Here is a 71559-nt window from a genome sequence, read left to right on the forward strand (position 1 = left end):
AAGTTTTTGCTTGTTTCATTGGCTTCTTTTTATGTTGCTATATGGATTGTTCATTGTTGGTACTGGTATACTCTAGAGTTCAGGGGTCCTCATTTGTGGAACGCTCTCCAAGGGAGCATTGTGTCGGAGCCAATTGCTTATCTTTAGGCAATGGGCAAGCCTTTGGCTTATTAAATCCATGGCCTTTTAAACTGGGTGTGTGGGTGTTACTGTTTTGTTTGTAATTCTGTTATGATTTATTGCTCTTTTACACACACACACACACACACACAAAACCGCCCTATCATCCTCAGATGAGGGGTGGAATATAAATTTCATAAATAATAATATCGTAATGCATTTCCTCACCCAATGTTACATTTTTAAAATTTTCCAAGTTGCTAGAAGGCCACATGTGTTAAGCAACTAATATACTGAAATAACAATACCCCAAACAACAATATAACATCCTCTCAGCGACATTGGGGGGAGGAGAAGAAACACACACACACACACCAGCTTTCTCCATCTCCCACAGATTCTGCAAAGTTCGCTCTCTCAGTAGCGAGTCCAGTTCTGGCTCGGCTCTGTGGGTTTTTTAAAGAAAATTTTTACTGGATTTTATAAACAAGGATCATAGGAATAATAAATTGTATAAATAAAACGACCTAGCCTTCTAATGTCATTTGTACATCGCAAAAATAGCATAATAAATTTGCAATAATATCTACAACATATGATTCGTTATTAGTGGTCAATGTACAAACCCTTGGTTTAAATATGTGGAGTGGGTTAAATAAAAACAGCAAGTGGAAACAGGATAGAACTGCTCGATTCTGTTTTGTTTATAAAGCTTCCTATCTAAGGAACCGTGGGCTTCTCGCAGGCGAGCGCAGCTCATCTGTCCTCCTCTCCGTAGGGGGCGCTGTGGAAACGATTCGTCTCTTTCTCTCTCTCTTTCCCCCACAATTGAAAACACCTCCTCCCCAAGCGGATTGAGAAAGACTTGTTGCGCTGCGTCGCGCGAGGTGTTCCGACTCTCACTTCCGCCCTGAAGAGGAAGGGGCGGGGGGAAAGGCAGAACCGAGCCGGATCGACTTCCAGAGAAAAAGGTTGCGGGAAGCAGAGAAAAGGGGAGGAGAGCTTGGAGGCGACCCGATCTGCGCACGCCCCGTCGGTCTTTGCGCCGACTGCGCACGCGCCGGCGGTTGTAACCGTCAGGGCAAGGGAAGAACATCCCCCACCCCACCCCCACCCTGCTCGCGCCGCCCGAGAATTCAAACCCGCGCTCGGGACCCTGCCCCTCCCTCCCTCCCCTCAGCAACCGTCACTTTCCTGCCGTTGCCGGGCAGGGCTTCCCGTCGTCGCCCTTTCGGCCGCCCTCTGCCCCGCTCGCCGCGTCCTGTCAGGGCAAGGGAAAGGATGCCCGGCGGTGCCTTGTCCCAGGCCAGCCCCGGCCCTGAGTGAGGGAAGGCCGGGCCGGGCGGCGAGCGAGCGGGCAAGGGATGTCGCCGCCGCCCCCCGGCGCTGGGTCCCTCCGCCGCCGCCATCGCCGCCGCCCCCGGCGGCTCCCGCTGCTGTCTCTGCCCTCCTCCGGTTCCGGGTGTCGCCCGCGGCCGCCGCTCCGGACCCCGGAGCAACGCCGAGCGGCTCGGCCCCAGCACTGACTGCCGCCGCTTCCCCTCACAGGGCGCGGGACAGCGCGGGCAGGATGCAGGCGCCGCCGCTGCAGTACGAGTTCTTCAGCGAGGAGAACGCGCCCAAGTGGCGGGGGCTGCTCGTGCCAGCCCTGAAGAAGGTGAGGAAGGGGCGCTGGGGGGGGGAATCCAGAAGGGGAGGAAAGGCTGCGCGTTTTATAGGAGGTAAATTCGTGTACCATAGCAGATGCCCAAGGTTTGCTGCATGTTGACATCCACGTGTCATTGGTGACAGCCCCAGATGAGGACAAATACGTGTGTATGTGTATGTGTGTGTGTCCCGAATTTGGACATAGCGCAAGGGAATGCCAACAGGCATGTGTGATAACTGGCAGTGCCCCAGTACTCCGGCTTTCACATACTGTAATCGGTTTTTGGATAGTCAACGTTTTCATGTGCCTGTGTTGACATCCTGCGAACCTGTCTGCTGTGCTCATGGGTGTCTGTATACATAGATACAGAGCCAGCGTGGGGGTGTGGATAGTGTGCTGAACTAGGACCAGGTTCAGATTCCCACTTGGCCATTCTTCATATCATTATCCTTCATTAGATTTATATACCGCCCTTCATCATAAGATCTCAGGGCAGTTTGCGGAATAAAATGCAAGGTAATATATGAAGCTCACAGGGTGACCTTGGTCCTGTCGCTGTCTCTCAGCCTAACCTACCTCACAGGGTTGTTGTGAAGATAAATTGGAGAGGGAGGAGAGCCGGATAGCCATATATGCCACTTTGTGTTGGAAGGAAGGTGAGATATAAATATAAATACAATCAATAAACGGCTGCCGGTATAACACTTGGGTTTTCCACTTCCCAGCATGGTCCTATAGGAAAGCTACTAAATGATCTGACCTTTAAGTACCAGATACATGTGCATATGACTTTAAGCAACAAAATGTTAACTTAAAGTTAAATACAAGAGGAATGCAGAATATGGTATGTTAAATAGGGGGACCTGCTATATAACAGTGATATTCTTTAGGAGAGCTGTAGGTGTGACTATCACTTTGCTCCCAAATGGAAGATGGGCAAATTTTTAAATAGTTCAGATGATACTGAATATTAGACAAATATATTAATGTGGAATGACAGGTTTTTGAGTTGGTCTTTAACTTAGACTGGAATGTTATGAATCCTTCAGATATACCTGCCTCACTGAAGAAAATTATGTCATTTGCTGTTGTATTATATTCCAGTATAGTTGCTACCAATGTGTGTTTCTTGACAGTTAGAGTTAAGTGATAAAAGTCCTGCTCCATCAGAATCTGTATTGAGCTTGATTAGTTTTTAAACATTATTGAGTGATGGCTAGTGCATAATAATAATAATATCTTTATTACGGTCATAGACCAGCAAAAAAAGAAAAGGAAAACCAATAATACATAAAATAGATAGTTCTTGAGTATCATCTTTGAATAATACTGTTTCATAATCCTATTTTGAGTTAAAATTGGGTTAAAATTTAATGAGGGATAGTTCCCTTTAACTATTGTCCGCTGAGAATTAATAGGCGGCTTTATCATTGTTGTTGATTGATGTCACGGCGTGTCTTAGTCTTGACACGTAGTAGCAGAATTTAGCTACATTCTTAGTGCACTCTGGGCTAAAATCCGCTAGTAGGTATCTAGTAAGCGTTTGTGTTGAGCGGCCTGGTAAGTTTTTTACAAGGGGTCAATTATCCCCCAATACCAATGTGTGTTTCTTGACAGTTAGAGAGTTAAGTGATAAAAGTCCTGCTCCATCAGAATCTGTATTGAGCTTGATTAGTTTTTAAACATTATTGAGTGATGGCTAGTGCATAGAATTTAATAGGATAAAGGTGGTATTTGTTTTTGCTAGATTTGTGTTGCAATTTGTTGTTTAATTTGTTCCCTGGGTGCTCGTGCAGATAACCACTTTTTAAAACACAAGCTAGGTTTACTTTTTTACCTGAACATGGTTCATTTTATCTTGTGAGGTTGGTAATATTTTAACCTATACATAATATCTAGGTGCACTGAACAATTATTACTCACAACTTTGAGAAGGTTGCTTTCTTTATCCTAGGGCAGTATTCTAATGATTGGTCTACCAGCCCTAAAATACATGGGCTGTGCTTTATACACATCATGCACCAGTATTTTGAAGCCGGAATAAGAATAAGCTAGTCTCATTATGCATAAGTGTGTTTGTGTAACTTGAAAAGTTGCTTTCCTGATTTTCTCAAAAGATTGATTAGCCTCATTTATTTTTAAAGCAGGGGCATATTGAAGTTATTCTGAAGCTGTTGTCAAACAAATATTAGCCAGAGTTTAAAAATGAGGATGTGTCTAACAGCTATCGTGGAAAATAGACACTCGTGAATTTGTTGTCTTAAAAGAACAACCACACTAGAGACCACAGGAACTTGGTGGGGAAAAGTGGCCTTAGGAAACTTGGTTCAGAGTGTAAAGTAGGGTTGCTGTATTTCAAAAAGTAAGTTGTTGAGCTTACTTAGACAAACCCCAATGTTGTTGAGATTTTTTTTTACCAAACGCCAAAAAAAGTAATTTCTCAGTTTACATGCCAAAGATCTAGGACAAAACGCCACCTTCCGGAAATTCCCCCCAGACGTCACTTCCGCCTTTGAAATCCCAGTAATGTCCTGGACATATGGCAGCCCTAAGTAAAGTGACTAGAGATTCTTGCAGTACAATTCTTTACATGCCTTTACATATTTGCTGGTAATTTGGTGCATGAGATAGTATTAATTAGCTGCAGTGGATGCTGCATTGAAGCAGGCAAGCTGGACTCTGTGTATCCTGAAGATGTGATTCAGAATGGGGGGAGAGAGCCAGGTATACTCCAGGCAGAGGACTTTCTAGTGATGGGCCAATGCTAGTAGGAGTCACCTCAGAGAATTACCCCTTTGGTGTCTTCCCTTTGAGACACCATTGAGGGCTAAGGACCCCACCCACATGAAAGTGACAGATAGATGATGGAAGGACCCTGAGGGAAAAGCAAGTGAGATTACGGGTCAGTAAACGAAAGCTCCCAGATGAGAGGTGGTAGCAGCGTTCAAAATTCATCTGGAGGTACATGCGTGGGGATCCTTGGATCTTGACTGTTTTCACACACCAGCAACACATCCAGTAGAATTCTATCTGTTATATTTTATCTGTGCTATCAGAATGAATTTAAGGAACCAAAACGTTCCATTGAAAAATACAACTTTTGAGCTGTCTGGCCCCTAAAAGACAACTAGACATTCTGTTTTTGCAACTGTGACCCTGGCCTGGTTTAAGGAGCCATTTGGCGCCTAACTTATATATCTTAGTTTCTGGGAGGATCTGTTATTTTCTGTAACAGTGAAGATTAAGAGCTATAGGGAGAAGATTGTAGCACCTGTATACTGCTTTTGTACTTTAGATACCTTGCTGTTGGGGGGAGGGGTAGAAGGGATTCTGGCCATTCTGCAAGCCTGAGGCTTGGTGCAGCTCATTCTCATAAGGCTAATCTATGATGATCATTGTGATTTCTGAATACATAACCTATTTTGCAGAGCTGGTATGTCCATTTTAGCTCCAGGAATAAAGATTAATATTTTATGTTCCTGTTACCTTTAGTTTTCATCTTGATAATTTGTAACTATTAAGTTGTTTCCTTTCCCACTATGCAAGATACACCACTGAACACACTTTACGTTACAGTATATAAGATTTCTACCTCCCATTTATTTTTTTGAATCCACCTATATTAAAGTATAAAGCCAGATGTAACTTTTCAAATTTTCTAATCCTGTGCTCTTCTAACTTCCCTTATTGAACATTAATCCCTCCTTCTTGTCTTTTCAGAACAGCACCATGGTTAATTCTACCCATAATTAACTTTAACTAATACTTGCAAACTCTCTTTTAACCTTGGTTTTATTTAAACTCTGTTACCTTTAAACTAAAGTTAGTGTTAACATCAGTTTAGAGATAACACTTTATTCATTGAAGTACGGATCTGGGTTAATCACTTAAGAACCAGTGATTTCAGTGTGATTTATATTGGGTTATATCAATGCCTTTTTAGTGCTTGACCCTGGGTCAGTAAGCCAGGGAGTATAAAATAAAGTTTTTCACTTTTCATTTTACGTGTTAAGTTGTATTCTAGTCTAAAATGTTCGCTAACTTCATTTTACTTGGGACATACATACTTCAGATTTCAGTGGACATCTAGCTTTGTTATGCAGTGGGACTGATTAGTTGTCTGGAGGAAATAGTTTTACAATATTCTTATATGTGGTGGCATTTAGAACAAATGTGACTTAAAGTTCAGGCCAACATTTTTTGTTAGTCCTATTATTTGTGTACATAGTAATGTGTTTTATCCTGTAAAAAGAATGGACAGTATATCCAATGTTAGTCATACTTAGAATACGTATATTCATTGAAATAATTGGATTTAAGTTCTGAAATCCATTGACTTTGATGGGTCTACTCTGAGTATGACATAGTTGGATACCACCCAATATAAGTAAGGTTTAATTTCCCTATTTTAGAGATAGAATGACAGCTGTTAAATATATACCGTCAAAAGCTGAAATATGGAGTGCTTGACAGCATAGTTCTATCTGCAAAATTTTAAAAAAGAAAACAGTGCCATGTTTCAGGTGGCTTAAGATGATAAAATACCCTACTCCAACTTGGCACACTCTAAATGTTTTGGACTGCAACCCCCATCATCTCCAAGGAGCCAATGGGAGCTGTATCCAAAACATCTGGAAGGCACCAAGTTGAGGGGTGCTATAAGACTTGCACAAGCACAGCTTAGACTTCATGTATAAATGTCACCTGTTGCATTTTATTAGTTTGACTGTATGCTTAGCAAATGAGTAATTCTAATTTTATCTGTAATGCAGTGGTCTTGATAACTAACATGTAGTGTTGCATTTAACTTTGCTGTTGAAATTGTTTTATAGAGTAACCTTGGTTCTGGCTTGAAATTGAGAATTAAAAATGGCCCCCTCTACATTTAGAAATCCAAAATAAACTTGTTGGAGAGGCCAATACTTTCAGAAAGCAGCCTATGCTGATATCTGTATTCACATCTGTATCTGTTTCATATATGTATTTAGGCTACTACCTGCTCTTCTGGCATGATTGCTTTTAACTGTCTACCATATTGCCATCACAAACATATCCAAACAGTTGTCTCCTTTTATTAACAGAATGGTGCCATTCTGACTAGAAATAGCAACAACAGTATGATCCCACTCATATTTACTCAAACATAAAATCTCACAGAGATCAAACATCCTAATCCTAAACATACTTATTAGGCAGTAAGTATGTTTAGGATTACAGCCTAATTCAGTGGCACTGAGTTATAGATATTCTAAGTGGCAGGCATATATATATATATATATCAGAAAAATCAGGTCTTCATGTTTGGGCAAAGGGCCCAAATAAAGGAAAAAACTCAGGAAGGGAGCAAGAAGTGAAACCTAAAACTGGTGTGAGCCTATTTTAACTGTAAGTGGATTCCTATTGGAATAATCTTAGTGTAGATCTCTTAGTAGTGCACTACTTTGATTTCTTATTTGGCAGGCACTAAATGTTGCTTGCCTTGCCAGGTATAAGGCTAAATCTATAAACATATACTAAAATAAGATCTTAATGGGGGTGAGAGGAGATTTTGGCTTGCAGTGAAGTTTTAAGAGACAGTTCCTTGAAACTTATATATTCACACAAAACATACAAATTCCTTACCAACAGTTGGATACCATTTTTGTATTAACTTTTGTTCTGCTGAAATTAATACTTCTTTGCCATGGGGTGCATTCATGCATGCCTTTTTCTTTGTACTATTTATGTTTCTAAAACAGCATCAGGTCAATTTCAGCTCCATGTGAGAATTACAGCAGTATTACAAATGAATGTTTTCTGTAACAATGAGTAAATTATTGGATGTAATACTGCAATAAGCAAAAATCTGCTCTTATTCCCTTATGGGGTACACAAGAGCCCTTATTGGGTTCTCCATTGGTCGGAGAATATAACAGAGGCCAACCAGAGAATTTTGAGAAGCAAAGCCTTTATTTTTGCTGTTGCAACAGGGTCCTTCCCCTCACACAAGAGATCAAGGAAGGAACCCAGAACAAAAGAGAACCTCCACTTTTATCAGTTTTCCCATCACCAAGAAACACCCCCGAAATACATCATTCCTACATCACAGCTACATAATCAATACCTCACAAAAAAGGGAGGGTTCAAGGTAGAAATCTGAGCACCTTTGACACCTCTCCTAGTCCTCTCACCCCTGCCAGGTGTGAATTCCTAAACACAAAGAGAAATTAACAGTTTCTTAAAAGTTGATCACTATCTTTTGTTCGGAGGAGTCTTCCATTGTGAATGAGATGGCTAGTAGTCTGGCACCATTTATGGGGAAATGTCCAGTTGGCAGAGCCTACAGCTTGCAGGATTATGGCTCCCAAGTTGATAGTCATGTGGAAATGTGTGTGTGATTCTGGTCAGAGAGAGTCAAAATGGTGTCAGTCAGGCCTGTCTTCCTGTGCTGTTTCAGACATATGCCTGTACATTCATGTACATGTTTATGAACAATTATATATATATATATATATATATATATATATATATATATATATATATATAACCTTAACATTTACAACAATACATAAATATATGTGCTCCTGGGAAGGTTTATTGGGCCAGGTGTCATCAGATATGTATGCACATGTATTATTACTTCCACACTTTATACATTTGCTGTAGGCAGCACTTTTGTAAGACCAGTGTTTTCTGTAGTAGTTGTAATGTGTAGCGCTGCTTTTAGATAATAGAATTTCTATTACAGTGGTACCTCGGTTTACAAACACAATTGGTTCCAGAAGTCTGTACTTAACCTGAAGCGTACTTAACCTGAAGCAAACTTTCCCATTGAAAGTAATGGAAAGTGGATTAATCCGTTCCAGACGGTCCGTGGAGTACTTAAACTGAAGCATACTTAACCTGAAGCGAACTTTCCCATTGAAAGTAATGGAAAGTGGATTAATCTGTTCCAGACGGGTCCATGAAGTACTCAACCTGAAGCGTACTTAACCCAAGGTATGAGTGTAATTGGTTCCGGAAGTCCGTGCTTAACCTGAAACAAACTTTCCCATTGAAAGTAATGGAAAGCGGATTAATCCGTTCCAGACAGGTCCGTGGAGTACTTAAACTGAAAATACTCAAACCGAAGTGTACTTAAACCGAGGTATGACTGTACCTGGAAAGGAAATATTGTGCTTCAATTTAGGAAATATTTGCTTCTTAAGCTAAAGCTAATTTCACCATTTCTAGTGGTCATAATGGCACCTGTGACAAAGTGCATCATGGACATTGTCCTCCTAGTTCTCTTGTTTGGGGAACATTACACATTGGGTAATAAAGGATAACCAATTATGAGTGCAAAAGAGTCTACTTCAGTGCAGTGAGATTGCATTAAAGACCAAGTAGTTTCTTCAAGCCTAAAACCATCAGGAACAAACGGTGTCTTTTCGTATGTAGTTGTGACAATGTACAGTATCTTATTTTTCCTTAATTCCAGACATTTGGGGGGAGTTTGTATTGAAATCACAAAGTACACAATGTGCTTTTATCTTCCACTTGGCAATCAGTACAGAGATTCCCCCTCCTCTTGTGTGGGTTTCACCCTTAGGAAAAAGGTCTCCTTTAGTGTTTGGAATTAGAGGCTCTTTTCCTCAGGTTTCTAGCCATTCAGAGAGGCAACCTCTGTTTTGCAGTGGAGAAGAAAGATACCTCTTCACCTTATGCACTGTCTTCCTTGTAATAATGGGTTTAAACTCTGCCATTAGTAATTGGGAAAAGAGCAACATGTTGATGGCGTTTAGGGGTCTAGACATTTTGGCTGGGATTGGTAGCCAGTCATTCACTTGGATCCCAATTGGCAGGGGGTTGGACTGGATGGCCCTTGTGGTCTCTTCCAACTCTATAATTCTAAGTTAGTTGCACTTAGTTAAGTCATGACTAATGTGCCCTACTGGTTTTAGTTAATTTAGTTTGGATCCAGCCCATTGTTTGTAGTACCTAGTGATTTTTCACTTCCTCCTAAGAGCAAAAGTCAAAGCAGTGTTTTATACCAACTGTCCAGTCAGTTGGTTTTGCGGACCACTTATTGTCAGTGTTATTTATAGCAAGTAGCCCCTCTTACAGGCCATGACACTGTTGGATCCTAACACAATATGCAGTGTTGCTTCACTCAACACTAACTTAACTTACGGAATTAGCCAGCATTCAAAATTAAACCTAATCAGTCTTTTTTGTGACTCAAGAGCGCCATCTAGTGACCATGTTCAGCCTGGCATATGGAGGAATGAGCCACATCAGCCCCAGCTGATGTCGCTTGTTCCTCCCACCAGGCGCTGGCGGCAGAGGGAGTTCCTCCACCAGCAGCACCCAGCTCACCAAGGGATTCAGGTGCAGGCAAGTTCCACCCGCGATACACTGCCAGGTGAAGGCGCCATTGCGCTCTGGCTCCCAATCCATTCCTGGGCAATGTATCAATACATCACCCGGGCCTAGGTGTCATCTGCAAATTTGATGAGCATCCCCTCAGTTCCTTCATCTGAGTCATTTATAAAGATATTGGACAACAACAGGCCTAGGGCAGAACTGTGCAGCACTACCACTTGTCACTTTTTTCCAGGATGACAAGGAACCATTACTCTTTGGGTTGAGTCAGTCAACCAGCTACAAATCCACTGAACAGTTACAGTGGTACCTTGGGTTAAGAACTTAATTCGTTCTGGAGGTCCGTTCTTAACCTGAAACTGTTCTTAACCTGAGGTACCACTTTAACTAATGGAGCCTCCCGCTGTTGCCACACGATTTCTGTTCTCATCCTGAAGCAAAGTTCTTAACCTGAGGTACTATTTCTGGGTTAGCGGAGTCTGTAACCTGAAGCGTCTGTAACCCGAGGTACCACTGAACCTCATTCAACCCACATTTTACCAGCTTCCTCACAAGAATATCATTCCAGAGGGAGGGTGCCACTACCGAGAAGGCCTTCTGCCTGGTTCCCTCTGTAACTTAACTTCTTACAGTGAGGGAATCATCAGAAGGCCTTCGGAGCTGGACTTTCGTGATGGGGATAGAGACGCTCCTTCAGGTATACAGAGCCAAATCTGTTTAGGGCTTTCCCCTCAATTAAGAGAAAACAGGAGTGGATGGTTACAAACAGCAAACAGAAGCATCTCATCTCTTCACCTTTGCATGTCTAGAGGTGGGTGGGAATGCACAAGCTCAGTTTGCACCTGCTCATTCAGTAAGTTGGTTTGTCATTACCGGTTGGTCTAAATCAGGCCAGTCTGTGACTCCTCGCTTGTCTCTCTCTTCCGCATAAAGTGAATGCACACGAAGTAAAATATTAGCTAACATGTAGAAAAAGCAAAATAAAAAAATTCCTTCAGTATGTAGAAAAAGCTTAGGCTTGTTTCAGTTTGCACAGACCTTCAGTTTTGACATCCATGAGACTCAAAATGAAACTTGATAATTGAAGCGAAGTATCTTTTAGACAATGGCCTTGTTAGCATGTAATGATAAGTCAAACTTCTGGAGTATATTGATTTATTGTGTAAATAAGCAGCATGCTGGTGTACAATACTCCTCCCTGATGCAAGTAGAGTAAACAACCAAGAAGCTTGGGCTTCCTGTTATGTTTGAATCAGAGTTTGTGGTTTATTTTTTCCAGACAAGTACAGTAACTAGCCAACCTTGCTGATCATGGCTTCTCCAGACTATGATCCTTCATTCAAATATAGTTTCCTGGTTTGTTTATCTGGTTTGCACCAGGAGAGGAGCCATCGGGCTCTATGCAGCAGCACAGTGGAGTCCCAATTTCGCACCCCCCACCCACACTCATGAACCACTTGAAAATTGCTAAGTGACAACGTGAACTACTTAATGATTTGTAGCAATTGTAGTGTGCTGTTCCAGATGCTATATGATTTGCATAGAATTCAAATTGTATAAAATACAATAAAGGGAGAGACAGGAGAATTTTTGTTGCTGCCACTGGCACAGTTGGATCTCACCCAGTTTCATATTTTAAAAGCAAAGTATATACTTGTTTTTTGTGTTCAGAGTCTTGTAAGATGCTCTTGAGAACTTTAGTATGATATGCACATTTGTTTATTTTATGTTGAATGTAGGTTCAGATGCAAGTCCACCCTAAGCTATCATCTACTGAAGATGCTTTGCAGTATGTTGAGGAGTTAATACTGCAGTTGCTGAACATGTTATGCCAAGCTCAACCAAGAAGCTTCCTGGATGTAGAGGTACAAGAAGAGTTTGTAGCTATTTCTATTTATGCACTACTGTTATTTGCTGATGATATATTATTAATTCAGTCATTCATCATTGGATTATTAACACAATATTGTATTAATTATTTGATTCTTCTGTTTTTTATTATTACCTTATTCTGATACCTGGTGAGCTGTTTTGGGTACAAATATATTATGGGAAAGCAGTATATAAATTAATAATGGGGATTCTGATTTTGACCTTTTATTGGGGGTGTTAAGTTTGGAAAATTATTAGCAAATATATAGATTTGTTAATAATGTCTCTGTTCTTACACAAATTAATAATGTTTTCTTAACCAAACTAGATAGCTTTCAGTGACTTAAGATATTGTAAAAAAAATTAAAATGTTATGTGCTGATTATATATTTAGCTGCAATTCCTATTTTTTAAAAGGATCGTGTACAAAAAAGCTTTCCCCATCCTATTGATAAGTGGGCAATAGCTGATGCACAGTCTGCAATTGAAAAGAGGAAGCGAAGAAATCCATTATTTCTCCCAGTAGAAAAAATTCACCCATTGTTAAAAGTAAGTATTCTAAATTTAGTGTAGAAGATGTTGCAAAATTAACAGAATTTACCCATTTGTTCTTCAAAGCTGAATTACAGTACTTCCTATAAAGAGAACAGATTTTTATAAACCACTGTACCTAGATCTCTGATCCTAGCTAGTAACAGATCAAACTAGAATTCAATAAATCTTAGCTGGTGTAATTAGTCAGAATTTGACTGCCACAATCTTACACTTCCCTTGACTTGGAAGCCATACCTGCTTGATCAAGCCGTGGGCATCCAGTCCAGCACTTTGTTCTTATAGTGACCAACCAGGTGTCTGTAGGAAGCCTGCAAGCAGAACCTGAGCACAACCGCATTCTCACTACTTGCAGATCCCAGCAACTGATATTCAGAGGCATAAGCGTTAATATTGGTCTCATATTTTAAAGCCGTCCAGATTGATGGGGATCACTACTACTTGTTGGAGTGAATTCCATAGTTTATATAAACTTACTTTTGTCTGTCCTGAATCTTCAAACATTCAACTTGATTGGGTATCCCCAACTTCTAGCATTTTGAGAAGCAAAAGATATCAAAAATTGTTTCTGTCCCCTCTTACTCATCTTTTAACTAAAAGCCCCAAATGTTGTAATCTTTCCTCACAGCAAATTTGCTCCACCTCCTTGATCATTTTTGTTGCCTTTTCTGAACCTTTTCCAGCTCTACAATATCATTTTTGATGTGAGGCAGCCTTTTTGAGGTGAGGCAACACAGTATTCCAAGTTATACAAACATAGATTTTTATAACAGTATTATGATATGTTTTATGTTCATTATCTTTCCTAATGATCCCCAGCATTAAAAATTTTCACGTTTTACAACTGCAGCACACAGGGCTGGATACAAGTCTATAATAATTGTTGTGTAATTTGACTAACAAGAAATATATTTAAGTTACTTTGTGTGGTGTTAACAATTAAGATGCTCCTGTCACCAGTTACTCAACATTTCAGCAAAAACATTATTGTTGGAACTACATTGTTGTTAACTGTATAAAAATGACCTTGCTTATATGACACAGGAGCAAATTGGTGTAGATGTTTAAAAGCATGAATTTATTAGGTGCATTTGTGTAACCCAACATACTAGAATAAGTTATCTCTCTTTCAGGAAGTTCTGGGTTATAAAGTTGACCACCAAGTATCTGTTTACATAGTGGCAGTATTAGAATACATTTCTGCAGATATCTTAAAGTTGGTTGGGAACTATGTACGGAATATTAGACATGATGAAATTACAAAACAAGACATCAAGGTGGCAATGTGTGCTGATAAGGTAGGTAGAATTTATATTTGTAATTACTAAATGTTTTAGATCCAGAAGATTCCTTCCACAAACAACATGGGTCCATAAACAGAAGGGGCTTTGATCTTGCATGGGTGGAAGGGGGGAAATGATATACAGCCGTACCTTGGATCTCGAACGACTTGCAAGACGAACGTTTTGGTTCCTGAATGCCGCAAATTTGGAAGTGATTTTTCCAGTTTGCAAACTTTCTTTGGAACCCGAGTATCAGTAGCGACTACTGTGGCTTCTGATTGCCTGCAGGAACTTCCTGATGCCAATCAGAAGCCGCGCCTTGGTTTCCAAACCATTTTGGAAGTCAAACAGACTTCCAGAACAGATTCCATTCAACTTCCAAGGTACCACTGTACAGGTAACTCACATTTTACTTTTATTTTACTTAAGCAATTGCATAAGTGAGGCATAATATATAGAGAATGGAGGAAACTCATTCCCCATTTATTCTCTCTCACACACACACACACACCTGCACACAGCTGTAATTGTGGGCTTACCCAACTTCAGGAAAGCAGCAGGAGGGCTTTGGGACACTGCCAGAGCCTTTGCACATTTTCTGCAAATCCTGGTAAGCAGCCCTCCACCTTCTGTGGTGGGGTGGTTCCCGGAGTTCCTGGCTTTATGCGTTTATTATCTCAATGTTCCTTGGCCCAAGTTGTTCAGGGTTTTGTACACCGATAGCAAAAACCTTGAATTAAGCTCAGTAGCAAGTGTATCTTAGAAGACTGAAGTCTGGGGAATATAGAATTTAGATTTTTCTCTTCCCTTTATGGTCATGACATTAGGTACTTTTAATGACTTTAGGTGAAGCAACCTAAACTTAGATGTATGAGTGCCAGTCTCCTAGAGACTGGGATCATACACAGCACAGCTTACCTTCTTCTATATTTGATTTCAGCTCGGTTAGTAACAGTTTTGTTCCCCAGGGCTCGCTTTAACTTCGATTACATCTTTTCTCAAAAGTTATTACTTCCCCCCCCTTTATTTAAATAGGTGTTGATGGATATGTTCCATCAGGATGTAGAGGATATTAGTACGCTGACTTTATCTGATGAAGAACCCTCTACTTCTGGAGAACAAAACTACTACGATCTTGTAAAGTCATTCATGGCAGAGGTTCGACAATATATAAGAGAACTAAATCTTGTAATAAAAGTTTTTAGAGAACCTTTTATTACCAACCCTAAGCTGTTTTCAGGTCATGTAAGTACTATTTAATTTTATTTTGATAGGATTCTTTTGGAAAAGCCTATTCTGTTAGAGTGGTGTACAACCTTAGCACAAAACCTTAATGAGCATAAGCATTTGAAAATAAAAAGATACTGTAGCCCTGTTTACAAGCTTAAATTCATGTGTCCTCTACTGTGTGAGGGGTTGGTTGGATGTATGGAAGCAGGAATGTGCTCATTGCTGCCCTGGACTTTAGATGGAAGGATAGCATATACATTTAATAAATGAATTAGCAAAGCCACTCCATCATATTCTCAACAGCCTGTCTCTGCACACACCCACAAGTTAGTGCTGAACTTCTGTAGCTTGCCATCCATGTGTAAGGGTCCTTGTATGATTTGGAATCCTGCAGAATCAAGGTTGTGAATAACGCAGAGAGCATACACAAATAAAGCAAGCTCCTCGATGCAGACATTCACTTTGCCTGTATGACAGGATGTAAGGCTAGTGAGTGCATCCTTCCTCACCTTCAAATTTAAATCCTGAAAACATTTGTATAAATGCTATTTTTTATGAGCCTGTATAAATGCTATTTGAGGTGCTAGTAGGGACCCAGGTGGCGCTGTGGTTAAACCACTGAGCCTAGGGCTTGCTGATCAGAAGGTCGGCGGTTCGAATCCCTGTGACGGGGTGAACTTCCATTGCTTGGTCCCAGCTCCTGCCAACATAGCAGTTCGAAAGCACGTCAAAATGCAAGTAGATAAATAGGAACCGCTACAGCGGGAAGGTAAACGGCGTTTCCATGTGCTGCTCTGGTTTGCCAGAAGCAGCTTTGTCATGCTGGCCACATGACCTGGAAGCTATACGCCGGCTCCCTCGGCCGATAATGCGAGATGAGCGCGCAACCCCAGAGTCGGTCACGACTGGACCTGATGGTCAGGGGTCCCTTTACCTTTACAGCATTTGTAACCCAAGGTACCACTGCATAGTCAGTCAATCAGGTTACAGGTGCCATCACACACATACATACATACATACATACATACATGTATTTCACTTAAAAGCTTTATCAGACAATCAAGTGACTAGCAGGACAAATTCCTGAAGACTGTTTTACATCTTAATTCATGGTTATATGTGAACCAGCTTGCTTCTGCCTCTTTGGAGACCTGAAATGGGATATTACCCCCCCCCCCTCAAACCTTTACAGGTATCCTGGATTTTCTAATATGGCATTATCAATCCAATTAAGGGTTGGGTTCTAAAGAGCTCTGGTTCCAAGTGAAAGACACATCTGTGCATAACTTGGGGAGAGGGCAGGAGAGATTTTTCTTTAGTCAAACAGTGAATGCTTGTTAGGAAAGCCAATACTCATATATTTTTTCTTATGTCTTAAATAGTCTCCATGAAATCTGTATTATTCAGGAGGTTCTGCAGTATTTATTCTTGCTTTGGTCGACTAATTCCCATCTCCAATTACTATTTATCAATCCATTCATTTTTGCAGGATGTAGAAAATATATTCAGTCGAATATCAGATATTCATGAACTTAGTGTGAAGTTGTTGGGCCATATTGAAGACACAGTAGAAATGACAGATGAAGGTAGTCCCCATCCCTTAGTTGGAAGCTGTTTTGAAGATTTAGCTGAGGTAGGTAATAGTATTTATAGATTTGTTGCTTATATGCTACATATTACTAATAAATTCTAGATGTATCCTATAAACTGCAATAATATTTTTTATAATGCCATACTCTAAGCAGTTTATGTTGGCTAAAAATTTCAACTGAATGACTTAGAGGGATAGATTACTTGTTAGAAACTAGTTACCATGTACACAGCTAGCTGTGCATGTTCTTCTACTTCTAACAAAATAAAAAAAATCCTTCCAGTAGCACCTTAGAGACCAACTAAGTTTGTCATTGGTATGAGCTTTCGTGTGCATGCACACTTCTTCAGATAAGCATGCACACGAAAGCTCATACCAATGACAATCTTAGTTGGTCTCTAAGGTGCTATGGGAAGGAATTTTTTAATTTTGTTTTGACTACGGCAGACCAACACAGCTACCTACCTGTAACTTCTACTTCTAGTGTGTCTCGGTATATAATCTTTAAGAAAAAAATATCTCCTCTCATCTCCAAATATTTATTGATTAGACAATGCTACTTATTAGTTCATACGTGAATTATATCCAGTTGCTTTAAACCAGGCTTCCTCAACCTTGGCCCTCCAGATGTTTTGACACTGCAATTCCCATAATCCCTGACCACTGGTCCTGCTAGCTAGGGATCATGGGAGTTGTAGGCCAAAAACATATGGAGGGCCTAGGTTGAGCAAGCCTGCTTTAAACTCTGTCATACGTAGGTTGCTATATTTTCAAACATTTTGTCTTACCTCGTTTTAATTTCTTTCTATATAACTTCTATATCATTTATAACCTATTTATTATTCTATATATATATATATAATAATTTAATTATACATTTAAGCACTGCATGTTAATAAACTGAGTAATTAATTTCACTTACAATCAGGAGCCTGTGTCTTGTCTTGTGTTGTTTTGTTTTGTGTTTTGTTTTGTTTTGTTTTGTTCTACCATGTAAGCTTTACTCCCTATTCCACTGACTTGCTAATGACCAAAACAAATTGGAATCCAATGAATGTTGGTGCATTGGCCAGTTTCTTGTATGGTATGCACTAATATTGATTGGGTTCCCAAATTAACATAAGGCGGTAAACATATTCCTACCTACCTACCTACCTATCTGTCTATTGCATGATAGCATTGAAACAGTGTTTGAGTAAACTGAAATATTCTAAAATCCTTTATTTAGGAGCTAGCATTTGATCCTTATGAATCGTACACTCAAGATATTTTGCGGACTGGTTTTCATGACCATTTTCTTAGCCTACTGTCAAAGCCTGGTGCAGCATTCTATTTACAGGTATGTTAATGTTCAGTTTCTGTTAATTGGTTAATTGGTTCTCATGGGAAACTTACAGATTCTGGCTTCACACAATTAACTCAAGGCAGTGTCAATTTACTCTTGGCAGAAAGCCAAGGTCTGCCTGACCTAGAAACTACTCTCTTCTGATTGGTTAACGACCAGCACTGAACTCTGTTATCAAGGAATGCTAGCACAGTTGGTTTTTGTTAGGTGTTAGGAGTAGAAGTGCTGTGTATATGGTTGGAGAGAGGAAGAGTAAGGATTTATTTTGCTTTGCTTTGTATGCAGAAACTCTGCTGCTTTTATTTTCTTTTAATAAATCCTGTAAATAGTTACTCTGCGTCTAGCCGACTAGTCATTTCCACCTCAACTAGCTTCTGCGCTGTGCAGGAAAACTCTGCTACGTTTGGGCTAAAGCCACTAGAGCTATGCCTGACACTTCAAAATTCTAAGAGTTAAGTAGTAAAGTTTACAATGCAAATGATGTAATAATTAGACTTGATGGTGAAACTGAAATATCTTTTCATTTCTAGTCAATAGGAGATGGTTTTAAAGAAGCTGTTCAGTATGTTTTACCCAGACTGCTTCTCGTTCCTGTTTACCATTGCCTTCACTATTTTGAACTTTTAAAGGTAAGAGAGTGGTAGACATGATTGCGTCTAATATTTTAAAGATTTTATGTTTAATTTTAAATAGCATTTGCAACCCACTCATATTGTCATGTGATCTTGCTTTTGGCACTGGGGTTTTTCTTAAGAACAGTGCACAACTAGTGAGTAGAGTGCTGATGTAGGTAAATATGAATTTACGGTGTTCATGTGCCACACTTCATAAAATCTTGTGCCAAGGTGGTTGATATAATTAAAAGCATAACAAGATACTAAAAAGAAAATGAAAATCAAATAAAACAGTTAAACTTCAAAGTGAATTTTTCTACAAAACCAGTGTTTAAAATAGGAGGCCTTAAAATGCCTTAAAGGGATTAAAACATTTTGATCTGACACCTACATGATAGTAAAGGCCACAAGGCAAATGTATCTGGGATTTTAAAAAGTTAAATTACAGTCAAGAGAATAGGGTGAGTTGTATATCTTTGGTGTTAAAGGGGTATGAATGTGCGTCTTAAGCAGAGTCCCCAGGCTACGGCCCGTGGGCCAGATACAGCCCGAAGGCCTCTTTTATCCGTCCCACAGTGACCCCCGCCGCCCGCTCTTAGTGGCGTGGCGCGGCTGCCACTTCGGGTCAGAGGAGCTCTGGAAATAGCTTGCGCGCATGTGCAAGCATAATTTTCGGCGCACTTCTGGGTTGGAGGAGGCCCGTGCGCATGCGCACAAGTTATTTCTGGCACTCCTCTGACCCGGAAGTGTGCCGGAAATAGCGCTTGTGCATGCGTATGGGTGCAGGCTCCCCCGCCCAAAGCCGGGTAAGTTTGGGGACCCCTGGTCTTAAGCCTACAAATAAAAAAACATAATGAAGATGCCTGACACACCTCTGTGGGAAGGGGATTTCACAACTTAGACACTGGGTTGTAGAATTACACACTTAAGTTATAGACTGGAAACAGTCTGTTATTGAAAACTTAGCATCTAGATTTTAATTAAAGCTAGATGTTGGACTCTTCAGTTTGGCTTCTTTACTTGCAACCATTTATCTTTCTTAGTCTCCTTTCTCCAAGTTAAGACTCTTAACTTAAACTGATAGCAGTTGACAGCCTCTATCTCAGTGTCTCAGTACTATGATTCCTTCCATGGAATGTGAACACTTGAGCAGGTTTCATGAGCCCTTCTCATAGATTACTAACATATTATTTGATCTCTTAAGGCACTCTGACAACTTTTTTTGCTGCTGAAGGATGAAATCTGATTTGTAAACTTCTGTAGAAGTATTAACTATTATTTTTACTTTCATAGCAATTAGAAGAGAAAAGCGAAGATCAAGAGGACAAAGAGTGTTTGAAGCAAGCAATTACAGCCCTACTTAATCTTCAGAGTAGTATGGAAAGGATATGCTCAAAAAGTCTTGCAAAGAGAAGACTTAGGTAAATGCATTTCCACCCCGCACCACACCCCTTGCTTTTAGCCTGGTTTGTTGTTCTATAAAGCCAGGCTTTCCAGTTTCCTCTTTCAGTAAACAATGAACAAAGCAGTTTGTGGCAAGCCTACTTTTTCAAAGGAAGTGACATCAAAGTCCAGATAGCTATTGTTTTCAGAGTCTCTGATATGTGTGTGTCCTTGTACACTTCTAGTGAATGCATCTTGAGAATCTTCTGGTAAGCAGCAAGAAAAAAAAGGTTTTCATTAGCTGTTAAGAAATAAAAATACCATGCCGAACCATTTGAAATGCCTAACAATTTTTTGTTAACTCTTGATGCAGTTATTGTGGTGTGTGCTGTATTTAAAGTAAACAACAGTGTCGTGTCAGATTTTATTTCAGATGCTTGCAGTCTTTATCAGAAAATATTAGTTTCCACTTTGCTGTTTAATCAAAATTGATTGGTCAACTGGAATTCTGTATTAGGCATATAATTTAAATATTAACAGTGACCATAGCACTTTCAAGTCTTGGACGTTTGAAGCTGACTCATGGAACATTCTTTGAATACTTCTTCAGGCTAATTGTTTTCAAAGTTAGCCTGCATTAGTTATTTTTCTGCTAGTATGTGCAGCTACTGTTTGAATTAATGTCATTTTGTTTCTCTTTCAAAGTGAATCTGCATGCCGGTTCTATAGTCAACAAATGAAGGGGAAGCAGCTAGCGATCAAGAAAATGAATGAGATCCAGAAGAACATTGATGGTTGGGAGGGTAAAGATATAGGACAGTGCTGCAATGAATTTATAATGGAGGGAACTCTCACACGTGTGGGTGCCAAGCATGAAAGACATATATTTCTCTTTGATGGTCTAATGATTTGTTGTAAATCAAATCATGGCCAGCCAAGATTGCCTGGTGCTAGCAATGCAGAATATCGTCTGAAAGAAAAGTTTCTCATGCGGAAGGTACAGATCAATGATAAAGATGACACTAATGAGTACAAACATGCCTTTGAAATAATTTTGAAAGATGAGAACAGTGTTATATTTGCTGCAAAATCGGCAGAAGAGAAAAACAACTGGATGGCAGCCTTGATCTCTTTACAGTATAGAAGCACCTTGGAGCGAATGTTAGATGTAACATTGCAACAAGAAGAGAAGGAAGAACAGATGAGATTTCCAAGTCCTGAGCTTTATAGGTTTGCAGAACCTGATTCTGAAGAGAATATTGTTTTTGAAGAAAACATGCAGCCCAAATCTGGAATTCCTATTATCAAGGCAGGAACTGTTGTCAAACTCATTGAGAGACTTACATACCATATGTATGCTGGTAAGGAATTTTTCCAGGTCTTTAAAATGTCTGAATTTATGTTTGAATGAATTTTAGTTTATTAGTATCTTCTATCTTCCATATAGCCAGAGAATCAAGGTGGTATAGGTTTCTGATAAAAGTGGCAGCTTGTAAAAAACTTTTAGTGGTATCCTTGAGTTGAGTGACTATGCCTCTAGTTACACCTGCCCAGTAGCTTGGATGCTGGATCATTTATCTCTGAGATAAAGAACAAAAAGACTTTAGCATACATCCAGTTGATTAGCATTAATACCCTGTTAACATTAACAAACCTACAGAGAAATAGAGTTGTTCTTTGGGAAACAGGTTCAATTGAAATGTCATGTCAGTTGTACTAGTATACATACAGAAGCAAAAACAGATAGTATGGACTAATTTATTACATCTATAAACTTCAGCAGCTGCCTAACAGAAGAGAGAGTATTTATGTGTAACAATGTGGTTTTGTAATATTGTTTTGTAATACAGTAGTGCTAATGAATATATAAGACCATATCAATTTATATTTTTTTAAAATACAGGAATATGCTTATCTTAAATCACCTGAATCAGGTGGTCTCAAATAAATTGAAAACATTACCTATAATTTGCACAAGTTGTAATTTAGCAGTTAAGTATTAAATCAAATATTTTGGAATGCGCATGTCTAGACTTATTTAAGGTACCCTCATATGCAATTGGTTCACCTATTTTATGTGCTTTGCTTACAGTATATTAATGGTGAAAATCTTAATTATTTAAACTTGTCCACATATCCTAAAGGCCATTCCACTTTACAAAATAGTTTCATTGAGAAACACTTAAATGTTGTGTTAAAGCATGGTGCATTTAATAGTGGTGGGGGTATGCTCATCCGACTTAGGATGCTTTTTCCCATGCTAGCTTTTAATATTTCATTTCAGAGAGGAAGGTTAAATCCATGGAAATTGTATTCAGGAGGACTTCTATGTAGAATTCTCTCCTCTCCTTTTTCTGGCTAATGGGTGCAGAATATAGTTACAAGAATAGCACTTACTATGCAGTATCCGTAATATGCCACAGTTGTATACAGGGCTGTGTGTATTTCATGCTAAAAGGAATTCAGAACCCCAATCCAAATTCTGCATTAATTAAAAGAATGGTTTTAGGTCATGTATAAATTGTGCAAAATCTGTATTTTAGCATAGATATGCATATTTTTGTGATTTTGCTAGTTATAGGACTGGTAAACACGCTTAAGCTATTCCTTGTGCACCTACTGAAAAACGTATTCATTCACTACTCTGGCTTCTGAAGCTTTTGAAAGGTTTTTGTTTTTTTTAAGGGACCCCTGACCATTAGGTCCAGTCGTGACCGACTCTGGGGTTGCAGCGCTCATCTCGCGTTATTGGCCGAGGGAGCCGGTGTACAGTTTCCAGGTCATGTGGCCAGCATGACAAAGCCGCTTCTGGCAAACCAGAGCAGTGCACAGAAACACCGTTTACCTTCCTGCTGTACCTATTTATCTACTTGCACTTTGGCGTGCTTTCGAACTGCTAGGTGGGCAGGAGCTGGGACCGAGCAACGGGAGCTCACCCTGTCATGGGGATTCGAACCACCGACCTTCTGATCGGCAAACCCTAGGCTCAGTGGTTTAACCCACGCCACCCAAGTACTAAAAGGGCCAGATATTAGCTTTTAAAAAATGAAAAAGCAGGTTGCTGAATTCTGCATCCACTGCTACAGAAATGCAGCATGCACACAGCTCCATTGAGTTCCTAGAAAAATGCACATACCTTTTCCACTTCTTTTTCATGAGAACAGTAAACAGAAACTGCTGTGCATGAACATTCTGATATATTTGGATAGTTTCCCTTGCTTGTTTTTTGAGTTGCAGAGTTCTAAATCTGGAATAAATACCACTTTTCACCTCTTCTAACTGAACAAATACATTCTCTTCAAATTGCTTAAATTGGTCATTAAAAGATCTAAATTCCATCACTAATGTTTTCTTAAAATCATCAATTAGTAGTGTATGTGCTTCCATATCAACTGTTTCTTTTCTCTGGCTTTTTCTGTTGACTATTCTAACAGATAAAGCCACTACTTTTGAGAAAAATAATATCCTTATACATAGGTTAGGGGACCTCGAAATTAAACGCTGAAATTCATTATTACCAAATCAGCACGATAAATAGAATAAAGTCATTATCATTTCAACAGACCATAGTAAAGCTTTTCAGTGGTGTCCTCCCATTTGTAGAATGCTCTCCTTGCTCTGTTTATACTTTAACTGGGTAAGTCTTTGATTGAGCTTTTGTTGATGGGAGGAGCTATTTATGTTTTAACCACTTTTAGTGGTGTTCTGGTTTTAAAATAAACATGCATTTTGTATTATTGGCATTCTATTTTTGTTAATCGCTTTGAGATTCCTTGTAGAAAGCAACTAATAGATTGAATAAAAAATAATCAGTTGCATCCAATGCTGTCCATGGGCAAGCAGAATGGATTTCAGCTCCTGCAACAAGACTTTCTCTCTTCTCCATTTCAGCCTCTGTGTATCCTCAAAACCTGCTCTGGAGGGTTGGAGGACCCCCCCCCCAATTGCAGATTTTGGAGACACACAGGGAACTGCAGGTTGGAGAAGAAGTCCTGTTGTGTCAGCTGAAGTCCTTTTGCACAAGGTTGGGTTCTGCAAAATCGTAATGGGGGAAGGTGGGTGGGTTTGCCTTGGCTCACCTGGTAGAGAAGCTCTGGCCCTCTCCATTCTTCCCCATATACTGGGATGTTTTTTGTTGGTAGCTAGTTTGTGTAAATGAATGGGAAGTTGGAATTGGGACCATTAGCTCCTTGTGGTGTAAACGTGGCCAGATTGAGCAAATGGCAATTAAATGCAGTATGGGTTATTTGACAGAATTTTTACATCTTCCCAAAGCCTTTGGGTATTTTTGCCTCTGTTCACAGTTCTGTGTGTGGTAAAAGTTCATTTCCATTTCCTGATTTGGCCCTTCCGGTTTTGAAAGAGCTTGCAACTTTTTTCTCTTGGAGGGTTCTGCTGTTCTATTTATAGAGCTTTGATACGTTGAATGCTTGTGCGTCAGCATAGTGTCCATTTCCTTTCTTAACGCATTCAAGAATGGTTATTTATGATTTTTTTAGCTGTTGTTGTTCTTTTAGCTTTTTAAAATGCCTGTTTGAGGAGAGATTTATCACATAGACAGACATCCTGACTTAACTGTGTGTATGTATTTTTAACCAACTACTTGGCTCTATGAAGTCATTGCAGGAAAAGAATTTAGTAGGAAAATTGAACTTGCTGTATAGTAACATCAAACAAAGTGATAGAAAGGTATGAGTTTTATAACTACAGTAGTACCTCGGGTTACGAACGCGATCCGTTCCGGGTCGCAGTTCGTAACCCGAAAAGGTCGCAAACCGAGCGCCGCTTCTGCGCATGCGCAAAGCGCGCATGCCGCTTCTGCACATGCGCAGGATGCACGCGCACCGAAAACACTTCCGGGTTTGCGGAGTTCGTAACCCGAACTGTTCGCAACCCGAGCGGTTCGTAAACCGAGGTACGACTGTATGAGGCTTATTCTCTCCTTGTAGGTAGGAGGAAATTCAGTACGCGGAAGATCCCATCTCTGGGATTGGGTAGGCAGGGCCTCTCCCCAAATCCCAAACTGTTTTCCATTCTTGGTCAGGGAAGGCTTTTACAAAGCTCACCCAAAGAGCCAGAGGTCACCTTCCACCCTGCACCTCATTCTTTCTCACCAAGTGCATCAAGGAAGATGTGAGGACACACCAATTAGGGTAACTGCATTCAAGTCGTTTCATGTGCTGTGCGGTAGGCCTTGACTTTCTCTTGCTGCAGTCTGAAGGAACCATGGTGGTTAAATTCAACCCTTCAAGAATCTCGAACCACTATAGACGTGGTAGCAGTGGACACTTTAAAATATTCAATTTTGATCCTTGTCTTCTAATTTAGATACAACAAAACTAAAAGCAGTGTAAGCTTGGCAGGGAGGAAGAGATTATTTCTGGTTCAGGAGAGTTGTCTCTTGGTAAAATTGTAGAGAAGCAGGAGCCTTTTTTGTAGTTATTAGTACTGTATTTTTGTTGTTGTAAAAGGTACTGGATATTTCAGTGGGTTATGCTATGGGTTTAAATCAGGGGTCCCCAAACTACGGCCCCCGGGCCGGATGCGGCCCAATCGGCCTTCCAATCCGGCCCGCGACGACTCCCGCCGCCCGCTGCCGCCGCCCGCTCTCACGGCGCGCGGCGCAGCGACGATCTAAAAAATCGGCAAAAAATCGCCGAAAATCCTTTGTGCGCATGCGTATGGGCCTCTCCCGACCCGGAAGAGGTCATTTCTGGTGCACTTCCGGGTCGGGGGAGGCCCATACGCATGCGCACAAGCGTTTTTTGGCGATTTTTTTCCCGTGTGTGTGCGCATGCGCACGGGCGCGCACTCCCCCGCCCTCCGGCCCGCTGCGCGCGCACTCCCCTGCCCTCCGGCCCACCGCGCGGTCGGCGCGGCGGGCACCGGCCCGCCGCGCAGAAAGTCTGGGGACCCCTGGTTTAAATCATACTTTTAGTTATACTGCTATATGATTACATTTGGCCTTTGGCAAAACAAAGATTTGTGTTTGTCCCTAGCTAAATCTTCAGCCAGAGCAACTTTAAGCAAATGGTTTTGCTCAGAGCCTTTTAGGTCCTGTACAGCAGATGTGCTTATCCTGGGATTTACTGCTGCTTGACATGCTTAAGTTAAACACCCTCCTGTGTACAGGAAAGAAGGGGGAAACTCTTTTCTGATAAACTTCTGTTCTTCTGGTAGTACATTCTGACCACCCATCAGATGATGTGTTTTCATGTTTGAGTGTGGTTTGCATTGTTATTTGATTCTTTCACATGTGTAGTTTCCTAGCTTGGAGCTACCTTCACAATCTAGGGACACATTTCACCCCTCAAGCAGTAGCAGCTAGCAGGGTGGCCCAGGCTGGGGTGTGTGTGTGTGCTACTCACCTAGTTTCCCAATGCCACACACGCTGCTGACTACCAAGAGGGGGAGGGGCAAGGCAGCAGGGAGCTTGGTGTGGTGCAGGCACAGTGGCAAAGCCAGTTCAATGCCCCCATCAAGTTCCTTAATGTCTTGTCCCTCTCTCAGTAACTGGCAATGACATGCAGTGTTATTAGGCCAGATGCACAACACCACCCTGCTTCCTCACTGGCTAGTACTCCCTTCAGTAAAATACAGTTGGCTCCAGAGTCCCAGAAGCAAGATGTTGCTTTACCTTTTTGCCTACAAAGAGAGCAGAAATCCATCTAGAATGAATGCCCTTTCCCCATTCCCTCAGCCACGATTAGGTGACATCTCTTACATCTGCATCAGACTCCAGGGTTTGAGGCTTCTGAAGTTAACACTTATATTTAAAACAATATAGTGAAATATTTATTTTGTCTATCCTAGATCCCAACTTTGTTCGAACATTTCTTACAACATATAGATCTTTTTGCAAGCCTCAGGAATTACTGAGTCTCCTGATAGAACGGTAAGAGGACTTTTCTGAAATACTGTGTTGTAATTTTGGTTCCCTTCTTCTGAGATGAGTTTTAAAATAAAACTTTTATCCTGTGGAAAGGGGTGTGTGTGCTTATGCCTATTCCCTCTTCCCCCTAAGCACACCCTGGCTATTGTCCACTACCTCCAGAATGGAAGTTAAGGGAGACTAAAATTTGCCGCCTCTCCCTTCCTCTAATAGAGCTATCCTATCAGTGGAACTCTGTTCGTGGGAAACCAGAAGCTAATCCATATTCCTTTACAGATTTGCATTTAAGAAAAACCCAAATGCATATTTCATGGGAAATAATTTCTTCCCAATTTGGTGTGAATCTTCAATTCCACATTCTGTGCTTTACGTGCATACCTAAATAAATGAAGTTACAGCACTTGACTGCTTTAATGTGTGTGAAATTAAACACATATTTAATTTGAAGTACAGGCAACTTCCCATTCACATGTGCTCTATTTGCATGTAACTATGTGTACATGGGGTACCAGGAACCCAGAAGTAGAATCCAGAAATGGGGATCACCCTGGAGAGTGCTCCTAGCTCATGGGGAGACTCTCCCCAGAGCCTCCCCAGCTAACATCACATCAGCTGAGCAAACCCTGCAGTCCCCTATCTCATGTGAGCCGGAAGGGCAGCGGGTCTTGTTGACCGCCTCAGCTGATGTGCAAAGAAGAAGCTTCCCTGCACATCAGCTGTGCAAGCCCCGCTGTCCCCTCCGGCTTATGCCTGAGCAACAGTGGGACTTGTTGAGTGACTCACTGCAGAATTTTAATCCTATCCCTTATCATTCATTGCAAATGTTAAATACATGTTTAGTAACCTACTTTTTACATTACTATCCCACATTAGATTTGAAATTCCAGAACCTGAACCAACGGAAGCAGACCGCATAGCTATGGAGAATGGAGATCAACCTCTTAGCGCAGAGCTAAAAAGATTTAGGAAGGAATATATACAACCTGTACAGCTCCGGTAAGTAATCTTAAGTGTGTAAACTGCATCTTATTTAGATTTAGATCCCAATTTTTAAAATCAGTGGGTGGGATCCAAAGGACTGTACAATGCTCTATGCATACACCAGAGCTTTTCAACCTTCCCACCACTGCACTTTGAAAAACCCACTTCTGATCCAGAGTTCCACATGACTGATCTTTATTTGAAATGTATGCCTCAAAGTTTGTGTAATTTCTTAATGAACTGTGCTACCTTTATTAATGTAGTTATGATATGCCTTATCTGAAAATATTTCAGAAATGGCACTTCATCTACCTTGTGTTTCACTTAATAGTATTGTTACTTATATATTTTCTTCATTACAGATCTTAATTCAGTGATACTTTTAACCTTTTCCAGAACATTATATCACCTAACTAATATTGTGTCTCATATTCTGTATTGTTTATTCACCATTTTAATTCCACTAGATGATGCACGAGCCATTGCAATCTAGAGGGAGATAGAATTCATCATTGAGAGACATACCTTTTAACATTTTTGAGGATGACCATAGACATAAACTGACCTTTTGCTCTGGCTAGGTTTGCTACCACTGCACACATTCACCCAGCTACCAGAGCTTGGACTGGAGATTGGGGGAACTCAGTGTTCTAGTCCTCCATTTTGAGGCCCAGCAAGTCAGACAGGAGTTTTGGCATGGATCCTGACAGCTGTACAGCACTTCTTCAGGGAGTCAGGACAGTATATATGCTGTAAAATGAAACCAGCCCTACGGCTCTAATAGACTTTGTCAAAAATATATCGTATAAACCTTGTCCTCAAATATTGTATAATTTCTGTTAATGTTATAGAGTTCTAAATGTATGCCGGCACTGGGTGGAGCATCACTTCTATGATTTTGAGAGAGATGTAGATCTACTGCAACGGTTGGAAGAATTCATTGGCACTGTCAGAGGTATTTGATTTGATTATTGCAAAGATCTTGCATGATCTGCTTCTTTTTCTTTTGTACCTATTTTATTGAATTGTAATGTTTCAGTTTGCCAGTTGGGCTTCATAAGGCAGAGGTCACTAATGAGATACACAGATAGGCACCCTGAGCCAGGAGATCCAAGAGTCATTCAGGCTGAGCATGTGGCAGCAAGACTGATCTCAAAGTCACACTGATTTTAGGACTAAAAAAATAATTTCCCTCCAGTTTTTGTTGAAGATTATGGTAGCAACTGGAAGTAAGATTTCCAGGTGCAGAAAAGGCCATTCTAGGCAGTTAGATGCTTGGCTGTAGGTGGGTGTCTTTTGGTACTGATCGGAAGTTAAGAGCTCAGGGATCTCTCTAAGCTACTGACAAATACTGTTGTGATTGAAATAGGATATGAAGGATATTTGGCTTTAGTAATTCCAAAAGTTTCCAGGCCACTGTACAGAGGGCCAGGACACTCGCTTTCCCTGTCAATAGAATTGTAGTTGAAAGGGACCCTGGGGGTTATCTAGTCCAATCCCCTGCAATGTAGGAATCTCAACTAAAGTATCCATGACAAATGGCCATCCTATCCAACATCTGCTTAGAAACCTCCAATGAAGGAGAGTCTGCCACCTTCTGAGGGAGTCCGTTCCATTGTCCAATAGCTTTTACTGTCAGAAAGTTTTCTGATGTTTACTAAGAATCTCCTTTCTTGTAACTGGAAGCCATTAGTTTGTGTCCTACCCTCCAGAGCAAGAGAAAACAAGCTTGCTCCATCTTCCTTGTAACAGACCTTCAGATATTTGAAGATACAGTCATACCTCGACATCTGAACGCTTTGACTTCTGAAGGTTTCAACTTCCGAAGTCGACAACCCCGGAAGTCTTTTCGCCGCGCACGGTCGGCGCATGTGCAGAAGCGTGAAATCACGCTTCGCGCATGCACCAACAGCGCGCTTCAACAACCGAAAACCTCGACTTACGAAGACGGCCGTGGAACGGATCGTCTTCGTAAGTCGAGGTGCCACTGTAGCTATCTTGTCTTCTCTCAGTCTCTTCTGGCTAGAGCCAAGGTGATAGTGTGTGGTGGTGGTGGTGGGGATTGGGGACAAACTGGTACTCTCTTGTAGCGACATACAACACTTAGGAAATACATTACCACAAGACATGATGATCGCTAGTTTAGCTAGGTTTAAGCAAAAGGATTAGGCATTTTAAAATGTAGATCTGTGTCTGGGGCCTCATGTTCAGAAACAGTACATTATAGGCCTCATCACTAAATGCTGGGAACAAAGGGGATGACTGTCTCCTCCGTGCCTTATTTGTGAGTTTCCTGGTTGCATCTGGCTGTTGGTGCTAGATCAGATGACTCTGGTTTCGTTTTCTGAATTTCTCACATTGTCTTCCACTGTTCTCCCATTACCGGTAGGTAAATGAGTATTTTCATTATTGGAACGTTTCTAGCTACTAGGTAACATTGTTATTATTCAAATGCTAGAATGTCTTTTTCTTTTACTTCTCAGGTAAAGCTATGAAGAAATGGGTTGAGTCAATTACAAAGATAATCCATAGGAAAAAGCAAGCACAAGCAATTGGGCCAAGTCACAATATTACTTTTGAAAGCTCACCACCTCCAATTGAGTGGCATATTAGCAAGCCAGGACACATTGAAACATTTGACCTGCTCACGTTGCATCCAATAGAAATTGCTCGACAGCTCACATTACTTGAATCTGAACTTTACAGGTAGCTCTGAAAGCAATATTATTCTCTTCTACATCATAATATGCAAGCAATGTAGTGTTTGGTCCTGGTCATTTCTGCATTCAGTTCTTACTAGCAAAGCTATTCATATTGCATTTGGGGAGCAATGTTCCAAATTGTGACTCCAGTATATATTAATGTGAATTTGATATAGGTAGTAAAGTGTTAATTTATTTTCATATGTTGGCTATTTGGAGCTCACTGTTAAAAATGTGTTATGAAAGCAAAGTTTGTAAGCTATAAGCTTCCAGAACCTGATTTCAGAATTATTGGTTATTTGTAATAATCTAGATGTATGTAGTAACTTAAAGGTAAAGGGACCCCTGACCGTTACGTCCAGTTGCGGACGACTCTGGGGTTGCAGCGCTCCTCTTGCTTTACTGGTTGAGGGAGCTGGCGTTTGTCCACAGACAGCTTCCAGATCATGTGGCCAGCATGACTAAGCCACTTCTGGTGAACCAGAGCAGCACACGGAAACACCGTTTACCTTCCCACTGGAGCAGTACCTATTTATCTACTTGCACTGTGTGCTTTTGAACTGCTAGGTTGGCAGGAGCTGGGACCAAACAATGGGAGCTCACCCCGTTGCGGGGATTTGAACTGCCAACCTTCTGATTGGCAAGCCCTAGGCTCTCTGGTTTAACCCACAGCGCCACCCGCGTCCCAAGTAGTAGCTTAATTGACCATAAAATGATAGCCTTTTCTCTGTAAATTATATTCATTGTCAATTTGTAGAGCTGTGCAACCATCAGAGCTGGTTGGAAGTGTATGGACAAAAGAAGATAAGGAAATCAATTCTCCTAACCTGCTCAAGATGATACGACATACCACAAATCTTACTTTGTGGTTTGAAAAGTAAGTTGTTTGAGTGCTTTGACTAAGATCTTCTAAATATTGATATTAACATCCAGGTCCATACAGAGATAGTCTGAGACCTGAGGTAGGAGTCTTGTTGGAATGACCAAAAAAAAAAAACACCAGCCAAAGGCATTGGGTAAACCTTTGTTTGGATGGAGGGGTGATTATAGCCTCTGCCTGCCCCTCCTTATTAAGGGTATCTTGTTAACAAGGAATCTGGGGGTGTGGATTCTGTCCGACACCTGGATGTGGGCTTGGACCATGCCACGAGCCCAACAGGGATCCCACAGGGTGTCCCTGTTTGATGTAAGTCATAGGGCTCCACATATTGGTGGTTTACCCTTAGTTTGACTGTCTGCAGATGGGCGGGAGTTGAGATACAGTCTGGCTTCACCCAATGCCTAAGCCAAACCGTGCACATTTGTAACCAATAAAGTTGTGGCCTATTCAAACCCCTAAACCAAATCCACTTGTCTGTGTGTTTATTATCCACTAGGGAACTGTGGATCACGGGGTCTTGGCATGCAACATCATTCCTGAGCTGCAACTTGGCAAAATATTGGAGCTTCATAGAAGGAAATAATTGTAGCAAGAACAATAATTCCTAAACTCAGTTGTTTGAAGTCTAAGAATTGAAAGACAGTATATTCTTTCAATTATGCACTGGTTTTAGACTGAGTTAGTAGTCCTCAAATTGTGCTTTGAGAAATTAAATAATTAAAGGCTCGTCTGAGTTTAGTGGAGCTGCGGATGCAGGAACCTGTCTATTGCATGTCTCATGATTCATTCTCTAGTCTTGCTGCCTCAGCTCCCTCTCAGGGTCAATAATCTGGCTGCATCTCTCCATCAGGCATGATAAGATCATTCAGTCATTCCTGTTTATCATGCAGTAGAATTCCCTCCATAGGAGCGGATGGCCCTTTGCAGCTCTGTATGAGTTTTACTTCTCCAGACTGTTTCATTCCTATGGTGTGTGCCCTGATCATACAGAAACAAGAGGTGGACTCTTCTGAAAGCAGACTTTTACTTTCCTACTGGTGTGCAAGTTTAACGTCTAATGTTCTCCCATTTGGATTCAGAAAAGAAGTTGGCTGCAGTAATTATATCAGCTGTTTGGAAACCCCTGTATTAAGTCACACTTGTCAAAATAAAATTATATTAAATTGGTGCTTTTTAACATTCTTGTACTGATAAGTACATCTTTTTGTACATTTAGATGCATCATAGAAACAGAAAACCTAGAGGAAAGAGTAATTGTAGTATGCCGGATAATTGAGATATTGCAAGTTTTCCAAGAACTAAACAATTTTAATGGTGTTCTTGAAGTTGTCAGTGCTATGAACTCTGCACCTATTTACAGACTGGATCATACCTTTGAGGTAAGTCACATGTAGATCTAGAAACTGTAATTGTTTTAACTGTTGCTGAATAAAATATCATTGAAAAAACAAAGACATTTAAACCAAAACCACTTTCTTCTTTTTCTTCAGTCTTCAGCATCAGCGCTGGGAAGGCTGTTGGGCAAATTTTTCTTTACATGGAGATAATCTCAGGGTTACATTAAACACTTACAAAATGCAGTGCAAATGTTTGTTTTGTCCCATGTACAAGGGTAGGAAGCCTCTGTGACATCTTGTTTTTTCTTTGCCAAAAGTTCCTTTGTGCATCTTGTCCCCATTTGCAGACTGCATACCGTGTTTCCCCTTTTTTAATACGTAGTCATAAAGTAAGCCATGGCAGGGTTTTTATGCATTCGGGAAATATAAGACATACCCCAAAAATAAGACGTACCTTCTTGCTTTCCTTTAGAGCCTCGAGAGGCTTGAAACCAGTTGGGAGGGGGTGCATGAATTGAGTGCGTCACCAGGCGAGCCGCGCTGGGAGCCTCCCCGCTCTTCCCAGGACTTTTTTCCACTTGGGCCAAGCGCCCAGATGGGAAAACCCCTCGATGTCGGGAGCCCTGCTGGCCCCTTCCGCGCTGCCGGAATGTTGTGGGGCCACATGGCCCGAAGCAGAGCGGCGGCGGATGACAGGCAGCGGCAGGAGCCGCGCCGCCGAAACGTTCTGGGGCCGCATGGCCCGAGGCAGAGCGGCGGCGGGTGACAGGCGGCGGCAGGAGCCGCGCCGCCGGAATGTTCTGGGGCCGCATGGCCCGAAGCAGAGCGGCGGCGGATGACAGGCGGCGGCAGGAGCCGTGCCGCCGAAACGTTCTGGGGCAGCATGGCCCGAAGCAGAGCGGCGGCGGATGACAGGCGGCGGCAGGAGCCGCGCCGCCGAAACGTTCTCGGGCCGCATGGCCCAAGGCAGAGCGGTGGCGGGTGACAGGCGGCGGCAGGAGCCGCGCCGCCGAAATGTTCTGGGGCCGCATGGCCCGAAGCAGAGCAGCGGCGGATGACAGGCGGCGGCAGGAGCCGCGCCGCCGAAACGTTCTGGGGCAGCATGGCCCGAAGCAGAGCGGCGGCGGATGACAGGCGGCGGCAGGAGCCGCGCCGCCGAAACGTTCTCGGGCCGCATGGCCCAAGGCAGAGCGGCGGCGGGAGGCAGCGAGAAGTAAAGGGCAGAACCGGGCAAAAGAGCTCGACACTTGTGTGTTGGTTCGCCCTGGTTCCCGCAGACCCCTTTCCGGCAGAAAAATGGCAGGGGCAACCGTGGTGGTGGCAGCGTTAACGGCGCCAGGAGGAGGCGGTGGATGCAGTCTGAGGCAAGGCGCTGCTCCGCTCGCCGCCTGGCTCAGCTCGTTGAAAGGGAAGGAGGGGAGCCAAGGAGGGAGAAAGCAGGGCGGGAGAAAAGCCTTTCCTCTTCGCTAAGTCCTGCCATCTCTGCCAGAACTCGGGCAGCGGGGGAAGCGGAGCGCTCGCGGGAGGCGAGTCGTCTGGGGCGTGTGAACGCGACGCTGTGGCGGAGCGGAGCGCTGTTTTATCGGTGCTGTTGGGTGCTGGCGGGGAATTCCAGGTCTCCCTGAATTCCGCTCACAGCCCCTCCCTGCTCTCTCTCCGGTAAAAGGAAGAATGGGTGGGGGTGAGCTAACGTATGTGTCATGATGGTGGCGGGTGTACGTGTGAATCACTTTGCTGAAGAGCCCAGGGCGGAACAGAGACCAAGGAAGAGCAGGTCTCTCCCCCCCTCCTGGCACTCCGCCCTTTGGGTCTTTAGGTTTAGCTCTGCACAGATAATAATAAGGGTAACCCAGGCAAGAGGGGAAATCGCTGCGTCTCTTTCCTCTCTGCTGGTGCCGGGTAAAGCACCCAAGACCTAGTGTTGTTGCCATTGTTTGGCTTTGGGTTTCCTGCCTTCATTTGTAGCGCTGCTTTCTTAAAGCAGTGTACAGTTCTTACTAGCCGTAAGGAGGTACTTACAGTAATAATAATAAAAAGACACCCCCCGAAAATAAGCCATAGGCTTATTTTCTTGAGTAAAATTAATATAAGACGGTGTCTTAAAATGTGGGACACACGGTATATTCCCTACACTGAGATTATCTCCATGGTGGAAAAGCATTGTGTTAAGAAGTAGTGTCTCTTCTCTCCACAAGAAAGTGGGGCTGAAGCTGAGCAATTGAAAACTAGAGCAAAAAATCAAGGGGCACTTCCCAGTGCCACACATAATATAATCCATTTTTGGATATGGAAAGCACTTCAGTATGTAAGGGGTGAGTGAACCCTGCAAGTGAATCTACATATTTGACTGGCCCTTAATTTGAGATCACTGATAACGTGGTTTGTAGTTGTCCATGTCTCAGCTTTCTTTATGCATCTTCAGCAAATCCCAAGCCGCCAGAAAAAGATTTTTGAAGAAGCTCATGAACTGAGTGAAGACCATCATAAGAAATACTTGGCAAAACTCAGGTCTATTAATCCTCCATGTGTGCCTTTCTTTGGTAAGTAAGATTTATTCTTGAAGAATATATAAAATGTTGATAAGCCACAGAACTATTAAGAAGCCATTTCTTAAATATATTAGTGGAGCTTGCTATATTGTTTGGAATAGCCAGGCATTTCAAAGAATCAGTATTTCAACTTCAAAAGCTTTCCCCCCTGTTAAATATCAAATCCACAATTTCACTACATTTTAGTTGGAACCCTTGACCTGATTTTTCAGCTATCTTCATGTGTTAGGTACTAATACAAATTAGTTTTTAACTCATTTAGAAACACTAAGCATTTGTGAAGTGTTCTTTGTGGTTCAAGCTTAACCAGGAAAATATCAAAGGATGGAGATCAGATAAAGTGCTCCAATTTACTCTGTGGTTGTTTTTTTAACTGTGTGCTATACTCTACTTGATAAATATACTTTCTGACTGTGCTTTGACATTAGGCTGGTTCAGATATAATGATCTCTGTCTAATAAACCATGGTGTTTTAACAGAACAAACATTGTGCCTGTGTGCCTTCTCCTTTCCTTTTCCCTTCTCCAGTACAGTCATACCTCTGGTTGCGTACACTGCTGGTTGCATATGCTGCGGGTTGCGTACTCGGCAGACCCGGAAGTGTTTACTTCCACGTTCCGCCGCATGCGCAGAAGCATTCTGCGTGCTTCACGCACGTGCTAAAGCTTGGAGGAGAGGAGATCAAGAATCCCTTTGTTGGATCTTCAGAAATTTTTGAAGTGCATAATTCAACCTTCCCAAAGTCTTTGTAGCTCTAACCTTAATTCTAGTTTTCCATTGCAAGACCATAACCTTTTTATAGCTGCAATTTTTTTGGACATTAATTGTAGGAATTTATTTAACAAACATCTTGAAAACGGAAGAAGGCAATCCTGAATTTCTCAAACGACATGGGAAAGAACTTATCAATTTCAGTAAGCGGAGGAAAGTGGCTGAGATAACAGGGGAGATCCAACAGTACCAGAACCAGCCATACTGCCTAAGAGGAGAAGCTGATATCAGAGTAAGTAGGATTTTTTGCTCTTCCAGGTTCAGCTTCCTTTTAACGGCCATGAGGAAATGTTTATACTGTAGGTTGAAGCTCCTTTGCTGACCAGAGTATTGTGCTGATTTTATTACGCCTGAGTTTATTTTCAGCCCTTAGACTGGCTTCCAGCTCTACAGTCCTCCTATTTCTCAATTATCAATTTCTAGAGCACGTCCTCATCAAATAAGAGTTGATTTTAATCTGGTTTTCTGTTCAACAGATCTGTCAATTCTGTGCTAATTTTTCTGAATATCTTGGGTTTCAGAAATTTTTTGAAAATCTGAATCCAATGGGAAATAGCATGGAAAAAGAGTTTGCAGATTATCTGTTCAACAAGTCTCTAGAAATAGAGCCACGTAACGTCAAGCCACCCCCAAGATTTGTGAGTATTTAGATTTTATTCTCAGTTAATTTATGCTATTAAATACAGTTGGAGCTGCACAAACTTTTTAAAAGAAAAAAAGTAAGTACAGTGGAACCTCGGTTTATGAATTTTCAGTTTACGAACGCCGCAGACCCATCTGGAACGGATTAATTAACTTCCCATTACTTTCAATGGGAAAGCTCGCTTCAGTTTATGAACGCTTCAGTTTATGAACAGACTTCCGGAACCAATTACACTCATACCTCGGGTTAAGTACGCTTCAGGTTGAGTACTCCGCGGAACCGTCTGGAACGGATTAATCCACTTTCCATTACTTTCAATGGGAAAGTTCGCTTCAGTTTATGAACACTTCAGTTTATGAACAGACTTCCGGAACCAATTGTGTTCATAAACCGAGGTACCACTGTATTTTACAGTAAAAACTATTACATTAACTCAGTGTTCTTCATATAAGCAGTGTTTTGTTTTTTTCTACACAGCCCAAAAAGTACACCTATCCTCTCAAATCTCCGGGTGTTCGTCCATCAAACCCAAGACCAGGCACCATGAGACACCCTACACCTCTGCAACAGGAGCCAAGAAAAATCAGTTACAGTCGTGTCCCTGAGAGTGAAACAGAAAGTGCTGCTTCTGCACCAAACTCTCCAAGAACACCGCTCACCCCACCTCCACCATCGTCCACTTCCAGCACCACAGATGTCTGCAGCGTCTTTGACTCTGATCCCTCCACCCCTTTTCATTCAAGTAGGTGCTCTAGCTAGGATTGAGCTATTCTTCTCCTTCTTAAGTAGTTTGGCCTGTGTCGCATGTGGGCCTGTTTTCTGATACTGCTGTTATGTGCCAAACCTCAGGAAATATGAGTTGATGCTTGTATTTTGAAAACTCTTTTCTTAAATTTGATTGAATTCAAACCATGATTGAAAAGGGAAGACTGAGATGTACTGTTTTAAGTGAATGCCTTGTTTTCTGTTTGTTCATGATTAGTGCTTGGCAGGATGCTAGTAACAGGGACAATTATTTTATTTTCTTAATTCCTTTTGTTTCTTTCCTGGCCTTTATCAATCCATGGTCCGAGGGCATATTAAAATATGAGATACAATACTAAGAATACCACAACCATTGGCAGCTCTTTGGCTTAAGCTGCATTGTTTTGTTTGTGAAAATAAATCCTGATTCCTCAAGAACTTAGCAGGAAAAGGCTTCTAGATAAGAGGCATACATTTTATATGCTGTATTGTACTTTGTGTGTTTAGAATTTACTGTTAAAGTACTAGAAAAGTAGAAAAATTCAAATGTGATGGATAGTAGAATTTTTCATACTCTTTCAGGGTCAGCTTCTGTGTCTTCCATAAGTTTTCCAAAAAGCTCAGATGAAATTACTATTCCCCCTCCTATTCCTCCTCGGAGACGTCCAGAATCTGCTCCTGCTGAATCTTCTCCTTCAAAGGTAATTTCACCGCATTTCTCTCTGCAGAAACAGTGAGATGAAAATACAGTGGAGAGAGAGAGAGTCTGCTGTCATGGCCACCCCCACAACCTTTAAAGACAAAAGACCACTAGTGTGTGTCTCCCCACAGAGGAAACGGTTCATTCCCCCTTTTAAAATAAATGAATGGAGCTGCAAATTCACAACCTGGTTTCATTTAATTCTTATACAAGGTGACAGCAAAAGTTAACATTCACTTGGGGAAAAACATTCTGGTTTTTTTATGCTCCACCTATAATCTATAATGATAAATGAGTTTGGCTTATTTTAATTTTAATGTAAAGGCACAGCATGAATGGGCTATTTAAAGCTGCTTTGGTGTTTCCATACCCACTCCCACCTCCCGGAGCTCCTGGAGCTCTGGTTCCTGCAGTTTCAGTTTTAAGTTGTTGTTTGAAAAAGGTAGGGATCCTGCTGCCGTACTCACAACTAGCAGCTTTAAGAAAGTTTAAAAAAGAAGACCCAATAAGGTATGCCCCTGCAAAAACAATGGGAGAACTAGTTTGGATCCCATCAAACCTCATAACCCTTTAAAAAAAAAGAGGAAGGGAGAAGGAACAATAACGGCTTTAGTAAAAATAAAGACTTTCACTGCTGTTCATCTGGAAATAAATTTCTGATCGCCACTGGTGACCCTATTTGTTCCTGTGCTTATAAGTTTTGCACCTGGGAACACCATTAGTGCAACTCTCTGTCTTTATCCATTAAAGGGCTCCCATCTCCTGTGCTGGATCTCCTACATATCCAGCCTGATTCCGTTTCCTCTTCCCATCTCTTGCTTCTGGAAGAGAATGTGGGCAATAGAGAAGAGTCTGACAACCCTCTCCTATTTCCCCCTCCTCCCTCACACACATCTTCTCCTTTATATGGGCATCCAGCTTTTGGGTAGTAGATTATGTCCACAACCCAAGGATTGGCTATTCCTGCCTTGGGCTTTCTCTAATTCTTTGAAGATGATCCATATTAGACTTGCTGTGTGGGTTCTTTCCACTGTGAAAGAGAACAACCTGTATTGGGTAACTCTCCCACTCACCTCTGCAGGTGGAATTACAATAGTCCAAAATGTCTTCACACTCTTTTGCGAGGTACCGCCTTGGCATATCTGTTCCCCAGTGCAACACTGAGGTCTTTGAATTATGTACTAACAAATCTTTCTATTTCAGATTTCTTCTGCACATCTGGACAGCCCACCAGCAATCCCACCTCGGCAGCCGACATCAAAAATCTATTCACCGAGATACTCTGTGCCAGACAGGACCTCCATCTCTGACCCCCCAGAAAGCCCACCTGTATTGCCACCTCGAGAACCTGTACGAACTCCTGATGTTTTCTCTAGTTCACCTCTCCATCTCCAACCACCACCCTTAGGCAGAAAAAGTGAACTTGGCAACACTTTCTTTCCCAACAGTCCATCTCCATTTACTCCGCCTCCCCCTCAGACCCCTTCTCCTCATGTTGTCCGGAGGCATTTGCCATCACCTCCTTTGATACCCCAAGATACGGACCTCCATTCTGTTGCTGGGCCACCTGTTCCTCCTCGGCAAAGCACTTCTCAACATATCCCAAAGCTTCCTCCAAAAACTTACAAAAGGGAGCCCACGCATCCACTGATGCATCGGGATGGACCCCCTTTGCTGGAGAATGCCCACTCCACCTGAATTCTCACTTGTGCTCAAAAGAGAATGCTTTCCCTGGTGCCATGTCTGTTGCTGGCAATAGATGCACTGTACCTTGTGGGCACCAAGGAGTTGAGCTGTGTTGCTCCTAACACTAAAGACTCTACGTTTGATATTTGGTGTACAAAAAGAAGAAAGAATCTTAATAACAGGCCCCTTATCGTGAATAAACTGTTGCTGTTTGTTAGTATAGTATGCAGGGCCCTGTTCTAAAGTCAGTGGACACCTGAATGTACCAGAAATCAGATTTGCAGATCTCTTTGGGCCAATAAGCAGACATTGTGCTTTGTGTAACGTCCTGTGAGGGATAAAATGCATAGTCCTGTATTCATCTGTCCACCATGATGTAAGTTCTTGGAGTAAAAATATTATGCACTTTTTTTAAAAAAAGAATCTCAAACAGGGAACTTGATAGTCTTCTTACTTTTTCTTTTGTTTTATTCCCTGCTTTCAAATCATGAACTGGACTGTGAGGAAGATCTGTGGTACTGAACTGAACCAACATAGAGCTAAGACATAGCACCGTACTGCAGTCCTGTTTACAAACTGTTACTAGTAATACATGGGTACCTAGGCTTCACCAAAGAGGTACTTTCCTCCTCCTTTATGAATATTATGGTGCCAGTTCAAAAAGAATTTTTTGCCGGTAAACAGAATGCCTAACTTTTAACCGCCTTTAAACAAAAGAGATTTAAGTCTTATATGAATGACACCAATGATGCAAACTGCAAAACAATGCTATTGTCAGAGTTCAATCTGTTTCTCCATTTAGAAGACTGTTAAATCTAGACTAGGTTAGGTCTTCATTTAAGGTTTACTGATAACCCACTTAATGGCTGGTAGTGCAACATCTTTGAGACTATGCCATGAAAATGCAAAAGATGATCCGCTGGCCATATTCCCTAGTTATCACCATGTTTTAACTAGCAGTAGGTAGATGAATAATCAGCACCCATAGAATTGCCTTGTAGTTGCATAAATAAATCATGTGTATATAGTGAATGTTGCATAAATATACTTGCAAATTGTTTTTAATTTAATTGAAATAAAGATACAGATATTTTGTCTGGCTGACATATATTAAATTATTGCATTTCTAAATGTACATTTCAGTTTAAAGCACTGAGGAGGAGACACATGCTGTGGTACACACCTCTCTTTCTTGCTCATTGTTTTAGTCTGTAAAGAATTTTTTTAGAAGAAATCCAAGGTTTGGCATGTGAAATAAACGTGTGTTAGGGGTGACTTGGAAGTGAACATCTGTGTGCTTAACATGGATCTCAAGCATATAATACAGTTCAGAATTCCAAAGTCTGTTTAACTTCTTAAACCTTGAAACTGATCTTGACAGTGTCAGAAATGTTTGAAAGAAACTAATCTACATGAATATTTTGCCTTGGATTATCCATAGACCTGTGAATTGCGCTTCTGATTCTAGTACTGTGATAGTAATGCATGCCACTTATTGAAGATATTTTAATCATTTCTACTACACTAGGACTTGTGAATGGTGCAGTATTGTATCCTTAGTTGCTAAGACTCTTATAGGATGTTTTCTCCTTGGCAAAACCAAAATATATTTCGGTAATCTAGAAAGCCATGTCACTGGAACAGTGATGGTAGAGGACTGTATCACCATGAAAGCCTACTGTTCTAAGACAACTTCTACAGCATTACGTAGTGTGGTCTTTGCATTTCAGGAAAACGTTCATTTAACCTGCATTAAATGGATCCTTCTTAACATGTACGATATGCAGAAACAAAAGGGCATTCTGAGATAAAAATTTGTATAATGCTAGCCTATGGCAAGTGTTAAGTTGAGCCCAGCTGAGGGTTAGAGATACTTTAAAATGACTGAACTTGCTTAGGGAAAGTTGAGAAACTGCTCCCTACTTAAATACATTTTTTCCCCTTGTAACACTAAAGGTAGTGGTAATGCTCCTGTCCATAAGAACTTTAAAATACTGCAGATGATATTACAGCCAGTTGAGCCAACTAGGAAAAACACTCTAATGTTGTTTCTCCAGGCTCTGCCTACAGAGTGAAAGTTCCCTAATCAATCCACTCCAGAAAAATGTGGGGGCAAATGATAAATCCATTTAGCATTTGCAAGCAGCAACATTTTGTATACATCTGTCTTATTCTTGTTTTGAGTGGAAAAATGATGTTCACTTAATATTTCCAGCAGCCCCATAGTTGCTAAGATTATTATGCTTGATACAACCCAGATACTTTGATAATTAAGCAGTATACAAAGAGTTTAAATAAATAAAATACTTAATCCAAGATGACAAAAGAATTGACTTAAGCAACTGAGAAACTAAGCCATTTGTTCCATTGAAGCTGTCTGTCAGCTTCATGGCCTCTTATGGTAGCTGAACTAAAATATTTAGGTCAGCAGAACTTATAAAAAGTGCAAATTTTAAATATGAGTGTGCAAAATTTCCCCGAATCCCCTGAAGCGGATGTTGTGCATGTGAAAAGTGTGTGTAGTTCTTCAGGCATCTTGTTTAATATAATCAACTTTCATTGTGTTAAATGTGCTGTGTTTTTAAGCACTGAAAATGTTTGTTTTGATCAGAATTACTTTGTGCTCACCCAAAACATCCATTATGTAGTTCATAGAACCATAGAATTTTAGAGTTGAAAGGGACCATGAGGGTCAATTGGGCCAACCCCTTGCAGTGCCCAGTGTGGGGCTCAAACCCACAAACCCTGAGATTTAAGAGTCATGCTTTTACCAACTGAGCTATCCCACCATTTGATGTTCTACAAGAAGTGGCGAGCTTTTACAGAAGTAAACTTCACTGCGTATTTCAAAATCCATCCCAATGAGTTGCTAGAATATTCCCCATAAACTACTTTGTATAATTTTAGTACCTCAATCAAGAGTTTGGAAAGTCACAAAGTAGGAAAGGAAACAAACTTTTTTGGGTCAAATATTTGTGTATGCAGACTTCTGACTTACATAGAACTCTTCACCAGGCAATCTAAAACACTATTTTTCATAGGATCAATATCTGTTTGTATACCGGTAGGAGTATAAACCCCATAAAAAGTTACATAACTGAACATCAGGAAGAATGGAGAGGTATCCAAGTACTGGTTATATAGAACCAAGTGGTTGACATACAGCTCACCCAGACTTGGAAATAAAAACTTGTTTCTCTAACAAATTTGCTATTAGAGGTTAATAGTAAACTGCCTTTTCATTCTCTGGAAGTAATGTGCCAACTGCAGTATAATAAGTAAAGTGGGAAGGAAATCTTGAGAGCCTGTAAGCAGGCAGTTGATGCCCATGTTTTGACCTTGCCATGCTGCAGTGGGATTTTTTTCATTTTGCCATGTCGCTGCTGCTTGCTGTCATACACACACGCCCCTGTAAGTCAGGCCATTGTTGCTCAAATTTTACCCATGGGTTTGTTTCCCCATTTTAAACTCTACCTTAGAATTGAGTAGGTTTGCAAATTAGTCTTCTGTGTTACATTTAAAATTGACTGAGATCCAAATCTGCATGCACATACCTGGGATTTTTAACCATCACCTCTCATACTACTGCATGCACTCCCTTCATTTCCTGAAAAGCTACTGTGTAGGATGAGATGCAAAATGAGCACCTGTGCAGGGAGGCATGGAGAATTTTGGGGTGTCTGTTTTTAAAAATAATAATAATAGGGAAGTAGTCTCCTAAGAAATTCAAGAAAGCATTCTTTTGTTCCGCCATGACTCCAAATAAAAATTGGCCTCACTGCTATGACAATGGCAGGTGGCACTTCGAGACTAGCAACATCTATTGAAGGTTAGCAGTGTTCAGTGTAGGTGGAGCTGTTTGGGGTGGTTTTGATTGGAGCTGGAAAAGTTCCTGAGTGGTTTTTGTTGGAACGTGTCAGCTTGTCTGAATGTTTTCTTGTCATTGTGTCTTGCCTGCTTGCTGTTCAGTGTACCAAAAAACTGCACAAATTAAATCCTTGCTGTTCCCTACATTTTTGATGGTTGAAAGGGAGGAGCTTGCTGTAATATAAAACCGGTTTTTAAATAACAATGGGGGGGGGAAATAAACAAGGCAACCTCTTTGGATGTTTTCTCTTGTGATGCTCAATCCAGAGGATTGAGTGCAAGAGGTAACTCACATACAGCTGCTGTAAATTGTGCTCTTAAACTGATCAGTGATCACTTCCATACTTACTGAAGAGCTAAATAATTTTTCTCTGCTAATGAAAAGTAAATGCAGGCCTATTGCTGATAAAAGGTATTAAGCCAAAAGCACTTGGGTTTTTTGGGATGAATTTTCATGCCTTATTTGCCATTCATTTTGTTACTTTAAAACAAAAAACCTTAAAGTGCTTTTTTTTCCTGTCAACTGTGAGCAAATTCCCCTTTTGCCTTTAACAGCAAAACAGTGCATTAAGCAGTCAGTTGCTGCAGAATTGCACATCGAGACCTTTGTAAAACAGTAATGTACCCAGGCAAGGGGGGGGGGCGGGACTTGTGCCAGATGTGTATGCAACTTTCAGTAGCTGCCAAATGTGCCTTTAAAAAAAGGGTTCTTTTTTTCTGATGATTCTCTTGTTGGTCGCATTTCTTATTTGGCCAATTTAGAAACCAAACTTTCTGTTTCTCTATGTACAGGTTTGCGTTTTTGATGGAATTATAATAATTTGTATATTTAAAACGTATTGCCTTTTGTTTAATGGCATGGATAATTTGCTAAAATGGTTGAGAAGCTACGGCAGTCCAATCCAGCTGCGTTAAGGTTGAAGTGGTGATATCCTAAACTGGCAAATCATATGGGCCTATGTGTGTACCTAATCATGTCTGTAGGTCAGCTTTGTATGCTATGTCTGCAATGGTATTCAGATTGCATTTAAAGTGAAAATTAATAGTGGCTGTTACTTTTTGGCATTCAAGAGATCTGTTCATAAAAAATAAATAAAAATGCCTTACATATCCTATAAGTGTTTATCCTTGTATATGTAAAAAAGTAGGTCTCTGAGCCTGCTGCATTATTTTAATTTTGTTCCGTGTAGTGTTGATGAAGATCAACCACAGTTAAGAGTATCTGGGTACCACGCAAAGGTGCAGTCACTCCTAACACAGGAAGCAAATAAATTTGCTACTGCAGAATAATTAAGTGTGTAGGATTAGCTAAAGTTATACTATCCTATGCAAGTCTTGACAATGCGGTTGCATTCTTCAGTAGTCTCGCTCCATCTGACCTTCAACTTGTTGCTAAACTGAGTATTTTGCTACGTTGCTGTTACAGTAACTTTTCATACTTAAACAGCTGAGCTTAGATAGGTCTGCAGGAAGAATGGATTTCCCCAGACATTTAAGCAATTTCTGCCTGGACACTGTTTCGAACTGCCAAATCCCGGCAATGTCCGGGAAATTCCGGATGTATGGCAACTCTGGTATTTATTTGAAATACTTGAATACTTAACAGTGTCTACATATGGAGATTCCTCCCACCACCACCCCAGTTATGATATAGTCTCTTGTAGGCAACACAGCAGGGATGCGGGTGGCACTGTGGTCTAAACCACAGAGCCTAGGGCTTGCCGATCAGAAGGTCAGCGGTTCGAATCCCGTTGCTCGGTCCCTGCTCATGCCAACCTAGCAGTTTGAAAGCACGTCAAAATGCAAGTACAGTGGTACCTCGGGTTATGTACCTGATTCGTTCTGGGGTGTGGTACATAACCCGAAAAGTATGTAACCCGAAAAATCACGAAAATGCGCTTCTGCGCACGCACGAACTGCGCAGAACGCTTCTGCGCATGCGAGCAAGGCGAACCGGGTAGTAAACACTTCCGGGTTTGCTCAGTATGTAACCCGAAAAGTACGCAACCTGAAGCGTACGCAACCCGAGGTACGACTGTAGATAAATAGGTACCGCTCCAGCGGGAAGGTAAACTGTGTTTCCGTGCGCTGCTCTGGTTTGCCAGAAGCAGCTTAGTCATGCTGGCCACATGACCCGGAAGCTGTACACTGGCTCCCTCGGCCAATAAAGCGAGAGGAGCACCGCAACCCCAGAGTCATCTGCAACTGGACCTAACGGTCAGGCAACACAGCAGAAAAATTTACTTGCAGTTGGTTTTAATAGTAGTGGAAGGATATCCTTTGTACATCCAGTCTCCTGAAATAGCCTGTTTGGTGTTGGATGTGTAAGAAAATACACCTTAGGAATAGCCATTTTCAAATATCTATAGGATTGTCACATGGGTGATGGAGCAAACTTTTCTCCTGCTCCAAAGGGTGGGACCTGAACCAATGGGTTCAAGTTGCAAGAAAGAAAATTCTGGCTAAACATCAGGAGGATGGTAAGAGCTGTTCAGCAGTGGGCAGGCCCCTCAGAAAGTGGTGAATCCTCTTCATTGGACATTTTTAAGCAGTGATTGGATGGCCCTCTGTCATGAATGCCTTAGAAGGGTTTCTGCATTGCAAGGGGTTGGACTAGATGACCCTTGAGTCCCTTCCAACTCTACAATTCAATGAGAAAACACGATTACCAGTAGTGGGAGAGCCAGTGTGGTGTAGTGGTTAAGAGCGATAGACTTGTAATCTGGGGAACCGGGTTCGCGTCTCTGCTTCTCCACATGCAGCTGCTGGGTGACCTTGGGCTAGTCACACTTCTTTGAAGTCTCTCAGCCCCACTCACCTCACAGAGTGTTTGTTGTGGAGGAGGAAGGGAAAGGAGAATGTTAGCCGCTTTGAGACTCCTTCGGGTAGTGATAAAGCGGGATATCAAATCCAAACTCTTCTTATTAATCTGGTCCTTGTTACTGCTTTTCTTGGTCAGTTGTGCACACTTATCTTCCTAAACATCTACATGGGATATTAAGCCTTTGGAATGTTTCCAGTAGATAATTGTATACCTGTAACATAGGAAATTGACGGAAGCTTTTCTTCTTCCCAACTACTCTTAGACCTGGCTGTAAATGAGGAGTATAACCAAGAATAAATAAATTGTAGCATGAGAAGCAGCTTTTAGGCTCACGTTGGGATGCTCAGCAGCGCTTGTTCAAGGTACAGTATTTGTATTCTCAAGCAATACCCTTGGTCTGAATAATACAGCAAAGTTTATTTGAAACAAAATAAATACATGCCTAGACTATTAAGAAACCAGTCAACATCTCCTGGAGTTCCTCTCCCTCTTCTGAATATTCCCCACTGCTTTTAAAATAAAATTGACTCTTCTGTGACATCTGCTTAGGAATTCAGATTCCACTGTAGCACCACTTTATATTTTTGGAGAAAGAACAGTGGAAGATCTGTTCTTTCAACATCAATCCAACTGTATTTTAAAAAAAACGTTGCATCATTAAAACAGATTAAGTTGTAAATCAGTTATTGCATGAACTATACACACGCCTACTTCCTGGCTACTCTTAAATCTGAGCCGTCCTAGAGATGGCAGCCAGATCCATCTAGGACCATGCAAAGGTGTTTCCACATTTTTGCTAACTAATTAAAATGATTGGGGTGGGTGGGTTGTAAAATGATGATCTAGGAGTTGTTTATAGGTCCCTGTGTCCCACTTCTGGACTAGATGGTTCATGCTCACCTCCATGATGTCTACTAGGGATGGTCACCTGACATCCCAAAACACATCAGTATACTGTGGCACCTTGGTTCTCAAACACCTTGGTTCTCAAACGCCAAAAACCTGGAAGTAAGTGTTCCGGTTTTCGAACGTTTTTTTGGAAACTGAACGTCCAATGCAATTGTCAGCTATTGTTTCCGGGGCACCTGCACCAATCAGAAGCTGCGCCTTGGTTTTTGAACATTTCGGAAGCCAAATGGACTTCCAGAAGGGATTAAGTTTGGCGCTTTTGTTTTTGCTATTTCTTTTGCGTTTCTGTTTTTGAGGTTTGTTTGGTTAATTTGTTTTTGTGACTGTGTGGAACCCAATTCAGTTACTGACTGATTGTGCGACTGCAGAAATGGATAAAAGCAATACAAACAATGACTATCATCAGTGCAGTTCAGACATTTTTATTTTTTTTTATTTTTATCATCTACAATACTGTTTTATTTATTTTATGATAATCATATTTAATATGATTATTGCTTTCATTTTCTGGATCAATGGTCTTGTTAGATAGTAAAATTCATTTTAAATTGCTGTTTCAGAGTTTGTTTTTAAAAGTCTGGGACGGATTAATCCATTTTGCATTACTTTCTATGGGAAAGCGTGCCTTGGTTTTGGAACGGACTTCCAGAACGGATTAAGTTTGAGAACCAAGGTACCACTGTACAGCCCTTATATCCTGCCTAATTATAATAAACATGTAGCAAAAGTGAAATAGCACACCTCTGGACTTTGTACCTAGAATGTCCTGATGGAGATTCAGAAATATTGTGGCATGTACATCAATGACATCATACTACAATCTTCCATAACAGTGAGGCCCTTATTGCTTGATGACAGCAATAAGTTAACAGTTCTGTGAGTGGCAAAATACCATATTTTTCCGTGTATAATACTAATAAATTATGTCAAAGATTAGGGGGCGTCTTATACACGGATAGTGCTGAGACAATTTTTTAAAGTAGGGGACGTCTTATACATGGGGGTGTCTTGTAGACGGAAAAATACGGTAAGATTTTGAACCTCCCCCCCCCCCAGAGTCAGGATAAAATAATAGTTCCTGAAAAATTCAGGATTTGGTTGTTTCTTCTTTTCAAATGCCAAAAGGCTGGTGTCTTAATTTTAAAATGATCTAATTTTAAAATCAGGTGTGTGTTTCATTTCTTTTTGAACAGCTTGCGGAAGGAACTGCGCAATCTTCCTTTCTGTTCTTGCCTTGGAGTGTGGGTGCTGAAAGAGGTTTGCTCATTGTCATCCCTATGAGAGAATCTGTTGTTGTCTTCTAAATGCATCTCCTGAAATGAAAAACCAAGAATTTCACAAAGTTGTCTCCTCCTCCCGCAAAAACTGTAAATGGCATTAAACAAATACAGATATAACAAACCCTTGTTTACAAGCCCCCGTGCCTAAAAGTAGAATGACAGAGGCATCCTTGCCTTTGCACACTTATTGCACACCTTATTTTCATGTCTGTTTTGCAGGGAGTGCTTCAAAAATCTCCAAAACCTATTTGACCACTAAGGGCAACAGAGACAACAGTGGTGCAAGAAAAAAAAAGAGTTTGCATGCACAATATTTCTTACAACTGCTCACTTTCTTTTCCCCATCATGTGAATTACTTCCATTAGCATCAACAACTACACGGATACAAGCATTAACTGTTTCATGAAAACTGGATGCATTGCTGAGAGCTATTTACGTATATAGTACCTAAAAGTCAGTGCCTGCATTCAGTGTGTCACAACTCAAGCATGGCCCCAAAGGCAGGGCTATGTAACCAGAGACAGTTTTGCACCACAATGGCTCCACTTGGACTGTGGATTCAAAGTACCGGTAAGTAGGCTACACTATGGTGTAGTGTTTGCTGTGGGGCAGCTTGCTCTACGTTCACATTCTGCTCACAGTTAGAAGGTGGGCTGCTGAGATTTGTATTTTTCCCCCAGCTTTTCAATCCTGACTTCAAACGTAACCATTTAAATAAAGCACACACTGAGAAATCCACCTGCATCAAATATCTGTAATACCGGTACTTTGGTAGACTCACCTGCATCGGAGTTTTCTAAGCAGAGCTATGCTTTGGAAGACACCCGAAAGCAGCTCTGCATAGCAAAGTTTTTAAATGTTTATGTTTTGATATACTGTATATTGGAAGCTGCCCAGAGTAGCTGGGGCATCCCAGTCCGTTGGGCAGGGTATAAACAATAAAACTATTATTATTATTATTATTATTATTATTATTATTATTATTATTATTATTATTATTAAATAGGATAACCATATTTTCATTGGAGAAATGTTGGAGGGTATGTTAAGCTGTCTTGAGTCCCTGTCAGGGAAAAAGGTGGTGCATTAATTAATTAATAATAGGGGACCTGACCCCCGCACTCTTGCCCTACGACGATGGGTGCCCGGGGCCATGGGTGCCATACAGCGTGCATGGCCCTGGCACCGAAATTTGTTTTTTATTTTTTTTAATTTTGTGGGTGCTGGAGGGGGCACCCAGGGCCCTCCCTCCCCCCGTTGCTCAGACCCTGGCTAGGAAGCGCCTTTTTTGCCCTTGCCTTTTGCGCTCCTTACTTCCAGAAAGCTGGGCTGGTCGCCCGCTCCTCTCGGCGGCGGGAAGTGGTGCCGCTGGGAGCTCCTGGAGGCGGCGGAGGCGGCGCCGTGAGCCGGGAAGCCCCTCTCCGTCGGCGCTGGCAGGCGGCTGCCGCTGCTGCTGCGGGTGCTGTACAGCCTGGTGCTGGCGATGCCTTCCGAGCCGCCGCCGCTGCTGCTGCGGGGGAACTCCTTGAGCGAGCGGCTCAGCTGCTTGCCTTTGCTGCGGAAAACCTCGCGCTTGTAGGTGCCGCTGGCCGGCGGCGCTGCGCTCTTGGGCAGCGGCTGCAGCGTGCGCTCCGTCCTGCCGGGCTCGGCGGTGAAGTGGACGGGCCTCAGGAAGCAGATGTCGATGCTGGACTCGGACGACGCCGGCGAGCACGCCTCGAAGGCGGGCAGGTTCCGCAGCGGCTCCACCTCCTCGTAGGGGTCGCCCCGGTACTCGAAGCCCTCGTAGTCCGGCGCGAAGCCGGAGCTGTCCTGCAGGAGGTCCGCCGCCGAGGCCCTCCTCCGGGGCCGCTGGCAGTTGCCGTCGGGGCCCGCCGAGGAAGGGGCGCTGCTGCCGCCGCCGTACTCCAGGTCCGGGAAGGTTGCGTGTAGGGAGGCGGCCAGAGCTTTCAGGTCGTGCTCGCTGAGCTGAGAGGGCGCCAGGCCGTGCTCGGGCCGCCGCCCGTCCGTCTCCCACTCGCAAGGGGAAGCTCCTTGCAGGCCCTCCCTTCCTTGCTGGGGGCTCGCTTTCATGTGGGACCTCGAGTGCCTTGGAAGGGAGACCAAACATCAGCTTTAGAGGAAAGCTGGGAGTGGAAACGGCGCCAGGTAGCCCCAGTTTTGGGGTCGAGAGCTTGCCCTACTTTATATACTTTGCTGCATGGTGAAAGACACATCACAGCAGTTTGCAAGCAACATAGAACTATGGTACATGGGAGCACCCTAGTCGTCAAGTGGTTTACAGGTAACTATGCAAGATCTGCTGGAGGCAGTGGAAGACAGGAGGGCCTGGGGTGCTCTGGTCCATGGGGTCACGAAGAGTCGGACACGACTAAACAACAACATGCAAAATAAAAAAATTCCTTCAGTAGCACCTTAAAGACCAACTAAGTTTTAATTTTGGTTGGAGCTTTTGTGTGCATGCACACTTCATCAGATACATGCATGCCCACGAAAGCTCATACCAAAATTAAAACTTAGTTGGTCTTTAAGGTGCTACTGAAGGAATTTTTTTATTTTGTTTCGACTCAGACCAACACGGCTACCTACCTGTAACAACAACATGCAAGAATCCCAACATTCTGATCTTCAGTGTTATGGGTGAGTGCCAATGTTAGTCATCCTCAGAGCAGACCCTTTGATTTCAGTGAGTCTACTCTCAAGTCCAGGCATCCCCAAACTCGGCCCTCCAGATGTCTTGGGACTACAACTCCCATCATCCCTAGCTAACGGGACCAGTGGTCAGGGATGATGGGAATTGTAGTCCCAAAACATCTGGAGGGCTGAGTTTGGGGGTGCCGGCTCAAGTCTATTCTTAATCTGACTCTATCCAAAGCGCTTCTCAGCGCTGCCAGAGTGCACTCCCTTGCACTCTGCCAGCCTTCGGCACCTCACATCAGGGGAACAACTCCCCTCCCCAAACCCCCCCCCCCACATTTCTGGCTATTCCTTTTTATGAATAGTTTTTGATAGCTGCCTATCTCAGCCTGAGCTATTACAGCTGCGAAGGGAAGTGGATGCAATAATTGTTAAATGCGTACGATTCTGCTGAAATTATGTGAAGTAAAACAATAAAGAAGAGAGGAGTCCTAAAAGTGACCGACGGCCAACTGAGGGCAGTTGGGAACTGGATAAGGGCCCTTCCGCAGCTGGGAAGGGAACTCACGCTGTCAGAGCTGCCCTGTTTCACTCACTGAAAGACCCACAGCCACAGGCAATGGTGGTCTGGCCAGCAGTTGTCAAGGGCAGTGCAGAATCTTTTGGATCCAAAGCCCTCTGGTTCCTCCTCCCTTGCAAAATGCGCCCTCAATTATTCCAGCCCTGGTGTACTGACTGCAATGGGAAAGGGAATGGAAGGAAAGAAGCAAAAGGCCTGGAACAAAAAAACTGCCCCCCCTACACACAGCGAACTGGCTGGGTTTAGGAAGCACCAGTATTTCTGCCATGGAACTTTCCCATCCTGCAATAGGAAGCATCACTCAGATGCTGCTGCTGCAATGTTCTGTGAGCCAGTGTGGTGTGAGACCTACAATGTTGGGCTAGGACTGTGGGAAACCTGGGTTCAAATTCCGTCTTGGGCCAGTTGCAGAATCTCAGCCTAACATAAGCCACAGGATTGCTTTGAGGATAAAATGGGGGGGGGACCATGCCCCCACCAGCAGCAGCTCATTGAAAGAAAGGTGGGGTATCAATGTAATAATTATAAGAGCATTGCACTCACATGGCCGTTGTTCCAGAAGTCTGGGCTGACGGGAACAGCTGCATGGCCTCTTCAGAGTGGATTCCGCTGTCGCGGATGGAAGTAGCGCTAAGCGTTGGAGACGCATCTTGGCCGGCGCTGGCGCATAGAGAAGCTAGACCTTTGTATAACTTTCCGAAGGAAGATCTAGCGGAATCGAGATGTAATATACCACCCTCAGTCAAACCATGAGGACCAGCTTTTACAAACCCCACGTTCATTGCAGCAGTGGATCATTTCAGTCATACTTGTGCTGTATTGTTTCTACAGCTTTGTGATGTAATACCACAAATTTGGTTTGGGGCACACATTCAGCTTGTGAGAACTTCATTTTTCATTGACCGATGAGAAACATGTTTCTAGGCCTCATGGCTATGCAGTTACCGTACTTTTCTGTCTATAAGACGCCCCCATGTATAAGATGCCTCCTATTTTGGGGGGCTCAAATTTAAGAAAATGGGGGATGTAAGCACAATTGCCGAAGTGGCAGTCAATTCATTCAGAGCAGCCCTTGCTGCATCTGCTGATAACCCCACCCATTTGACAAAGCAATAGCCAATCCAAAGCAGCCCTTTACGCATCCACAAATAACCCGCCTACCTGACAAAGCAGCAGCCAATCCAAAGCAGCCCTTGCAGTAGACACCATTCACCCACCCAATTGCTAGATGCAACCAGTCGCCCATCCCCCCTCTGCACTACCCATGTATAAGACAACACACACACCCCAAATTTTTTTACTTAATTTTGGAGTAAAAAAACCTCGTCTAATACACAGGAAAGTACGGTACATTTTTTAAAAGCCAAAAATCTGAAGCATTAGTGATAACAATTCACTTGAGGAAATAAATTGTTTGCATTAATTAAACCTGGAACCCACCTGTAGCACATTTTTACTTATAATACATAAAGACTTAAAAACTTTCACAGAACCTTAGTGTATATGTGGCTTTAAAGGATTGAACAGCTGAGAGGTAGTTAATTAGCTGTTCCCCTCAGGCCATTTCAAAGGGTCTTAAATGTGAGTCAGATTCCATACAACACTTCAGTAGTGTATTATACCTCCTATTTTGAGTATATGTTTCAAGCCGAAGAAATATACTGCTTTCTTGAGGGTGGCCAAAACAACAAACAAACCTCCACCTGCCCCATAGAAGTTAATGAAAAGCAAGATTTGTGCTTAAAACAGCTTTTAGGGCACTGAGAAAGGTGCAAGAAGCAATTTCTTCAACGACCAGCCTCAATTCTGGTGTTGAAAATATGTTCTGAAACTCACAGGCTTTCCTCAAGGAATAAACAGGGACAGAAAGTGTCAGGGCTTGGTGAAGCTCTCTGTTCCCAAGCCTGTGATTTGCACATCGTGCTCATGCAAGGAGGGGCAGTTGCAAGGGAGAATGAGCAGAAACAAGGCCCAACCATTCTCTTCTCGTGGTCCCACCCATCCAGGCCATTTCTGATCTCTCTCTCTCTCTCTCTCAATCTCTCTCTCTCTCTCACACACACACACACCCAGACTCCACACCAGAAGTGATCCATAGCTGAAGGATAAATGATCAGGGAAGGAGGGGGGAGGGAGGGAGGACACACACTCCAACTTTTCTTAGAGCAGAACTTTGCTCTTCTTTGCCTGCACCTAATCAAAATATAAGGAAGTTGCCCCTTTTCACTCACTTTCTCAGCTTCTTCCGCTTCTGTATCAGCAGGTCTTCGTTGCACTGGAAGAGAAGGCTGTGTTGCGAGATGAACACTCGTAGGCGCTGGACACTAACCAGAAGGAGGTAGTAATCAGGGTGCTCTTGCTCCGTGTACTTCAGGATATTCTGGTGCAGAAGGAGGAGAGCCACACTGAATCACGTCCTCCTCTCTGCCCATTTAGTAAAAAATTTAGTGAAACATCCTGAATACACCACACCAGAGGCTATGCATGACTGTACAAAGGGTGCTGCAGTCCCTTGGAAGGTTCATAACTTGGGGGGGGGGGGGAGGTAATCATTGACTCATCCTTCTCACTAGGGAGTGCCTTCTACCAGCTTCAGCTGATACACCAGCTGTGGCCATTTGTGAACAGAGATAATGTGGCCACCAACATCCATGCCCTGATAACCTCAATATTTTCACTGTCATAGAGTCATAGAATCGTAGAGTTGGAAGAGACCACAAGGGCCATCCAGTCCAACCCCCTGCCAAGCATCAAAGCATTCCTGGCAGATGGCTGTCAAGCCTCCGCTTAACACTCCTTGGCAGCAAGTTCCACTGTCGAACAGTTCTTACTGTCAGGAAGTTCTTCCTAACGTTTAGGTGGAATCTTCTTTCTTGTAGCTTGAATCCATTGCTCCATGTCCGCTTCTCTGGAGCAGCAGAAAACAACCTTTCACCCTCTTCTATATGGCATCCTTTTATATATTTGAACATGGCTATCATATCACCCCTTAACCTTCTCTTCTCCAGGCTAAACATACCCAGCTCCCTAAGCCGTTCCTCATAAGGCATTGTTTCCAGGCCTTTGCCCTCCTCTGGACACGTTCCAGCTTGTCAGTATCCTCCTTGAACTGTGGTGCCCAGAACTGGACACAGTATTCCAGGTGAGGTCTGACCAGAGCAGAATACAGTGGTACTATTACTTCCCTTGATCTAGATGCTATACTCCTATTGATGCAGCCCAGAATTGCATTGGCTTTTTTAGCTGCTGCATCACACTGTTGACTCATGTCAAGTTTGTGGTCTACCAAGACTCCTAGATCCTTTTCACGTGTACTGCTTTCAAGCCAGATGTCACCCATCCTTTGTGGCTTTCTTTTTCTTTTTTGCCCAACTTTACATTTCTCCCTGTTAAAAGTCATCTTGTTTGCTTTGGCCCAGTTGTCTAATCTGTTAAGGTCATTGTTATGTACTGAGCTGAATCCTAGAACAATAGGATTCAGAATCAGCGGGAGCTACCCAATCCAACTCCAGGTGGAAGTGAATCCGCAACCTGATTGGCCTGCTGGAGCAGCCAATCAGGCGGCTGGCAGAAGTGAATCTGCTACCTGATTGGCCTGTAGGAGCAGCCAATCAGGCTGCAGGCAGAAGTCAATCCACAATATAATTGGCCCACAGGTGTAGCCCTGAAGTAGCCAATCACGCAAGGCCCATTGTGTAAATAATGTATATAAGCAGATGGTTTTGGGAAAAGAGCCATTCGTCTTCTCTTCTCCTCCTTGATGACTATGAGCTGAATAAAGAGCATGAAATTCACTCTCGACTCCGAGTATATTTCACTGGCGACGAGGATGGGATCCTGCTGAGCTGACCGCCACCACGCACTGCACCGCAGCACCGCCACCTGCTGCACCGCTGCATCGCACCGTGCATCCAGGCTTCAGCTCCAGGACCCAAGGAACCCAGAATGGCAACCGACAGCAGCTTCTCGCCATTCAAACCAGCATCAGGAGACTGGGAAGGGTACGCCGCCCGTTTCAACTTCCTCCTGCAAGCGAAAGAAGTCACCAACGATGCCATGAAGAGGGCGACATTCTTCAGCGTCTGTGGAGAGGAGACGTTTGAAATCGCCCGGGCTCTCCTTGCACCTAGAGATGTCGCTACCGTCTCTTACAAAACAATAATGGAACGGCTGAAGGAGCACTTCTCACCACAGCCCTCGGTGGTAGCTTGCCGAAATGTCTTCTACGCAAAGCGGCAAGCCCCAGGGGAAACCATAACTGGGTTTGTGACCTCCCTCCGCCAAGCCGCCCGGTTATGCAACTTCTCAGAGTTGGAGAACATGCTTCGTGACCGCCTCGTCGGTGGCCTGAGGGACGAGATGTTGCAACGACGCCTCTACGCCAAAAAAGACCTCACGTTCCAGATTGCTCTGGAGGAAGCCCTGGCAACCGAAGCCGCCGAGAGGTCAACGCAAGAGGCACGACCGGCCCCGCCATCCCAACCGAGGGTCTACCACAAAGACCTCACCGACGAATCCGAATCTGACAGGGAGGAAGTACACCGAGTACAGCGGTGCACTCAAGCAGCACACACACCACAGCAGCCTCGACGAGAAGGAGGGAACTGTGCAAGCTGCGGGGAGAACCACGAGAGGAGGACCTGTCGTTTCCGCAACGCAGAGTGCAGGCAGTGCAGAAAATTGGGACACATCGCCCGGGTGTGTCGGGCTCGACTCACCCGTCGACAAGCATCAGATGACCGACCCAGGAGCCCCAGGTCACACGGCACCATGCACCAAGGCAACTCGACGGAGATCACGGACTACCAGGTATTCCAGTTGCCCCATCCCAGCACAGAGAAAATTTATATAGAGGTACAGATAGAGGGAGCCCCATGCCGCATGGAGCTGGACACGGGTTCAACTCTATCCATAATCTCGGCCCGAACATTAAGGGAACTGTGCCCTAATGGGGGTCCCAAACTAAGGCCGGCCCCATTCACCCTCCGGGACTTCCAGAAACGTAAGGTCCCTACAATGGGGGTGGGGACCTTCAGGGTGCAATATCGAGGGCGAAAGCAACAATTGGACTTGCTGGTAGTTAAGGGCCCCTACGTTAGCTTACTGGGACTGGCATGGTTTGGACCTCTGGGGCTAGCCGTTACCGGGGTGAACCGCACTAGCTTACAAGTGGACGTGGACGCCATATGCAAAGAGTTTCCAGGGGTTTTCGATGGGGCATTGGGACGATATACAGGACCCCCCATTGCCCTACAGCTAGACCCCGCTGTACGACCCATCAGGCACAAGGCCCGCCGGGTCCCGTTCGCCCTGAAACCCCGCATAGACGAGGAATTGGACCGGCTCGTGGAGCAAGGAGTGCTGGAGCCGGTGCCCAACGCCCCCTGGGAAACTCCAATTGTCACACCCGTCAAGCCTAACGGTTCGGTCCGCATCTGTGCAGACTACAAATGCACCATAAACAAGGCTCTCACGGCCCATGCATACCCAGTGCCAGTGGTCAGCCATGTCCTCGCCACCCTGGCTGGGTCAAAAATCTTTGGCAAACTGGACTTGGCCCAAGCGTATCAACAGTTGCCTGTGGACGAAGCCACAGCAGAGGCTCAGACGATTGTGACGCACAGAGGGGCATTCAGAGTAAAGCGGCTGCAATTTGGCGTTAGCGTGGCACCAGGCATATTCCAGAATCTAATGGACTCTCTCCTTAAAGGGATTCCTGGCGTCACCCCCTTCTTCGATGATGTACTGATCGCCGGGCCCACACCAGAGGAATTTGAGGACCGCCTCCGCTCCGTCCTGCACCGTTTCCAGACGGCGGGCCTCAAGGTGAAGCGGGAAAAGTGTTTACTGGGAGTGCCGCAGGTGGACTTTCTGGGATTTAAGGTGGACGCAGAAGGGGTCCATCCAACCGGTGACAAGGTACGGGCCATTTGTGAGGCCCCAGCGCCCAAGAGCAAGCCCGAACTTCAGTCATTCTTGGGACTATTGAACTTTTACCATGCCTTCCTTCCCCATAAGGCAGCGGTAGCGGAGCCCCTACACAGACTCCTAGATAAAAGGGCCCCTTGGGTGTGGGGCCAGCGACAAAGGGCCGCATTCCAGGCAGTCAAGGACTTGCTCGTCTCGAACTCGGTCTTGGCACACTTCGACGAGAGGCTGCCAGTGGTGCTGGCATGCGACGCCTCTCCCTATGGCATCGGCGCTGTCCTGGGACACCAACTCCCGGATGGAAGAGAGGTGCCGGTGGCATACTTCTCCCAGACGCTTGCTGCAGCCGAACGAAACTACTCACAGATTGACAAGGAGGGTCTGGCAATCGTGAAGGGCGTAAAAAAATTCCATGATTTCTTGTACGGGCGGCCCTTTACCATAGTGACTGACCACAAGCCGTTGCTTGGCCTGTTTGCCCCCGAGAAGCAGACCCCCCAAGTGTTGTCTCCACGTGTCCTCAGGTGGTCAATTTTCCTTGCCGGCTACCAGTATGCACTAATCCACCGCCCTGGGAAGGCGATGGGCCACGCAGACGCACTCAGCAGGCTACCACTACCAGAAACAGGCCCCGACCCAGCGCCCGCGCAAGAGGTTATGACCCTGGAGCTGCTTCCCGACCGACCCATTCAGGCACAAGAAGTTGCGCACCATTCCACAAAAGATAGGGTCATCTCCCGGGTCCTGGACTGGGTGTGGCGAGGATGGCCCAGCAGCAGCCCCGGGCCAGAATTCGCTGGCTACACAAACCGCAAACATGAACTGTCGGCCCACAAGGGGTGCCTGTTATGGGGAAGCAGGGTCGTTGTTCCCCAGCCCCTCCGCAAAAGGGTCCTCACAGCCCTACACGAGACACACCCAGGGGTAGTGAGGATGAAGGCCCTTGCCAGGAGTTATGTGTGGTGGCCGGGGATTGACAGAGAGATAGAGGCCTGGGTCCAACACTGCCAGACCTGCCAAGAGTCCCGCCCGGATCCCCCAAGGGCCCCAGTCCAGCCCTGGGAGTCCGCCCGACATCCATGGTCACGCTTGCACGTGGACTTCGCTGGCCCCTTCCAGGGAAAAACATTCTTCATAGTGGTGGATTCCTACACCAAATGGCTGGAGGTCGCACTGGTACCGTCCACTTCTACGGCGGCAGCCATCCGGGTACTACGTAAGCTGTTTGCAACCCACGGGCTCCCTGACACCCTCGTCTCGGACAATGGAACCGCATTCACGTCAGAGGAGTTCCAGACCTTCACAGCGCAGAACGCCATCCGCCACATCTGCTCAGCACCATTCCACCCTGCCACCAATGGCCAAGCGGAGCGCATGGTGCGGACCACCAAGGACAGCCTCCGCCGCATAACACAAGGGGACTGGGAATACCGCCTTGCCGCATTTCTTCTAGCACAGCACAGCACCCCAAGCACAACGACGGGCCGGAGCCCAGCTGAACTACTCATGGGCCGGCGCCTTGCAACTAGACTGGACCGACTTCACCCCGACAGAGCTCAGGATGAGGTAGTGGAGGGGAAAGGCAGGAACCCCCGGACATTTGTGGCCCAGGACCCAGTGTATGCAAAGAATTTTGGGGCAGGCCCAGCATGGGTACCCGCCACAGTCACCAAGGTGACCGGTCCCGTGTCGTACGAGGTACTAACGGAAGGGGGCCAATGTTGGCGCCGCCACTGCGACCAGCTACGGCGACGATTCCCAGGAGGAACCCGGGAGGAGAGCGGGACAGAGGGGTCCCAAGGGGACAGCAGGGCAGTGAGGCCTGTAGAGCGAGAGGGGTGGGCAGGGGAAGCAGAAGCAGTAGGCACAGAGGGGCGCCCCGAGGCTGGAAGGACACCGGAACCAGAGTCACAACCTAGTGGTTCAGTGGCGCCAGACCAGACAGCCCCGGCACAGCCAGCAGCCTCGGAACACGAGCCAGAACCAGAACCCCTGACCAAGGAACACCCCAGGCCACAACGCACACGGAGGCGGCCAGCAGACCTTGGGGACTACGAATGCAACTTCCCGGGCAGGACTGGAACTTAGAGGGGAGGGGTGTTATGTACTGAGCTGAATCCTAGAACAATAGGATTCAGAATCAGCGGGAGCTACCCAATCCAACTCCAGGTGGAAGTGAATCCGCAACCTGATTGGCCTGCTGGAGCAGCCAATCAGGCGGCTGGCAGAAGTGAATCTGCTACCTGATTGGCCTGTAGGAGCAGCCAATCAGGCTGCAGGCAGAAGTCAATCCACAATATAATTGGCCCACAGGTGTAGCCCTGAAGTAGCCAATCACGCAAGGCCCATTGTGTAAATAATGTATATAAGCAGATGGTTTTGGGAAAAGAGCCATTCGTCTTCTCTTCTCCTCCTTGATGACTATGAGCTGAATAAAGAGCATGAAATTCACTCTCGACTCCGAGTATATTTCAGTCATTTTGAAGTGTGATCCTGTCCTCAGGGGTATTAGCCACCCCTGTCATCAGCGTTTATAGTGTTAGGCACGTTGGAGAACTGAAATTTGTTGCTGAGCAAATACAATTGGCATGCACTATTGTTGTTGTGTTCAGTCTCCAAACAATACATAATTTATTATTTTCTTTTTAAAAATGCATTGCACTTCCTTTGCATTATATAACGATAGAAGAATTAAGTACATAATTATGTAAAATTTTGCCAAAGTGGAAACTAGATTAATAACATAGGGGTTTTTTTTGTCAGAAACCAAGCTGCAGCAGAACAGAAACAACGCTGCAATGCAATGGTTATGGAGCAGAACAGAAACTGATGTTGTCTTACATTCCTAACACTGATCCTCATTATATCTTACCTGTAAATGAAGGAGGTACTCAGGAACACGCTGGACAATATGAAAGAAGAATATGTAAATATCAGACTTGATTTCTTCCTCAATCTGTCGACAAGAGAAGATACGTAAAGAAGAAAAGGTCATTTGTACTGAAATGTTTATATACCACCATTTATAAGAACATCTCAAGGCAGTTTACAGTAAAATCCATTTAAAATGCAATAAACAAACATTAAAACAGATTCAGCAGCATATATATAGTCCAGAGTGAAACACAATGGGTAAGTACGCTTAGGACAGTTTATCTCACAGCTTGGTATCCAACTGTGTCTTGTCAAAGAACTGAAGAGGGAAAACCCTCTTTACAGAATCTCTGTATGGGTCTGGAATCTGGATCAACACCAACATGACTAATAATCTGCTCAAAGCGCACAGATGTGTCAGTAGTTCAAAACGCACCCGAACTCACCTCCTTCACAATCACCACATGGATCAGTGAAATGCACTCAGGCAAGTCTCTCAAGCAAGCAACGTAATAATCCAAAAAACCGTTCTAAAAAGCAAATAAGAAACATCTCTTGAGAATCCTTATGTGTGTGACAGACACATTCTACCTGACTCCGTTTGAAAAACATGGACCAAGGCAGCAATTCAGCCCTGAGGCAAAATCGTGGATCTTTTCCACAAAAGGCAGAAATGCTTCAATATTATCCTGTCTCCACCCCACCCACCCCAAAAAAGCATCTAAAAACAACTGCAAGAGATGATATAGAATGCACATTTCTCTGACTCAATAAGCTCCACCTGTTGGACACATCAACATTAGGCTCTAAAGTTAGAAGCTTGTTCGGGGGGGGGGGAGTAGATATGATATGATATGATATGATATGATAATGTGCTTAGTTCTTGAGGGAGGGACGACATACATGTACAATTCATTCCGCTGGTGCAAAATGGCCCAATTACTGTACAATGCATTCCTCACACATGTACCTCATCGTTGGTTAGCTTGAGAAAGATGTCTCCCAGGATCCCTTGCCGCGGCCAGCTCAACACTCTCTCCTGCAGGGCATGAAGTAAGTCCACATGCTGCTGGACCAAGTACCGAAGAGAGTTTGGGACAAAACTGCAGCCAGGAAACAGCGGGAACAGCATTTTGAAGAGCCATTAACAAACAGAAGAAATGCACTTTAAAACACGACCCAGCCTGCTAAATATACACAAGGCCGAAGCAGTGAGAAGGTATTTGAGAGACAATTCAAGGTACTGATTTTGAGTTAACTATGAAGTAGACTTGATGTTGGAGAAAACGTTTGTTTTCTCACAATGTTGTAGACCCCCTTCCAGCTACTTTAAATTGGAGCAGTGGCACTGGTATTTAATCCTTTTCCTACCCCCACATCACTTTCCTGAGCTATATCCCTCTTGGAGTGATAACCTTCAGCAGGAAAAAACAACTATTCCAGATGAGATCTGACTAGGGATGGACAAATTTGTCCATTTCAGTCCTTTTAAGGTTCTGATTTTCTCCATGCTTCTGCAGCAGAATTACTTCCCCTCAGGTATACAGTACGCGTCATAACTCATGGTGGCTGTTTCACCCTCAACTGTGGGTCTAACAGTGATCACAATGGACGTGAGCAGGACAAGTCTGGTAGTGGCTGTTGAGCAGCTCCAAGGGCAGGATGGGAGGGTTTTCAGCCACCTGAAGCCACTGTAGACAATGCCTGCTGAAGCAGCTGGAGATGATCTCTGTCTGAAGAGGACAAAGGGTGCTCCATTATCAAAAAGAGAGCATGACCAGGTAAAGCAGCAAATCAGTGCCTGGCTTATGAAGGCAAGAAAAATGTTGAATGGAGAGGGAAGGATGGAAAGAGGAAGGGCTGCAGGGATCGTTGCCTAACAGTAAGTACAATTAGTAAATACCTTCTATCCTTGGAGTTCCTTTTCATGTCCTGTCCATACAATGTGGCTTTAATTTTGAGGACCTGGGTCAGGTTCACAACATACTTCCTTTCTGACTCAAGTAAGTCCAAAGCGATATTCTGCCTTTTAGCTTTGGAGAAACAAAGCGAAAACGATTTGGTGTTTCAAACGTGTTCCTAATTATTGTGATCATGCACTCGTATCTAGACAAGGTGTCATTACAAGAAGAAAAGTTTGAGCAAGCAGAAAAACAAAGACCCAATTCTTTTATCAGTGACTCGGGGGCCCAATGTAGGCATCCAGGCTGACTATGCCCGTGCCAGGTCCCTCCTCAACCAGCCCTGCTCTGCACCCTCCTTGGCTGCTTTTGCCTGGCTGGAATTTGCCTTTGTGGTGATGCTCAGAAAGGGGGAAATAATTCCAAAGGAATGTGACATTTTCACCGCTTCTTACACTGAAGTAGCAGCAGTTTGGTAGCACCGTAAGAAGTCAGAAGCCATTAAGCTAGATTTCAAATGAACCCTGAGTTCAGAAGCTACTGCTAGGATTAGCAATTTCAAATCCTGCTCTACAGATTACAGCAATGATTTATTCAAATTCCTCAATAGAATCTAGACCAGGGTAGCTCACTGGTGCCCCAACAGAAATTGTTGGGCTCCTATCGGCCCCACCCAGCATGCCCAATGGAAATGGCTGTTGGGAGTTGTAGTCTAGCAATGAACAGGGGCCACAGCTTCCCCATCCCTCCTCTAAAGCCTTTTTGCTTTCTAGCTTCTACCTTTATTCTCACCTGCAATAGACGGTTCCCGCAGTGCATTCTCCATTGAGCTATAGCTACTGGGACCTAGTTCCTTCTGCCTGTCACTTTGGTCCTTTGAAATATGTTCGCCAGCCCAGTCTTTACCGTCCTTGGGCTGCTTCCACACTGTGGATGATGACTGGCCCTTTGGCTGAGCATCGGCAGATGAGGCAGCTCTGAGGCTCTCTTCCGCCTCCAGATTTGTACTGGTTAAGCCTAGGAATCAGAACAGAGTGTCAGCAGGACCAACAGGTGCATCCTTAATGGCCACTTGGCCCATCAGGCTGGTCGAAAACCCATTGCGAAAGAGGCTGGACTGCTGCATAAAGGCTCTGAAACAAGTGTGCTCAATCAGAGTAAAATGGTGACTAGTCATGCTCTCCCCTCCATTGTTGGAGGCAGAATGACACTGGGTATACCAGCTGGGGAGGAATAAAAAGTGGGGAGGGTGCTGTTGCACTCTTGCCCTGCTTACGGGCTTTCCAACGGACACCTGGTTGTCTGACATAAGAGACAGGATGCTGGGCTAGAGAGGCCTTTGGTCTAATCCAGCAAAGTTCTTCTTGTGTTCCTATGTGTGCCAGAATAGCTTAAAACAGGGGTGGCCAACTCCCAAGAGACTGTGATCTACTCACAGAGTTAAAAACTGGCAGTGATCTACCCCCTTTGGGGGGGGGGTTCGGGTCCAAGTTGTTGAGTTTTTTCAGGGAGGAGGTAAAATGTTGAGCTTTTTTTAGGGGAGCCACAGTTGTTCAGTTTCTTTGGGGGGAGCCAATGATCTACCTGTGATCTACCGCAGACGTCCAGTGATCTACCGGTAGATCACGATCTACCTGTTGGACATTCCTGGCTTAAAAGATAAGGGAGCAATCTGGACGTAGCTAAGGAACGAGAGCAGGAGGACATATGGTGAGCGGTTCTAGAGCTCCATTGCCACATCTTGTGGCAGTGAGTTCCACAAGTCAATAAAGGACCCTTTGAAATGACCTTGCCATTACATGTCTCTTAATAATCGGTAGCAACAGTGGAGTGGCAGGGTGGCCTTCTGGCAGCTGCATTGCATTCACCAGGACAGGGAGAGGGCAGGGGAGCTCCGGATGGATAGTGTTGCTGCCCTGGTGCAGGTGTCGTGTATGCAACATGCAGCATGCTGGCGCTGCCAACCCAGCACTCCCCCCCCCCAACTTCACCACTGCCCTGTGCCCCCATTCTGGAGAATGCTGTGCTCCCTCCTCAAGTACCACTTGCTGGTTAGGAATACCTGCCAAACAGGGAATATTTGGGAGCAGAAACTGATGAACCAACAAAACCACCCCCCTCCAAGTGCACCGACCTTTCATGCTGCCTTCTCCTAGTGCCATGGGCCTGCAGTCAGAGACTAAGCAAGAACAGGAGAAATTTTAGTTGTTTGTAAAGGAAGGTGAGTAAAGCAAGCTTCACGTAAAGATCTAAAGTCAAACATTGAGGAAAGTGCTTTGAGGGTTTTTGGTTTTTTAAAAATTTAAGGCACTGGAATAAAAAAAGTGTGGTTGATATTGTTTTTAATGTAGTCTATGCCATTACTGCCATCTGACTGATAGCTCAGTCAGAAGGGCACGAGACTCTTAATCTTAGGGTCGTGGGTTCAAACGCCACATTGGGCAAAGAGATTCGTGCATTGCAGGGGGTTGGACTAGATGATCCTTGTGGTCCCGTCCAGCTCTATTTTTCTATGATCCTATGACCTATGGTTGCTTCCGAATAAACCCTTTTTGCTCAGGTTATTATTATTATTTTTACATAAGGTGTTCGCTCAAATTTTACAGAGGATTCTGTGCTGCTTCCAGAAGGGTCATTCCTACCACTGCTGAATGATTGTCTTTCCCTTATGAACAACAATATATTGTCCCTTTTCTGTGTACAACCGGGTATTTTCTGTCCAATCAGTGGGCATGATGCAGCTGCAGACATTTGCAGCTCAGTAACCCATGAGGTGGGTGTCCCTTTATGACCCCATTTTTAGTTTTTCAATGGACTCCTGAATTATCCCTAACACACATTTCTGCCTCTGTCTCTCTTTTTAATGAAAGGGAGCTGCTAAACCTTTGGCCCCACAGAAACATTTGTAAATGGGAGAAACTATTCTGGGCACCGCACTATCTGAGGAAGACACCTTTACCTGCCGAATGGCAAGGTAGGATCTCATGGAAGTGAAAGATTTCAGGTGAGGAGAGGGAGGAGGAGGTGTTAAAATATTGTAAGCTGCCTTGAGCGTACAGGATAGGATGGGGTAGAGTCGGCCAAACAAAATAACTACCTTTCTCATATGTTGCGTTATGCAACAGCTTTACAAAATCTTCATTAATCAAAACTGGCTCCGGAAGGTTTAGTGATCGAAAGGGACTTCCTTGTAGAGGTGTAGGGACTGTTTGTGATCCATGCTCCTCCTTCTGTATTCTTCTGAGGCAAAAATAAAATAAAAGCAAGACTACCAGAGCATACACTTGGGAGACACACATTTGTTTTAAGGCATAAGAATTTACAAAAGTTAAATGTAACAACAAATAATATATCTCTTGTTTCAAACACACTGTCACAATCTTACGTAGTACATTGAAGCTGGAATTCTATGAGTAAGTCATGAAGGGGGGGGGACATATCAAGGGAAGAGCACAGCTTGTTTCTGACACATTAGCATAAGGGAGGTAAGGAAATAAGGGAAATAATCAAGCAGAGGCTGGGTACTTCTTTCCTTTTCTTTCCTTGGCTGGGGCTTCTACTTCATGCTAGCAGTTTTAGTTATAATACCTCTTTGCTTGCAAGACCTTTTGCATTTATAATTAAAAGCTAAATGTTGTGTTTCTGCTGGTTGAAGATCTTTTGCTAAAGCCCAATGCATTTTACAACTTGAATATATTATATAAACATCTATTCTATCACTGTCAGTTGACCTGAATAAACTGGACTTTCTGAGGGGTATGACTTGGGGGGGCTGCCAGGAGGAGCTGATGCACTCCAGAAAATCTACCACTGCAGCACCGGGGGGGGGGGGACCAGTGCTATGAAGTTACACAGGGATTTGAAGAAGGTTTAGTCTACAATCACTTACTTTGCTTTGAGCTTGCGAGATTCTTTCCGCTTCTCCTGCTGCAGCTGTTCAATCTTCTGCTGCATCTCCTCCTGCTTGGCACCGATTTCCTCAATCATGGACTTGGCATCACTGAGCTCATCCTGATTAAAAAGACAAATGATAGCAACATGTGTTAAGAAAGGTAGATCTTTTCCTGAAGCATCTTGAACATACAAGTGCAAGTGCAGAATCGGGGTGCAATATCCTAACCTTAAGAAATGCAAACAACCGTGGATTGATTGATTAATTTACCAGAAGGTACAGTGGTGGTGGTATTTGAAAAAGTGCTTTTATTCTCATTGAGGCTAATGAATGGCCAAACAGAACAGTGTACCTGTGGTACTTAAGTACAAAAAGAGTTGTTTGCATATATCTGGAGTCCTTTCACCTCTTAAAGACTGAGGGCAAGTTTAAAATTAGAGAGGGCAGCTAGCTTGCAGCTTGCTGCTTCTATTGCCCTAAATGAGACTTCTGCTTTGCCCATTCTCACACAGGACAAGGATTTAGGAGTCAAGGTTTATGACAGTGAGGTATAAAGGTAAAGGGACCCCTGACCATTATCCAGTTGTGACCTACTCTGGGGTTGCGGCACTCATCTCGCGTTATTGGCCGAGGGAGCTGGAGTACAGCTTCCAGGTCATGTGGCCAGCATGACAAAGCTGCTTCTGGCGAACCAGAGCAGCGCACAGAAATGCCGTTTACCTCCCCACCGGAGCGGTACCTATTTATCCACTTGCACTTTGATGTGCTTTCGAACTGCTAGCTGGGCAGGAGCGGGAACCAAGCAATGGGAGCTCACCTCGTCGCGGGGATTCAAACCGCTGACCTGATCGACAAGCCCTAGGCTCTATGGTTTAACCCACATAGCACCTTGGTAATACTAATCTGGACACAAGGGAACAAAATCAGACTAGATTGCTGCTCTCATGTGCTTACCGTATTGCTGATTACCCCCAAATAGAGGCAGATGGGGCTCATCAACCAGGGAAGGTAGCCCATCAAGGAGAAGGAAAACTCTGACCCTAAACCTCCACTGCCTTGTGGGATATCTTCGGGAGAAGAAAAGGCTAAGGAGTAACCAGGGGTCAGCAGGGGTCCGGTCCACTGTGCCTCAGACCTTGTGGGGGGCCGGACTATATTTTGGAGGGGGGAAATGAACAAATTCCTATTCCCCACAAATAACCCAGAAATGCATTTTAAATAAAAGGACACATTCTACTCATGTAAAAACATGCTGATTCCCAGACAGTCCGTGGGCCGGATTTAGAAGGCGATTGGGCTGGATCCAGCCCCCGGGCCTCCTGGGTTTGCCTACCCATGGAATAAACCCTACCCAAATCCAGAGTGGCGTCCCTAAAATAGTTGGATGGTGTCTTGTACGCCTCCTCCTGGCAACTTCCTCAGCCAAGCTAGTGCCAAGCATATTGCTCTGCTTTCCTTTGGGCCACATCAGTGAGGCCGGAGGTGGAGGTGGAGGGGTCATCGTCTGGGCAGTCCAGGGCCTCCATAAACACCACGCAGACTTGCACCCCCAGACTTGCATTGAAGGTCATTTTGGTGATGCTGACGCTGCGGTTTGTCTTCACCCCCTGGAAGGAACACTCCATTGTCTCTCGAGACGGATGGATGCCAGCAAGAACTTAATAGGTTCAGAATACATTGGGGAATATGCCTGGCAGTAATTAATTTACTGCAGCCAGTATTTCTGCATTCTACATCTCCATGTGCCAGGTGTCACAAGGCAACTCTCTCTTCTCTCTTTCTCTCTCTCTGCTTCCAGCTCTCAAGCAGGCCTAATTCCCTGCCTAGAAAAAGGGGCTGGTTGTCAATGGACACGGCCCTACCTTAAAACAATTAAGAGAATTCTTCATCTCCGCCACTTTCTCCTCCATGGCACAGCGACAGCTTTGGACCTTCTCCTCGAGAGCATACTCCCCATGCTGGATTCTTGATAGTTCCTGCATCGCTTCGGTGAAACCAGTTTTCAGTTCAGAAGCCAGAGCCTGCAACTAAATGAACCAGAATTCATGATCATCGCTAACGCTGCAGAAATGGATTACATAAGAACAAAAAAAAGCTGCTTTCTAGAAAATTTGCCCATCTAGCTCCATACTGTCTATACTGACTGGTAGCAGCTCTCCAGGGTTTCAGGGACTGAGCCGGAAACCTTTTGCAAGCAAAGCAGATGCCTTGTTACCACTGAGCTTATAGTCCCTCCTGGACCCTTTGTTTTTTATTAGAGATGCCAATCTTCCACTTTAATCTCAGATTTAACCTCTCTGCTCCCTACCTGTGTCTCTTTCTCCTGACACTTGAATGCCCTTCCACCCTGATTTTACTCACTGGTTTTTATTTATTCTTTATTATATTTGTACCTGCCCCTTCTTCCACAGGAGACCCAGGGGACAAACACACAAAAGAAATCATTACATGTTTTAAAACTGTGAAAGCATCTTAAAAACAGCTCCAACACAGATGCAGTCTGGAAAAGACCTCTACTCAAAAGGTTTGTTGGATGAGGAAGTTGTCTCTCTCAGCAGGCACTGAGAAGTCAGTGGAAAGAGAACGGGGGCATTATATTCCAGACACACTTGTTCATCTTGCCTCTTCCCAAATTAGCCTCTTTCCCTTCTTCCTTTCCTTTCTTCCATAACGTGCCTTGTCTCTACCTTTAGATGCAATTCTGCATGCAGAACCTGCTTCAGTCTTTAATTTTTGTAGGCTGCCTATGTGTTTAAATAAACAGCAATATTATGAAATAAGCTCTTACTGACAAGAAATATTATTACGTTTCCCCTTATTGCTTTTATTTTGTTCTTTTATTGGGCGGAATCCTGTTTGCTTTTTAAACATACAAACCGACTATAACTGTTCCTAGACCGATAGATAAACAAAGCATTGACAATGTCCCCCATTGAGGAAGCCCTGGTCCTTGAACATTCATACCACGTTCCTTCCAGACGAATGCCTTAAAGAACCTGGCTCCCATGTTTCCAAGACTATGAGGACCAGAAAGAGAACCATTCCTCCCCCCTGTAATATGCACATGCTAATACTGTAGAGATCTCCTTAGATCTTGACCAGACCTGCACCTCTTGTGACCTACCAAGCCAAACACGGCAGACACCTGGGGGTAGAGAACTTCTTTAGCCCAGAGGGTGGGGTCAGATTCTTATCTAACCCACCCAACGTGGGCCAAGTTTGCCAGCTGGGTGGAGCTGCCTGCCTGCCAATAAAATGGCATCACAATGATGTCTAATGACCTTTTTTTTTCTTTTACCACAAGGGTCTTTGGAAGCTAGGGTTGCCACTTTTGGTGGGCAAAATATGGAACAGGTCGGGGAGGGGGAATATTCTCAGTATTTTTCAGCCCCAGAGGCATTTCCTAAACAGCGAATTTATCTTTTAGAAGTATGATCCGGATATAAAATCTGGAAGTCCTCTCAGAATATAGATAAATCGGGGAATAATATTCATTTTGAGAGCATTCACCTTTCCCCAAAGGGGAAGGATTAATGACTCCCACTTATCAATGTCTAACTCTCTGCACCCGTAACAAACTACAGTTGCCAGGATTCCTTGCAGGGAAGGCATGACTGTTTAAAGTGATATGATACTGCTTTAAATGTAAAATGCAAATGTGGCCTAAGACTTCATGAAAACAAAACCAGAATGTAATATTTATTCCAGATTACTTAACCCCAAATTGAAGAAGGGTTAAGTATCAGAGTATCTTGCACTGTTGAAGTGCCTTTTCAATGTCAGATATTTTGGGGAGCTATTAATAGCATTAAGGTTTTAAACCAAGTCTCTGTTTGGCTAGTCTGATTTGTTATGATTTTTTTACTGAGAGTTATCAAAAGCCTCGCTAATTCCTTAAATGTTTGGGATTATTCAGAGCAAGTTGCTCATTTTTACCTGGGCAAGCTGTGTTGCAGGGTTAATCACTGGCACAGTTTCAGTTTCTCCTGTGGGAATAAAGAGCCACAGTCAATTAACGGGACTTATTAGGCTTGCTATATATATATAATGGGGGCATAGTGATTTGCAGTCCACTTTAGGTGGAAACCTGTCTCTTTTCTGGAACACAGAGTCCTGCTTCGAAGCTGCTACATTATAATAATTTTGCACAAGCTACCACAATTACAAGCAGAGGAATTTCAGCACCGAATTATAGCAATGGTTCAGGTTCACGTTATACCTATGGAAAGCTATACATGTGATATATATGATTAGTTATGGGTTTAAACCAGGCATCCCCAAACTCCAGCCCTCCAGATGTTTTGGACTACAATCCCCATCATCCCTGACCACTGGTCCTGTTAGCTAGGGATCATGGGAGTTGTAGGCCAAAACATCTGGAGGGCCGCAGTTTTGGGGGTGCCTGATTAGGGGATGCCTGGTTTAAACTGTGAAAAGCTATGGAATAACTGATTCTTATGCTAAGAACATAGGAGGAGCCTGCTGGATCAGGCCAATGGCCCATCTAGTCCGGCATCCTGTTCTCACAGCGGCCAACCTGATGCCTGTGGGAAACCGGCAAGCAGGACCTAAGCACAGGAGCCCTCTCTTCCTCTGCAGCTTCCAGAAACAGGTACTGTATTCCGAATCAGTGCTAGCATAGCTAGTAGCCATTATGAGCTGTATCCTCCATAAATTTGTCCAATCCTCTTTTAAAGCCATCCATGTTGGTGACCATCTACATAACAATGTGCTGCACATCTATTCAGTAAATAGAATAATGGCAGTGTTGGCCCAAGACATTGTTGAATGCCACTTCCGGATTGATTGCGAGCGCCGGCGGCAGCGGGAGATTCTTCTCCTGGTCCTTGAAGGGTCCGGGGGGGGGGGTGTCTGCAGAGTGCGCAGCCCCCCAAAACTTCAGGTAGAGCAACCTGAAGCCTTGGCGACTTGGCGGCTGTCCTTTTTGGTTTTACAAAAAACAAAACCCTGTGCAATTTTAGAAGAAAGGCATCATATAA

At 43.6% G+C, this 71559-nt stretch overlaps 2 protein-coding genes across 3 annotated transcripts in view; one reads left to right on the forward strand and one right to left on the reverse strand.

Moving 5' to 3' along the window:
* The first annotated feature begins 1074 nt into the window (after positions 1-1074).
* SOS1 (SOS Ras/Rac guanine nucleotide exchange factor 1) lies at positions 1075-40970 on the forward strand. The gene is made up of 22 exons (XM_035111024.3): positions 1075-1777; positions 11851-11976; positions 12401-12532; positions 13669-13833; positions 14854-15063; positions 16538-16681; positions 17868-17978; positions 18515-18613; positions 19892-20019; positions 20687-21342; positions 26795-26876; positions 27747-27869; positions 28706-28809; positions 30338-30560; positions 31314-31433; positions 32653-32815; positions 35196-35313; positions 36153-36325; positions 36615-36731; positions 37214-37478; positions 38063-38181; positions 39384-40970. The coding sequence occupies exons 1-22, from the start codon at positions 1691-1693 to the stop codon at positions 39876-39878; spliced, it is 3960 nt and encodes a 1319-aa protein (XP_034966915.1). The 5' UTR covers positions 1075-1690; the 3' UTR covers positions 39879-40970.
* A 5979-nt stretch (positions 40971-46949) lies between these two features.
* The window catches only part of ARHGEF33 (Rho guanine nucleotide exchange factor 33), a 28756-nt gene continuing 4146 nt past the window's right edge, over positions 46950-71559 (reverse strand). The window contains exons 2-15 of one of the 2 annotated variants that reach the window (XM_088667402.1): positions 70496-70545; positions 68422-68586; positions 66557-66678; positions 65765-65904; positions 64802-64846; positions 63460-63684; positions 62670-62799; positions 61737-61869; positions 61213-61296; positions 60765-60848; positions 54196-54344; positions 52508-52672; positions 50062-50836; positions 46950-48779 (exon numbers count right to left, since the gene is read on the reverse strand). In XM_088667402.1, coding sequence (XP_088523528.1) covers positions 48642-48779; positions 50062-50836; positions 52508-52672; positions 54196-54344; positions 60765-60848; positions 61213-61296; positions 61737-61869; positions 62670-62799; positions 63460-63684; positions 64802-64846; positions 65765-65904; positions 66557-66678; positions 68422-68586; positions 70496-70545 — 2405 coding nt within the window. In that variant the 3' untranslated portion in view covers positions 46950-48641. Of the gene's footprint in view, positions 48780-50061; positions 50837-52507; positions 52673-54195; positions 54345-60764; positions 60849-61212; positions 61297-61736; positions 61870-62669; positions 62800-63459; positions 63685-64801; positions 64847-65764; positions 65908-66556; positions 66679-68421; positions 68587-70495; positions 70546-71559 lie in introns of both variants that reach the window. The other variant, XM_088667401.1, reaches the window with a different exon arrangement.

The sequence above is a fragment of the Zootoca vivipara genome, chromosome 3 (assembly GCF_965207765.1).
Source record: "Zootoca vivipara chromosome 3, rZooViv2.hap1.1, whole genome shotgun sequence".
NCBI classification, from domain to species: Eukaryota; Metazoa; Chordata; class Lepidosauria; order Squamata; family Lacertidae; genus Zootoca; species Zootoca vivipara.

Coding starts and splice junctions, on each gene's coding strand:
- SOS1 (XM_035111024.3), top strand. CDS start 1,691: ATGCAGGCGCCGCCGCTGCAGTACGAGTTCTTCAGCGAGGAGAACGCG. Junction 20,020..20,686: donor CTTGCAAAGAGAAGACTTAG/GTAAATGCATTT, acceptor TCTCTTTCAAAG/TGAATCTGCATGCCGGTTCT. Junction 37,479..38,062: donor CTCCACCCCTTTTCATTCAA/GTAGGTGCTCTA, acceptor ATACTCTTTCAG/GGTCAGCTTCTGTGTCTTCC.